At 39.8% G+C, this 64,396-nt stretch overlaps 1 protein-coding gene across 4 annotated transcripts; it reads left to right on the top strand.

Moving 5' to 3' along the window:
- Window positions 1-4,095: 4,095 nt before the first annotated feature.
- IPO8 (importin 8) lies at window positions 4,096-56,247 on the top strand. Of its 4 annotated transcripts, none has more exons than XM_080393550.1 (25): window positions 4,096-5,475; window positions 14,076-14,157; window positions 16,236-16,392; window positions 18,627-18,785; window positions 19,722-19,878; window positions 20,925-21,014; window positions 21,834-21,928; window positions 22,526-22,610; window positions 25,080-25,214; window positions 26,048-26,147; window positions 27,804-27,880; window positions 29,144-29,260; window positions 31,495-31,584; window positions 32,266-32,431; window positions 33,038-33,198; window positions 33,644-33,769; window positions 35,527-35,593; window positions 36,287-36,412; window positions 36,896-36,993; window positions 38,029-38,124; window positions 39,573-39,793; window positions 46,571-46,776; window positions 48,217-48,456; window positions 49,111-49,227; window positions 49,931-56,247. In XM_080393550.1, the coding sequence occupies exons 3-25, from the start codon at window positions 16,256-16,258 to the stop codon at window positions 50,026-50,028; spliced, it is 2,964 nt and encodes a 987-aa protein (XP_080249676.1). In that variant the 5' UTR covers window positions 4,096-5,475; window positions 14,076-14,157; window positions 16,236-16,255; the 3' UTR covers window positions 50,029-56,247. The 4 variants fall into 4 exon arrangements, with proteins under 4 accessions (XP_080249676.1, XP_080249674.1, XP_080249677.1 ...); XM_080393548.1 differs by lacking the exon at window positions 4,096-5,475 and adding an exon at window positions 5,494-5,705; XM_080393551.1 differs by lacking the exon at window positions 4,096-5,475 and adding an exon at window positions 5,791-6,433.
- Window positions 56,248-64,396: the final 8,149 nt, after the last annotated feature.

Here is a 64,396-nt window from a genome sequence, read left to right as displayed (position 1 = left end):
CATAATGATGTAGGTGATGTAGGTGATAATGCCTGAACTATGTAAGGGTGATAATCGGGTCTAATTAAAACATACAAAGGGGCATCATAGTTCTGCTAAATTCCTATTGCTGTCGGCTATGCAAATAGGATGCCACCTAAATTTTCCCCAGTTTAGTTACCTTGTGCAGCCTGACAAAGATAAACTGCAAGGGTAAGGACCTAACGCTGTTTTTGATTTGGACTGAGTGAATTTCTATGTTTCCTTCTCCAAGTTCAGTGAAATAACAGAACTACCCTGAAATGGGAGGGTGCACAGGTTTTGGCTGGGGTAGAGTCCGTTTTCATCAGAGTAGCTGGTCCGGTGCTATGTTTTCTATTTGCTACCAAAATGCTGTTGGTAACACAAGGATGCTTTAGTTACTACTAAGCAGTGCTTACATAGTGTCAAGGCCTTTTCTGTTTCTACGCTACTCCACCAGCGAGCAGGCTGGGGGTGCACAAGAAGCTGTGAGGGGGCTGTTGTGCTCAGCCATACAAGCTGGGGGAAGGAGGAGGAAGGGGGGACGCTGGAGTTACAGTCTGACATCCCAAGTAACTTATGCATGATTCCTGGAAACAGCTAAACACTTGCCTGCTGATGGGAAATGGCAAATTACTTTCTTGGTTTGCTTTGCTTGAGCACATGGCTTTTGCTTTACTTATTAAACTGTCTGTATCTCAACCCATGAGCTTTCTCACTTTTGCCCTTCCGATTCTTTTCCCTAGTCCCACAGGGAGGGAGGGAGGGAGGGAGTGGCTGTGTGGTGCTCAGCTGCCTACTGGGGTTCAACTGTAACAAACGGTTTCTTAAAGTTTTCCAAATACGAATGGACTTGTGATTTTTGTGTTTTTTCCAGGTTATGGAAGTGAGAGGAAACCATGAATGATCTACCTGAATTGTCATGTGATTTCCTGCAGCTAAGGAAACCTCCATCCTGCAGGCTGCAGTGGTGGTGCAGAGGATGTCACTGTTCTGTTGTACTGGTTCAGTTTACTTACCTTTTCCTCCCTGACTGGTCTAAGTTATCTACAGCTGCTCCAGCAAAACATTCAGTGGGGGAGATGGCTTCAGAACTTTAACTCTGATCAAAGTCTTGTATCCGAAGGCCTGACATACATTTATCTGCATGTCATGCAGATCATCCTTGCTAGCGCTTCATCAAATCTATACGTGCCTTCTGAGAAAATTAAGTTTGAGAGTCTTGTGGAGGATACAAGAAGTCTGTTGAGTATTCTAATTGGAGATCTACTGTACCCTAACCAGATACAAATGAGTTAACTCTAGTTATGTGTTTGTTCACAAGTCTCTGATCAACTTAATTTTGTGTCTTGTCTCCTAACAATTCTATTAAGAATGAAAAAGCTTATACATTTGTATCTGCTGACTAAATGTTTCCAGGTGGTGGTATAGTTAGAAAAAAAAGTACTGTGAAGTACTAATTTGGCCGGAGAGTACTAGTTCCTACAGCTTTTGGACTGTTTGGAACTCAGATGAGTAAGGTTTGAGATGGGGTTGATATGGAATGAAGGCTTTATGAGAAGTACAGATCCAATCACTTTGTCATTGGTTTACTACAATGAAGTAAACTCTGTATTGTAAATAGTGGATTACTTTTAGCCTGTAGCACATCACACAAAGGATCATTGTTGTCTTTCTCATGCTTTTCCATGAGTACCTCTTATTAACTACAATTTACAACCAGATACTATCCGAAAGGAGCTTGGTTGACCTGATAACAGAGCAGCTGTTCCACGCCAGCAGAAGGCGTTACACATAGCATTCAGATAAAGCACTACCTGCACTTCAAAACAACCAAAAGTCAAAGGACTAATTTTAAGTAACCAGCAATGTTTAAGGCTTTTCTAGTTTTTCTTCACCTCCCAAAGTTCTTGAATTTAATTGAGTTATCTTGATAGCAACTCCATCAGCAACTTTGTCTGACTGTCATTGAGGTCAAATTTAACGTTGCTTTAAAAATCCTTGGCTTCAGCAACCGAGTTTCAAAATATGATTGCTTATTCTAAATACTTCCTAAAGCTGTTGTTATAGTGTACCTATAGAGTTCTGGAGCTTTAAAAAAAAATAAAAATTAAAAAAAATCTTTGCTTCCCATTGTCTCCCCACATCCCTTTTATTCTCATCCCTTTTCTCTATACTTCCACACTAGTGCAACTTGGATTTCATTTACTTATTTTTAATTTCTTTATATATCACTTGTCCCTTTCATATTGGGTCTTCTCTCACTAGTAGTGTTAGACAGTTGAGAAGAAAATCTCAGAATTCTACCTCAGATTCTTTATTTTGCAGAGTAGCAAAACAGATCTAAAAAAACCGCCCAACATTCTAATTCAGTTCTATATCCATTATTTTGAAGTAGAAGTAGCCCAAAACATTAACAGAATCTTTGCTCTAACAAAAAACTATACAAATTCTTGCTTATATGTGGTTACTTTCATCCTGAAGTTTTTGAAATTACATAAAAATATTTCCATTAATGACTAAAGTTATTTTTTGAATAATATAGCCACTGGTATCTATGGAGGTTCACGTTTTACAGAAAGAAGTATCACACACACATCAAACCCTGCACACAGACTAAAATGCTTGTAACAATACTTTCACAACTAAATCACTGCTGACATATTACAAAGGAAATAAGCATTGTTGAACTGGATGTTACTTGCTTTAGAGACTTGCTGGCATTGCCTCATTGATGGCTGTGTGCAGAAAAAGCAGGTCTTAAAAGCAAAATCTTAGGTGTAAAAACTTTTTCACTTATTTTGTAGTGAATGTTGTGTGTTAAAAGTGCCATTTTAAAATACAAATGCTAAGTGCAATAATATGATTTTAAAAAATTTAGGAAGATGTAAAATAGCCTTTAAACATATTTTGTTCTTTATTGATAAGTTTTACATCACAAGACTAAAGTCCTTCAAGAAATGAATTTCCTAACTTTTGAAGTTATCACATTAGCACAGATGAATACACAGAAACAGAATAAAACAGAACTGTTTTTAAACTGTCCATAATGCTAATTTGGGAAAAGGAAGTACAGATACAACACTACAAGTATTTTAAAGTAATTTGTTTTAGTATGATACATGATCCAAGGTCTTTAAAATGGCAGTTTTCACTGGAGTAGTCTTATTTGCTATCTTAACCATAAACGAAAAATGACAAAGAATTACTATAATTAACAATATATGCTTTTTTACGCTCACATTGTGTTTATAATTACTGAACATCACCTGCTTCTAAGAAGAAGAAATGAAAAGGTGAATGAAAGTACCTACAATTTCTTGCTACATGCTATACAGCTGCGTTACTGGAGAACAGAAAGACAGTTCTTGAGTGATAATGATCAGGCGTTCTGCTCCATCACTTCAAAAAGTGATGAAAACCACAAGACAGTGCACAGTCTCCAAACGGTAGACAGGTATAATTAATTTTTACAGCTAGATTCTTTTTTAATTATCAGAAAACTTATTAAGGGACTTCTTTTTATGAATTCATTATAGTATTAGCTGATGTAACATTTTCCTTGTAAACAATTTAGGAACTGAAGTTATTGAGTGGCAGTAAAGATGTTTTGGCAAGCATTACCGTATAGTCCCCTTGGTTAGAGCAGGGTATCCTGTGCATTCAGCATTGTCAACAGTATTCTTCAGTATAGGTCAGGTAATATGTAACTTGAGGGAAGTACTGCTGTTTTCGTAATTGAGGAGCAGTAATGAGAAACGACGTTTTATACTGTAATTACAATGAACAAATGACATATTGTCCAGTTGTATTCTTAAGGCGTCTATAGAATGATCTTGTAATTGCCTTTGCATTTGACTCTCCCAAAACACAGTAAATCAGGGGTCCTCAAACTTTTTAACCAGGGGGCCGGCGCGCAGATGCAGTGGCAGGCAGTCATCTGCGGCTGCTTGGTTGCCCCCCCCCAACCCCCAGCAGGGGTGGGTGGGGGGGTGGGTGGGGGGTGGGGTGGGTGTGTGCGTGTGTGCGTGCGTGCGTGCGTGTGTGCGTGTGTGTCTCTGTAAATACCGGGGGCCGGATTGAGGACCCTGGGGGGCTGTATCCGGCCTGCGGGACATAGTTTGAGGACCCCTGCAGTAAATAGTCTTTCTGTTCTTTCTACCAGTTATTCACACATCTCTGGTTTGTAAATGTTACGTAAAATATCACCTGCAGAAGTAACCAAAGGATTTGGCTCTTTAAGATCATTATTAGTGATGAGGGTTTTCTTGCATGCTGTTGGTCTGTGAACTGCACCTTTGATAGTCATCTTACGGCTGCATGGATATTTAAACCTTCCTTTGGTTCATCTGCACATTCTAGGATCTAAGGGGAAAAATAGGACAGAGGTGGAGAATCACAGCGGGGCTTGCAGTTAGAAGTGGTGTCTGTATATTCCTGACAGCTGAGCGGTAAGCACCTTCCACCCACTCTCACACACAAACACCATTAAGATAAGCAAAACATTGCCAGGGTCTACTACTCTACCTAATGAGGACAAGTATCACCAAGAAACGTGCTCAGAAGCATACTAGGAATTACGATGTGTGCCCCAACTACATATTTTAGGAAGCTCATTGCAGCAAATTTCTGTCTTCTCGCATGTTGCAAATCTTGCCCAGCTGCACGTACCTTAGGTACCTGGGCAACTGTGTGAGTAACGCCAGTTCTCCACCATGGAACTGGTATCACCGCTACGCAGCCTTGGTGTTCTCACTTTAATTCCTGTGCAAACAACTGACATAGTAGCAAATGCAGAACAATGAAGCCTGGTATACAAGCTGAAAAACTACTAGGAATAATAATAATAGAAGGTAAACTGTTAAGAAGGAAAAGTAGGATTATTGGGGCTTCTTTAAGTATGTGCTGGCACAGAGGGATGGGGCGGGGCAACCAAGCGCCTTGCGGGACCGGTGCGCCTCGGCCAGCCCCGCCGGGCCCGCACGGTGCCCGGAGAGGCCTCAGCACGGCTGCGCCAGCCCCTGCGCCCCCGGCAGCGCCGCCCCCTCGCGGCCGCAGCTGCCCGGGCCCGCTCCCCGCCGGGGTCCGGTGCCGCAGGACCCGGCTCCCCGCTCCATGGCCGTGACAGCGGCGGTGTACCATCAGCCGAGCCCCCTGCTGCGGTCGGAGTACGGGGCAGCGCTCCCGCATGCAGAGGAGCGGCCAGCCGGCCCCCCGCCCCCGGCCGCTGTCTCCCTCAGCTCGGGGGAAGCGGCGGGCTCCGCGGCCCCGGTTCCGTACCGCGACATGGCCGCCCCCGCGGCACTCCGGCGTGGCAGCCGGCCCCTAACCCCGCCCACCGCCGGCCGTCCCGGCTGACTTGTGTCCGTACAATAAGATGGCGGCCACCTCTCGCCGACCCCTGCACGAGGCCAGAAGGCGGCGCTGCGGCCGTAAAGTAGTGCCCGCTTCCCGATACCCAGCTGTCGCAAACCGGTGAATGGCTCTGGAGAGGGACCGGGGGGGGTGGGGGACACGAGCCTGGGATTGTGGCACGGGGGGGCGGCGGCGCTAGCGGCGACGGCTCCGCTTCCTCCTCCTGCCCCCGGGGAAGCGCTGCCTGCCGGCGAGGGGAGGGCAAGATGGATCCCAACAGGATCATCCAGGCTCTGAAGGGCACCATAGACCCCAAGCTGCGCATCGCCGCCGAGAACGAGCTCAATCAGGTGAGGGGGCGGCCTGCCCCGGCCGGGACCCGCCGGCAGCCTGCCCCGCCCCCGCCCCGCCGCGCCTCACCCCGGCCGCCGCGCGGCACGGGGGCGCCCGGCCCCGCCGCCAGGGGCGGGGTGCGCCCCCTCCGCGCCGGGGCGCCGCCACCGCCCGGCCGCCTGCTCCGCTCGGCCGCCCGCTCCGCTCGGCAGCGCGGCGCCGTGAGGCGGGGGTCGCCGCGCCGCCGCCCTCCCCGTGCGCGGGTTGCGGGCCGGGCCGGGGGCGGCGGCGTCCCCCGGCGGAGCGGGCCCTTCCGCGCCGGCTGTCAGCGGCCGCCCCGCCGCGCCGCTGGCCCGGGCGCTCGGCAGGGCCGGGCGGGGACGGCCTGGCAGTGGGACCCCCGGCCGGGCTCTGCCGGCTACCGCAGCCTCCGGGTGGCGGCGGGGAGCGCGGCCGCGGTGCGCGGCGGGCGGGCTGGGTGCCCGCACGGGGCTGCGTGCAGCGTTGCAGGAGCGGGGCGCGCCGCAGCGGAGCGGGGCCGTGTCCCCTCGCCGTGGCCCGCGCGGTGGCGGTGCGGGACGGGACGGCGCTGCTCGCCCCCCGCGCTGCTCGCCCTGGCTCCCGCAGGCGGCAGGTAGCAGTGGCGCTCCGGGGTTCGTTTCGTCCCCTTCAGCACCGTGCCAAGTACAACTTGGAGGAAGGCACGTTAGGCTTTCACGGGTAGTATTTGTCACAGCACCCCACGGTTAGTGCAGCGGCAGCACCCGCTGAATCAGAACGGTGACCATAGTCTGAGCTTGGACGCTTGAGAAAAGAGACGGTTCCCTTGCACAGCATGAGTAAAGCTTTAACCTCTACACTTGGATGGAGTATGTGATCATCAGGACATGGATTTCATGAGAATCGGCTGTCAGGAATTACTGCTGCTTCAGGATTGCTCCTCCGGCTTAATTTTCTATTTAGGCAACTTAAAACTCCTGAATTAGATAGAGCTAATCCTTGCTTTAGCAATTGGCAAGTTCCTTTAGTAAATCAGTGGATTAAGTACTGGACATTGAGAATGTTCTTGGGGATAGTTAGATAAAAATGCAAACCTCTTTTTCTTTATTTGGCATAGTTACTTTAAAAATTCATCGGTACCTATTTTTATCCTTGCTGTTAAGGACTGAGAGTGAAATTGCAAATATTTGTTAGCAGCCTGTTGTGCAGGAGTCAAAACTACTGTGATAAACTGCTGTGTGTTTGGCAGGCTCAGAACAAAGAGGCAGCCGTCTGGATTCCTGGGTCCTACTCCTCATTATGTCGGTTTAACATCACCAAAAAGTACTGTGAAGCTCAGGAAGAGTTCTGAAAGCATTTTAAGATCGAGACCTGTAAAATGTTTTAAGTTTAAGGGATGGATAATGCACTTCTCATGAAAGACTCAGGTTTTTGATTCAAGAGTGTAAGTGTATTTATTGAGAACAGGTGGAGACACAGATTTTTATTTAAAATAGCTGACACGTTTTCTCTTCGCTGTTAAAAAGAATGAATCTTGAAGACATACCTATTATTGTGTAGGCTTCCTGTTACTCAGTGAAGCATGATGTATCTGACTGACATAACGTACTGAAGCAGTGCTGGGTTTGACATGACTCTTTGGATGAGTGGAACAAAAGTGCTCCTGGGGAATGTGGCTTAACCTGGGTCTGTGACATCTTGAAAGCTTTCAGTGCTTTGAAGCAAGACTTCAAAGCGACACACCAGACTCCCATGTATCTAATGATAATGTTGACATGTCACTGTGTTCCTGTAAGTACTGGAGTCCAGATGCTGTTCTAGCATTTATCTTGTTCTAGCGAAGGAACAAATCCACCAACCATATAGAAAAAACTCCAACAGTATGTACTTGGAGTGGTAATAGAACACTTGACTGAACAGAACAGGGCTCACCTGTTTCTTCTGTGCAGTACTTAAAGTGATGCTGCTCATCGTACATACTAATGGGTATTGAGGTAAAACTTAACTTGTGTTAGCCCACCTGTGGTGTACATTTGCTTTCAAGTTTGAATGTAGATAGTGACAGGAGCTTCCCAGAGAGTATAAATCCTACTAGTCCACCAATACAGCACCTCTGCATAGGCACCTCATTGCTTGTACCAATACAGCGAGTCCTTCAGAACAATATAATAGTCCCAACTCCCTAATTTGCTTGCAACATAGAGTGTAGGGAATGGAGTTAAAACAAATGAAAGCTTGCTCACCTGTAAAAAGCCCCAGCATGTTTGAAAATGCCTCTTTCTCTTCTGTATGTTCCTGAACCTGTGTAAAGATAGAGCTAAGTCAGTGAAGTTGCTTTCTGCCTTTTGGGTTAACATCTAACTGCATTCAGAAATGGAATCAAGATTCCTTATTTTATTTTTTCCCCTTACTGCATTTATTGGAAGGCTGTTTGTGAATTTTCTTCCTCACACAGCTAGGAACAAGTGTTGGTTTCCAGCTGAAATTAGTTTACAGTCCATTTATATCCGTTTGTGCCAGTCTTACTTCTTAACCAGAATAGGTTTCTTGGTACCCTCCCTGACATATTTGTCAAAGGCTAATGCTTACCGGCCTGTTTTCCTAGCCTCAACAGACTATATTTCCCTTGCCTTATCATAAAAGTGAATTTATGAAATTAGTAATAGGTGAGCATAGCTCTTCTCTGTGCTCATTTCCTTTTGAATTAATCTTTTGTGTGCAATCTCATAATTTGTGTTTGCAGCATTCCAGAAAGTCTCGCACTGAATGCCACCAATACCTCATTTGATACATCCTAAAACTACAATTACCTTCTTTGTGTCCAATGTCTACATATTTCTTCTCACTGAGTATACAGAGGTCCTTTTATCTTGTGGTTGTTCCTTTCTAAGAAACTTCAAACTTTTAGGAGAAATTCCTGTCATCCTTGAGTGCATACTGTGTACTTTGTCCTGTTACCCTACTCCATTTTTGTTGGTGCAGTTCTAAAGATCATTCAATTCTTTGTAGGATTTTTCTGATCTTTCTCCTTGGATGATGCATGCCACTTCTGAGTCATCAACAAACTTCACTTCTCTCAGTGACCTGAACACAAATGTAAATGTGGGATTTGTCAGGAATGTGATTCTTGATAAACTGAAGCAGTAAATTCCTGCCAGGTCAGCAATCTCTATCATGTAACTGCTGTCATTTCCCCTTTAGCCTGTTGATTTTATAAGTGTACACATCTTTCCATACCCCTCTGTTTTTTTCATGTGTCCCTCATTTTTTTCTTCAGCTGTCAAATCAGAACCAGCGTGCACTTCGTGATCATATTAATCAATCATACTGTACTTACTAGAACAGTCAATTGTCATACCAATTTCTGTGCACCTTTCTTTGGTATCTGTTCTAGGCTGTTACTGTTAGGTCTGCCTCATGGACTTCAGGAGCTTTTGCTGGTTTTAATTTTAATTTTTTTTTAATGGCTAAATTCTGCTTTCACGTGCCAGTTCTTAGAATGTTGTGGAATATACTGTCTGATTATGTGAACACACAAAGTCATTCTGATACCAGTTCGGTTAGGGTTACCATACAGTTTTAATGCATTTATCTTCATTGGCTCAACCTGCTGTAGTAGATCTCTTTGGCCTGTAACAAAGGGGAAAATAGGAACACAATTGCAGAAATACAGCTGTTTCTTTAAATGTTGAGAAGGAGCTGCAGAATTTGGCTTTGACAGGAACTGAGTAGCAGTGCTGGAAGAAGAGAAAGAAGTGTGAGAAGATTGCCCAAAAGCCCAAGAGTCCAGAATGAAGTTGGGCTTCCTTCAGCATCTTCCACATGTTCGTTGAGGTAGTAGGCAGGGGTCTTAAGGCCACTCTGAAAGTGAAATGAGTACCTCATGTTACCTAGGGGAAGGAATCTCAGATATTTATATTGAAGACCAGTTTAATAAGGAAGTTGACTTGCATGATTAGAAGGTCTGTGGAAAGCGGGGTTTGTTTGAGACTGGATGAATCTGGCGGCAGAACCCACAGAGGGAAGAAGCTCATGTAGGTTCTTGCACATGCTTCTTTTCACTCTCTACAAAATCATTGTGTTTTCCCTTCCCCAAACAATACCTTTATGTGTAGACAGGGAAAGGAGAAAGTGTCTTTTGAAGTTCTGATTTGTTTTAATAACTGTCTGTGACTGACAGTGTAAAAAACAAGAGAGAAAATACTATTAACAACTGCAAAAATATTCCCGAGTGTGACACTGATGGAATTTCTAAGTAACAGATTTTCAGTGCACAGCAAAGTGAAAATAAAACTTTGTAAACCAGATAGTTAAGCATTCAGATCAAATGTATGTAAACCTTAAAATAATCCTTGTAAACAGTTAATTGCATATGTATTCAAGGTACAGACTTCCGTGTGTTCGTCTTTGCAAATAGAGATGTAGTGCCTTGCTATTTCAGCAATTTTTATGTGCCATACTTGGATTCAGAGGTGCAGAGAATGAGATATTTACTGCTGGTGAAGAAGGATGGTCTTAGCTTTCCTTGCAGAACCTGAGGGAAGACCCCAGTTTTCCATATCCATTGTCCTAGATTGTTCTGTTGTTCTGCAGGGGAAGAAGCACCTTCCAGTGCCATTCTGCACTGAACCACTGTGGTTGCCATGAGCGCAGTGGTAAGGTTACTGACAAATGTGGTTATGGAGCAGTTGCTTGCTGTAGGCTTTAAACGCAACAGCAAGCAAGACACAAGAACGCTGCTTCCTGAAATGAGTTCAGTAGTATATAATATATGATAACCTGAAAACAAAACTGGAATGTTAGATGTGAAAAGTGTTTGATTCAGCAGGATTCACTAGGGGATTTTTAAACTATATTTTTCCTGCTTAATCTCTCACTGCATTCTAGTCCTTTACATGTGACAGCGTTCATCTTGTTTTTCAGTGGCCCATCTGAGGCTTTCTTGAGTCTCATCTGTTCTATATCTAATCAAATAGAAGAGGAAATAAGCAAAAAATGATGTTTTCTCAGTTTTTTTGAAGACTGGAACTGTGATGTTGAAGTGGGAAGGAATACATGTTAGGCCAAAGGTGAAAGGACAGAGTGCAGAAAGCTGTGCAGCTGCGGAGCCCACCCTTAGACAGCAGACACAGGTGGAATAAGATGCGTGGGAACATATGCATCTCTTCTCCATTGCTGTAAACTTACCCAGGTGTATCTTACCAATGCTGTACGCCTCTCCCAGTTTAGCTGCTACCTTGCACATTGCTCTATCCCATCCCCTTAATCTCAATGGAGGCAAAATGAGATTTAGTTGGTTTTTAGCATAAATGCTCTGATCTGTGATCCATGCAAGAGCAGACAGTGTATGTTTTACACAGCTTTAAAATAATAGTTCTGTGTAAGTACTCAGTGAAAGTTTATTTTCTAAAACTTTTACTTTCTCCTTCAAAATAAATATATGCCCCCATCAACTGGCACCTTCACAGAAAGTTTTACCAGATCGCAACTTGTGAATTCAAGGCAATGTAATTATTCACAGACTGCACAAAGCAGCATGCTGTTACGGGAGTTGCACTGAAGGCCTTGTTTCAGCCATCTGGTGCCTCCCTGCGGCTCCTGGGCATGGCTCTTCAAAATCAGCAGATAGCTTTCCGTTCCTTCTGTGGGATTGACGATATTCCTGCTCTCCCTCCATCAGGTGCAGCTATAATGATATAAATGTCTTGCTGAACTCATCCAGCTCTGAGGTCTCTTCCTTGTCTCTTTCCATTTACACAGTGCACACGTGACACTTGGTCTGCACCTGCTCACGTGATACATACAGCTTTACTTGTTGGTGTCCAGGAGCCTGTTGTATGGTTTCCTGAGCAAGGCAGGGGGAGGAAACATCCCAAGATCACAATTAGCGTGCCGACTAAACCAGCGAGAATGTGCTGGTATAGGAAAAATGTTGCTGCATACAGCTTTTCAGTAAGTCCTCTGTTCTAAAAATTGCAAGCGGCGTGTAGTTTGTTGCTGCATAAGTGAGCAGGATGGTATTTGAGCTTCAAAAATACAACAGAATCAGGTGTCTTGTTTCTAAACTGGGCACACAATCTCTGTTCATCTCTACAGTGTTCATGTTTCTGATAATGAGTAGAAAACAAAGCTATGTAGAAGTGTGAATTATGATAATGACAGCAGTACGGAGTACAGGGATTTAGTGGGAGCTTGATAATGTGTCCCTGTGATCTTTAGGGGTGTTGGTATGTAAAGCGTAAAGAAACCCTCATAGCAGTGTGCTGGTAGGGATGAGGCCCCCTCAGAGACACTGTGCATACCTTCTGCTTAATGTGTCTTTTGTCACTCCAGGCACTTGCCGAGAGGATTTGCTGTGCAGGCCAAATAACCGTATTTGTATATATACTGGCAAAACTTCAGGGACAGCAGCTGTATCCCAGCATAAGTGGTACCAATAAAGCTTCCTGGAGAAGCGGTGACTTTAATATAGAATCAGGAAAAGCTGTTTGCGCAGGGAAAAGGACATTATTTATACTGTTATCACTGTCCACCCAAATGTGATACTGGTAGGATTACTGCAGGAAAACAACAACAAAACAACAACTCCCCAGAAGGTTGCATTCTTAAATCAGTGTGTTTATAGTAGTAAAATCTGTATGTAGATTGGGTCTGAGAACAGCACATTGATGTTTTTTAGAAGAAAAAGGATGATCAAGAGTTCATGTACATTTTTGGTTTCCTGTGCTGTTGGGATTTCCCATGCTTTCCTTATGTACGTGGGAGTCGGGTGTTGAGTGCTGGAGGATGCTGCAGCCCCTGTCAGAACCCACCAACACTGTACAGGTTCTCTCCAGTAGCAACTGAAGGGCAAGCTTTGCACTCCAGGATACTCAATTAAAAGGTTATCTTTGGAATCCAGTGTGCTTTAACCAGTTGGCGTTGAAAGATGGTATTTCAGCATGTCCATAGATGAGTGGAGTTTCCTGTGCTGTCTGTTACAGCTTTTACTTTATTTGGAGCATTTCTTATGGATAATTAAAGTTTACAGAGAAGGGAATTGCAGGAAAGTATGCTTTTGATTTGCCATTACTGCTTTTATCTGAGATCTCAGATTACTCTATAAACATCAAATGAGTCTCTGAGCACAGAGTAGGTTAGCATTCCACTATCATTATAATCAGTAAAATGAGGGCCAGAAAGTTAAGTGATTTGGTAAAATTATTGAATGATAGTGTTGTGATGCAGCTGCTACATGTAGGCAGCACAAAAGCAATGTAATTTTGCATCATTATGGAAATGTTAGATCAATGAACTGGATACATGAAGAGCAGAATTTACTTCTTTCACAGCTTTCAAACGAGGCAAAGTTTACGGGAGGGTGTAGTTTACTTGTACTTAAAGCATAGCTCTGGAAACAACCACAGAGCTGCCAGGCATAATCTAGTTAGAAAGAAATACTATAAAAGGTGAAATAAAGAAAGCTTCTGCCATCTAGCCCCAGTAAACATCTCTTTTTGAACATAAAGCATATGGATCTAAGTGATGAAAGATCTGACCTACTAGTAATGAGTGATGTTGCCAAGGCTTAGCCGTAACTGCACCATGCTGAGTCAACAATTCTTCACATTGGAGGACCCCTGTTGAATGACAGCAGTATAATGCTATCAGATTTTCACATCTTTTAAATCTGGCGTGCTTTGCTCAGAGGTTCAGTGAGCATTGTTTTCTCTTTGAAATTCTTGAGCTGCGTGGCTGATGTAGTGTTTGAAAAGTTCCCAGGAAGGCTGTGGGTTTTGAAATGTTATCTGTCTATGCTTGATTTTAATTAAAAATGGTTATTCCACTGTGTTTCCTCAGTTTTTATTTTTTTCTTAAGAAGCAGTATACATCTAGTTCTTTAAAAGGTAGCTGTATAATATGTGGCTAATGCAGTTGCTGCTTACACTTGAAAATAATTTTAAATGGTTTTCTTAATCTCTTCAAAGTTCAGTATTGCTATTATACCACAATCTATTTTGCAAATAAATGGTATCTATTGATGAAGCATGCCAAAATTCATTTGACCTATGAAGCTAAGTTAAATAATTCAAAGACAAATCTGTAATGCTTCTCACTATGCATTCTCAGAATTATTTAAATATTTACTATCACTAATGTCTAATAGAAAGCCTTGTGATTCCATCACTACTTACTCCACCCAAGTGCTGTTATATGCTCAGCTTTTACAAGTAATTACTAGGATTGCTGTAGATCTGGGCAAATCCAAGTGCTAAAACCTTTCATACTTGATGAGGAGAATCAAAGAACACTGTAAAATCCTTAGTATGTATTTCTTAATCAGCTTTTGGTAGTACAGTCTTCTTTAAATGTAGTGATTTGCTAACTGTGTTTTATATGTATTTCAGTCCTATAAGATCATCAATTTTGCTCCAAGTCTACTGCAAATCATAGTATCAGATCAAGTTGAATTTCCAGTGCGTCAAGCAGGTGAGAGAAATTCCTTGTTTCGTTTTCTTTTGATAGAAAGTCAGTCTGTTAGTTTGACGGAGTATTGAGCTGTTGCAATGTAAGTTCATGTTTGTTCTGAATGTGGAAATGAAAAGGGTCTCTCTTTGCCATTTCTTTCGTACATGAGGGCCAGATAAAACCAAGGGCATAGGGTAGAGTCCTGCTTTGGCTTCCCTGTGTTTCTAGTGATCCCTGCTGGATTGCTGTGATACTGATATGAAAAGGGAATGATTTCTGCTCAAAACTGAGTACGCAGGGAGCCTTAGGTATTCTTTCTCCTGGTGGTGAAGAAGTAGTGATGCCAAGAGAAGTGGGAATTTAAAAAAAGTGGATCTCATTTGAGTACATGTTTCTATTTGAAACCCTTTTCCTAGAAAAATGAAGTTTCTAAAAACCGACCCCCCCCACAATTCCCTAGGTCAGTGGTAGCCACGTGTGCTTAATCGGTATCTGTGGTGTCTGCTTACAAAAGTAGATGTGAAGGAATGTCACATAACTGATAAGTTATAAATTTATAGTCTGAGCATGTCTAGAAAGGTTGCCCAACTGTGTGTGTGAGTTCAGGTATGGTGATGCAGTTAACTATAGGATATACATTTGTGTAAGATCAGATTCTAAATTCTCATAATCCATTTTAACTACTCAAATATTTTTGTCAGACACAGAAAATATTCAGCTTTTTCAAGAAATCGATCTTTCTGTTCACAGCTCTTTTTATCCTATGGAACAACATTTCCCATAGAAGCACTGTTGGGTTTTTTTGTACAGATCCCATTAATCCCCTGAGTGTGTTGGGGCATGCTGACATATGCTGTTTGTCATGCTGGCATTTATTTTTTCAAAGATAATCCAACTTTGTATGGCATTGTTAAACTCCGCTGCGGTAAAGCTTGATGCTTAATCTGGACTCCATAAGATCATTTTTATAAATTAATGTCTCATTTCAGTACCATTCGGGGGGTGTGGGGGTGTGGGCGGGGAAGTATGTAGAACATAATTTTTGGTTTTTTTTGTTTTTGTTTTTCCAGAGCAGAGGTATAAAATAGAAAAGTAAAGTCAACAGGTTTCCCTGGGAATATTTTAAAAGCCAAGAATTTGTATAACAACAAGATCTATGGGCAGTGTAAATTAAAGTCTTGGGCTGGTCTTTCTGGACCTGTTTCTTGTCTGAATATTCTGGCACGTCATAGACAAAGAAGTGTTTTTCCTCTTGTTGCTATAAAATACTTTACAAACTGCATATTTTCATACTTTGCAATTTGTCATCACCAAGAGAAATGATTGTACCCAAGGATATTTTATTTATACTTTAAAGCCCTAGCTAGTAATCAACCAAAGTAGTACAGGGATAAGAGTTTATTAAGAACATTTCTTTAATGTTTTACACCATATTTCATGTTTTGTAAAGAATGCCTACTGGCATTTTAGTACTAAGGCGTAAATGCTGCTTTATTTTCAGTTGAAGATTAACTTTATTTTTCATGGTTTTTCATGTGAGACAGAAGGGAACAATTCTAAGGGATTATGAGAAATCCTAATAGTGAGATAAAGCTTAGGGAATTCACAACAAACATTTTGTTTGAATAGAACGTAAGCCACATGCCAGTTTCACACGGGGCATTTCCCCAAGCAGAGTGGCCCACCTGCCTGTACAGTGATTTGTTTACACGAGCCTTCCAAAATTTCACTTACTGAGCTTGAGTAGTTGTTTTAGGGATGAGCAAAAATGCAGATAAGTAGAATTTTGTTTGCTTGTTTAGAACGATGGAATATTATGTCCATATAGAATAATAAAGAGGGTACCCAATAGAAGCTGACTGAAATACTACTCTGTTCTGTTTAGAATCACACACTTGAACCTGACCTTGTGTGGAATCATAAAAAAATAGTTTTCTGACGCAGCTGTGCTTAGTACCTATAATTGTTAAGAACTCATGCAATGGTTTTCAGTTGTCTTTTCAATTCTGTTCTACTTTCAACTGTACTACAGGTTGAGCGCAGAGTAATGTGGAGGTGTGTTAGACTTAAGTTATTATTTCCTCAATGTTTTTACTTAGCTGCCATTTACCTGAAGAACATGGTGACACAGTACTGGCCGGATCGTGAACCACCTCCTGGAGAAGCAGTATTTCCATTCAACATTCATGAAAATGATCGTCAGCAGATTCGTGATAACATTGTGGAAGGAATAATCCGTTCTCCTGACTTAGTGAGGTATCTTATACAGTGTAGAGATATTTCTATAGCTCAAGTTTTCAGACCTACCAGTCTTGATGCAGTTAACATGAAAACCTCAAGTTTCTTGGGAGGTGAAGCAAGTGCTTACTTTGAAAATGTAATAATAATAAATTTTAACATATTTATGTGCACTTGTTTTCCAGAAATGTAGTAACCAGGCTAAAAGCCCTGTGATGTGATTTATCCTCTTATGGTGTTTAAAGTGTCTTACAACACTTGCTGTAGTGACAGCCTGTCTACTTGGCTGGTTCACGGCAGATAGCATAGAGGGCTATCTGCGATAAGAATTAACCATTCAGAGAAATACTGCCCAAGATCTGTTTTCTTTTTTTTTTTGTAGGCCTTTTGTCAATTACTTCTGCAATTTTTATATGTAATCCCAGTATTTAAAATGTGTATTAGCATTCTTGGTTTTAAGATGTTAAAGAATGAAGAAATGCTGTTCTCTTTTTGCTGGAAGAATGGTTCAGACTCACAGCATACTACAGGCTATGATTGTTCACTACTTTAATTAAAGTGAGGCTGATAGGATGGGATTAGGCTGTAGTGTATAGATGTTCATCTTTGAAAAACAGAAGAAAATCCTCTTCTCTCTTCCTCCTCCTGTCCACCAGCTAGGTGCCCAAATATGTCATCTTTTGTCAGTAGTCATATCCGGAAGAGGAGTGATTGACTACAGATTGAAATGGGGATTAGAGAAAACACTTTAAAAAGTAATGAAACACCAGAATGCATTAGCTATAGCTTTGCTGTCACTGGAGATCTTTATGAATAGATAAGACAAACACCTGCCAGGAATGCTTGGGATATAAATGGTCCTGTACCAAGACAAGAAAATGAACTAAACCATTGTTTCCAGTTCAGCTTTTCTAACACACTGAATGCAATGATCAGTATCTCCACTGAAAGAGATAGGTGCTCCTTGCCAAGGCTATGCTGCCAGGTAAGGCAGCTTGTGTTCTTTCTGTGATAATGTAGTAAAGGCATGTTGTTTTCCCCTGCTATCATGTCATAAATACCAAGGCTAAATTTATACAAAAGAATGCAAAATAATGCAAGTTTGAAGAGTGTTTTGCAAACTAGTCCAGGCATCGTTTCATAACCTGATATTCAAAATGTCCTGACATTGCAATGACAATCTGCATCTAAAAGGATTGTTGAAAACCCTGGGACAATCACCTGGAATAAAGTACAGACAGGGTTTCTAAATACTGGCTAAACTTGTAGATTTGACAGAGGTTAAAAAACTCCCAAGAAACTTTATTGGAACAAGCCTGATGTTGTAATACTGATCTTTTTCACTGTTTGCTTGTGAGATTAAGGGGGGAGGAGGAACCAAACTGGCAACAAGCACAGACTCCGAAGGCTTGAGGGGGAAGGTAGGTTTGTAGGAAGCTAAAAGGCTTGGTAGGTGGAGGGCCCCTTTTTGAACTGCTATGCAATAGTGGCTAGTTATGTAATGGACTGCAAGAGGGTACCCAAGGAAAACTAAATGTAGAAGAACCAATATTTTCTGCAGATTTTTGATTCCTTAGCCAAACCAAGAGTATTACAGTTTCTAGTTCAGTGCCGCTCAACTTTTTTAGTCACACTTCGCTAGGCAATTAACAATCTTGTCTTGCCTCACCATTGTGAATGGCATCTAAAGGTGCATGGAGGGAAAGGAATAGTAAGATGTTTTTACACAGTTGACTCTGCCACATGCTTCAGAGGTTCAGAAAGTGCTATTCTAGAAGATCCCAGGAAAACTGTAATTTCATGAGGAACCTCTGGCTTGGATTATAACACCGACCAATACTGTTTAATAAAAATGTACGAATTTGTGATTTTGTGGTTGCTTTTGACCTCATAAGCATGTAGAGGTATCAACATTCATTTTCAAAGTACAAAGCTAGCTGGTTTCTTGAGCAATCGATTGTTTTCAAATATTGCCTGGTAGATTTGGAGAGGAGGGAGGAAAGGAGGAAGGTACCTAAAATGTCCTGAAATCAGTTTCTTCCTTAAAATTAAATCCACTGGGATTTTTTGCCTTGTTGTTCCTCTGCTGCTTCTCAAAACTCTTTCAGTGCTGTCAAAATATGTGTGATACTTACAATGTAATAAGTATATTGTGGCCAATCAACCAAGACTTGGGATCTATCCTTTAATATTAGACACTATGACTTGATCTTATTTACTTACAATGTATTTCTTTTTGCCTCCCGCCGTAGAGCCCAGCTGACGATGTGCCTCCGTGCTATCATTAAACATGACTTTCCTGGCCATTGGACAGCTGTGGTAGACAAGATAGGCTACTACCTGCAGTCTCAGAACAGTGGGAGTTGGCTTGGGAGCCTCCTGTGCCTGTATCAGCTGGTGAAGACTTATGAGTAAGTTGATGTCCATCAGTAGATGAGGAATCAGTACTTTTAGTCTTAGCTGATTACTGGGAATAACATTCTTAAGAGCACTGGCAGTTCTACAAGGAATTTGGATAGAAAATGGCAATTAATAATTGTCATATGTTTCCTTTCCTGCAAATAAATGAAAGCTATTCATCATCTTTATATCAACACTGAATTGAAAGCAGAGATGCCAGCAATAATCTGTATGAATTTACTGATGTATTTCTCTCGAGGCTTTGTACTTTTGATCTGACTTAATCCACCTGTGAAAAATTTCTTAAATGTTTGTAACTTCTTTTGTTTGAAAATTCCCCAAATGCTGGTTATACGAATATGAATTATTTGTTACTTCTATATCCTGTTACATATTGTTACCTGTACCATCCTCCTGATAGTCTAAATCCACAAAACGTAAATTAGAAGTGCAGTGAAATTTCACTCATTTAAAAAAAGATATTATTGGTTGTTATGTATGAATGTTATAAACCACACAAAAGAAATCTAAACAGAGAAAGAGAGAATCTTTAACTAATAAAGGAACTGTCTTTCCCTTTCAATGGCTGTTCACTCCTATTTGTTCAGCACCCAACCTGGGTTTAGCATTGGTATGAATGTCAGAGGAATTCAGCTCCCTGCTCCTGTGAGCTGACAATTCAGTAGTAAAGAACATTAGTTCTTCCTGCCAATAGCTGCATTTATATAAGGTAACATTTGCTGGATTTCATTTCTGTATTTACAGGTTAGGGAATTTGCACAAATTGTTGAGGTGGGGGCTAGAGGAGGGGAGAGTGAATGAGTGAGTGCTGGATTTTTTTATTTTATTTTATTTTTTAAGGTACAGAAATTAAATTGCTGGTGCGGAATAAGCATTAGAATCTTCAGTGTGTAGATCCTGGACCAACATTTTTGTTTCCTTTGCAGATACAAAAAAGCAGAGGAGCGAGATCCTCTCATAGCAGCAATGCAAATATTTTTGCCTCGGATCCAGCAGCAGATGATCCAGCTTCTGCCTGATAACTCTCATTATTCTGTACTGCTTCAGAAACAAATCTTAAAAATCTTCTATGCTCTTGTTCAGGTTGGCATCTATGTAGAGGAAAACCTAAACTTTTGCTTTGCTGGGCACAATGACCCCCTTCAGTACACTCGTGGGTGTGATTGTGTAAGAATACCAGTTTGGATGGGAAAAGTCATGTACAATAAACAGTTTTTATAAAAATGTGATCTTTATAGATTTTTCTGCTTCAAAACTGGTCATGTGATCCCCCAGATTAAATTTTTAATGAACCAAGGTATTTCTGCACGTCCTATTTGTAAGCTTACTGGAGAAATGTTCCTATTTTTATGAAGTTACACATAACCTGATATAAATAGCGTGAGCATCTAGACTGTGCTAGTTGGCCTCTGAAAGTGTCAGTAGTGGATATAGTGGTACAGTTGTCAAATAACGCACTTCAGTAGGTGGCATTTGTTGTTATCTTCTGAAGATCTAGCAGAAATTATTTATTGATGCACATGCATTGTACAGGGATGTGTTTGGCTTTTACAGGGATGAGTTTGGTGAGGAAGTACTTTTAGAGAATGGGAAACAAAACAAGATCCTACATAAGGCGTAGCCTGAAAATTATTACTGCGGGTTAAAAAGTTAAAGTAGTTTGCTATTAGATGGGGGGGCAGATTAAAAAGATCCCAAGATCCTATTTTGCTTTTCAATAGCTTGCCTGAATGTTGTCACTTTGCTTTGGATTTTTATAGAGAAGTCAGATTTACTAGATAGTAGCTAGGTAGTAATTAGGAGTACATTTCACTTACTAAAATACTATTGGTTTACCCAAACCCTATAATGTAGATGCTACTGTGGTCCCTAAAAGTTAGCTGGGCTATTGTGAAAGAAGAGGAAGAAATATACCAAGGAACTTTCCTTAAACAGTTGCCTGCCCAGAAATTCCTCTGTAAATTGTACCAAGGAGGGAGCAATTAGAGTAGTATTGATTATCTAACCTAATTAGCCTTAATTTTCCTTAAAACCTCATCTTTCTCAGAATGTAACTACTGTAGAAACATCTTTTACCTTTTTCAGAGAAAATTTGTATTGCGTGACTGTGGGTTTTCTTCTTGTTTCAGTATGCGTTGCCGCTCCAGTTGGTGAATAACCAGACTATGACTCAGTGGATGGAGATCTTCCGTACTATCATTGACAGAAATGTCCCTCCAGTAAGTTTTAGTTTTGTAAAGACCTTTGATACTTGGGTGTTGACATTTGAGGAACAGTCAATGTGAAGATATTCTAAGTGTTCCATTTTTTAAGGTGTTACCTATGTAAGATTCTTATCCTTGTAATAAGTGGCATTTCTGACGGAAATGCAGGAAGATCATGTAAGCTGTCAGAATTCATTGTCTGAGGTAGTGACACCATGTAAACTCTGATCTGGGATATTTTGCAAGTTTCCAAGTATTTTAGCCAGCTTGTTTTAAACAGGAAACAAAAGGTCATCACAATCCTGTCATTTGTCTCCATTACTCTTTTTCTTTCATCTATCCTTAATGTTTCTTGAAGAACAAATTAAAAATAGTAATATAAAAATAGACAAAAAAAGAGCAAAATAAAAAAAGTAAATTCTTGTTTGTGTGTGTACAACATTAACTGGCATTTCCTAAGTGTTTTAGAAATTTATTTCACAACCTCAACATTCTTATAATAGCTTTTGCATTAATATATGGTTAGGATGTGTATATTTGTTTTAAGCCAGAGTGCATGCCACCATGTAGTATTCAAGTATATCTGACAGTTTCGGGTTTTTAAATATGCATAGTTTTGAAAATTGAAGTACAGGCATTGTACAAGTATTGAACATATATGGGTACATCGACTAATTAAGATATTTGAAAGTTCGTGAATGTTACATAGCTGGTAACAATCAAAGCTTTAGTCAGTGCTGTGCATTTGTATTAGTTTACTTGGTAAGGAATATTTAAGTCATCATTTATCTCAACAATACATGGCTAATTTAAAATAAATGTATTTATTTATAGGAGACTTTGCAGATTGACGAAGATGATAGACCGGAGCTGGTGTGGTGGAAATGCAAGAAGTGGGCACTGCATATTGTAGCTCGTCTTTTTGAACGGTAAAAAACCAACAAAATGATAAAAAACTAAATTTGGATTACAAATCTGTAATGTTACTTGAGGTGCAATTAGACAAGACAGTTCAGTTGATTTAACAGCCCATGGTCACCAAAAAGGTGTTCCTGCTGCTGTCCTCTGCTTTTCACCAGCACAGGCTGTTCTGAGCTCTTAGTGAAATCGTTTGACTAAGATGGCAAGAAACTAGCCCCACTGGAAAAGTACAGGGTCTTTTATTTTGGTTTGTTGTGTTGCTTTTTTTTTTTTTACTACATTCAGCTACAAGTCCTTATATTCTCAAATGTAAAGGCAGGGGAAGATTTGAAGATAAATCCATAAACGTGGAAGTTATAGAGCTTGTAACTAAAAGGCAGCTATATTTACTTGACTTTAGTATTGTAGTTTATGATAATCTGAGAAAAGGGAAATGGGGCATTATAAGGGAAATAATGGCTTAGAAGGAACCTGTGGGAAAGGATACTTTTGGAGATGGAAGACTACTCAAGGTCCTTTGTGTTTTGGAAAGTACTGTGTTACTGTAACAGAAGTTACAGTAGACTTCTCACAATGTAAATATCTGTGTCCTCTTCTTTTCAAAGGTATGGAAGTCCTGGAAATGTAACTAAAGAATACTTTGAATTCTCAGACTTCTTTTTAAAAACATATGCTGTGGGCATACAACAGGTAAGTACAGTTCATTTGGTTCTGAATGAAATCATTTTCTCTGAAGAAACGTATTTTCAGCAGTATGCTTGTACTGCAGTTCATTCATTAAACAAAAATGAACAACGTCAGGCAGGATTCCTTTTAGTGATTGAGAAGCGCAAGACAAGTGCTGATAAAACAGTATTATCATCATATATAAGCATTCTAGATATATCTGAGAGAAAAAAACTATAGATGCAGAGGCCTCATGTCATAGAAGGGTGTTTTTTTCAGACCAGTCTTTAGTAAGTGCTTTTGCTGCAAACAACTTAGGCACAGTAATGTAATGACACTGTTGTATTTCAAGGAGATACAGACAGATTAGAAGGTGTCTGGAGAACAGTAATAGAAGTTACTTTATATCTAGAAAGCATATTTTATGAAAATATAGCATAAATTTGTAGTTTGCAAGGAAATTCTTTTGGGTGGGGAATGCTAATTATTTGTGAATAACATGGTGTTGTGGACACAGTTCAGTTCTGATAAAATTGCATAGAAGAAAGGCAATTTCTGTCAGAGTTCTCTTAGTTCTCTGCCAGCTCCGCTGTAGGCTCCTGGGAACGTGGGCTTCCAGCATCTCCCGGGTTTGGTGGAATGGCTATAGCTACTGGGTGCCTGAAAGCACTGAGAGTGCTGACTCCCAGGCTTGGATGTTTTTGGCACAGCTCCTCCTCATTCAGCCTGCCATATACTGGATGACTAGGAGCAGTAGTTGCCAGGCTTTTGGCTCAGCTAAAGCTCTTGGGTGTCCAGGCTTTGGGTTACAAATTCCAAACAGACTCCTAAGAAGCCAGGAGAATGCAGTACACTCTCCTGCTCATGATTCTGGGCTCTTGATTCCCTTTGGCCTGTAAACCTTGAAACCATCTGGGAATGCTGTTTTTTCATGTGACAAGTGTTTGGATAATGTGTATTTCCAGAATATGTGGCTCCTCAGCATGCTGCCAGATGAAATATCCCTGACGTGACATCTGCAGCCATCTTACAGCTTAAATTTCCAGTGTCTTTGATGCAGGATGCCAGGCTGTTGTTGTCATTTCAAGTCAAATTTAAACTAGATTTCAAAATACCAGGGTTGTCCGCAAAAAAAAGCCCACCAACTTTTCTCCATCCAGTTTGACAACAGAATTGTTTATCCCTTAGCATATTAATTTTGTGTAAATATGTAAATATTAAGAATGAAGGAGAGGAATGGTTGTGGTGAGGCTGTAAGCATTAATTGAAAAGGGGAACAGTCTAATATCTATTCCAAAATCCTTGCAATGTTTAAGTCCTTAGTGGAAAAATAGACTCCCATGGGCAGTTATCATTTGAAATACTTAAAAGTTTGTCTAAGAGATTAGGCTATGTAGCAGAGGGAGCAGTTTAGCTTTCAAGTTAAATGGACTGGACAATCTGCACATTTCTTCCATTTCTGCTCTTAAATGCTGATTTGTCACATTTTTTTGCAGACCAGTAAGAATTCTACCGTGAATATTACATTACTAAGCCTTCATTAGTTATTCATCAGTTGTTAAGTGCTGACAGTGTGGTAGAGTCTATATGAGATGTAGACAATTCTTGCCCAAGGAGCGTATCGTATAAAAGACTTGAGATCAGACTTAGTATTCCTAATAAAAGAGTTAGGTTCACAATAAGATTTGTTATAATCTTATGAAGAATTATGAAGCAGAATTGTCCTTCTGAAAAGACGTGATTCAATGTTTTGTTATGTAGTGCCCTTGATTTTTACTGTTATTCATGTACATGCCAGTTCTTACACTTATTGACACATAAGAGTACATCTGCCATTAGTGCAGATTAGTGGCTTTGCACTGTAGGTTTTTCTTAGTGCAGCAAGCCTTTATACCAAGGAAGCTTTGTGTGATGGAGTTTGTGGCAGCATGCTAGGCGATACTATCTGATGTTTACAATAGGTAATTGAAGTTAAGGGTTTTGCATCTCTTCTGATTCACAGATCTAAACGGTAACCTATTCTTCTTTTCTAGTTTAGTATTTCTATTCTTATCACTGTTCTTCCAAAGTAATTTGTTGTCTTTGGGGGCCTGTCATTAAAAAATTAATACAGACACCACTAACAGATCTAGAAGCCAACCAGTCTGAAAATATCACTGTGTCTTTTCCTTATCTGTTCCAAATTTTGCTGAGGCTTGTGTAAACTGTGAGCCTGTGAACATTGCAGTATATCTTTGGCTTACAATCACAAGGGATCACATGGTAGGGCTAATAGTAAAGGTAGACATGTACATGAATGCTTGCAGGATTTGATCCTTAACATTTATGTGATCTCTGTTTTCTGGATCAAAGGCGTTTCAGTGATTACTAACAGTAGAACCTCTGCTATAAAACTAATTATTCTGTCCATGTACATTCACTGAAGAGGTGGACTGCATGTCTATGTGTGAGAATTTTCGGTCTTTATTTAAAAATATCAATTTATTTCTTTAGGTTCTCTTAAGAATCTTAGACCAATACAGGCAAAAAGACTATGTTGCGCCACGTGTTCTTCAGCAAACGTTAAATTATCTGAACCAGGGGGTTATTCACTCTGTAACATGGAAGCAAATGAAGCCACACATACAGGTCAGTGCACAAAACCCAGTCACAAACACTGCATGTCATCAGCGTGGTTAAAATAACTCCAAAACCCCCACCAGTTCTGCAGTTTTAAAGAATGTTTCGTGAATCTTTGATGCAGCAGTCGATCTGGGCAAAAAATAGCATTTATACATTAATGCAGTTAATTTTATTGGTATTATGACTACCTTTTATTGCAGATATTGTAACCTCAATTAAGGAATCTGTTCTATAAGTTCTTTATTTTTATTTTTGAAGTCTGCCAGACAGTCATAATGTTCTGGCTTTTATTAGTTGCTAGTGTTCAGAATTGTCTATAGATTTGGAAATTCAGAATTGATTGTCATGCAAAGAGAACATCGACTATAAGGTATTGAACTCTGTGTTAAGGACATGCTTCATAAGTGAACTAAGAACAAGTGAAATGTTATTTTTATGCTTTTATTTTTTCATGTCATAAGCTCCCTTGCTGTAGTTAATTAATCCCATGACTGTTAGGAGGAAGGACTCTGAAATCCATTCTCATGTTAAGTGTTGCATAGGTGAGATCCTTCTGCAGAATACGATGTTCTGCTGTTCACAGACGATGTATGTCTTGAAGTGTATTTTGCATGGTACTGTATTATTATAAATATATAATTATTGATGTGTAGGAATGTTGCAGAAGGGAAGTATGTATATTGTAAGTTTATTTCTGATAGCCAAAATAAAAGAGCACTGATTAAAAGAATTTTACTTTTCAGAAAAGTAGGTTGAGTAAATTAGTGTATAGTGGAGGGAAACTGTACTGGAATTTGATTTTATGTGTGCTTATGTGTATTTGACTTCTCTAATATTAGACTATAACAGAAGAAGTGATATTCTCTCTAATGTGCTACAAAGATGAGGATGAAGAGCTCTGGCAAGAGGATCCATATGAATATATCCGAATGAAATTCGGTAAATGTTTGTGTTTAACGTTTATTTTTTTGCTTTCATTGTAACTGTACACTATAGTCCCAATTCACAGCATGGCCACTGTAATGTCTCTGTCTTCACCAGTGTCCTGAACAATAGGAAGAAGAAAATTTGGTTCTTAAATCTCACCAATCTGTAGTTAAAAGAAGGCGGCAGATCAAGTGAGTTTTGGCCACTTGGCTGGTAGCTTTAAACTAAATGATTATCTTAACTTTTTTTCCTACTTCACATGTGCACAGTGCAGCCCAAATAGATTGGCATGCTCACTTTTTAATGCCAGTTTCAGAATCCAGAATTGCAGTGTGCCAGCTGCCTGCAAGTTCTTGCAGCTCTCGCTTTGACCAGAAGAGGCCTGACTTGCTCTTTCCCTATTGAAAATTGTTAGTCTTCAGCATTTTGTTACCAATTATTATTATTGAATTGTAAGACAATTAGATATATGTATTCTTTCAAAGATGTAGTGCAAAAATCTTTGGAATATCACATAGAACCATATTATGAATAATTACTGTTACGAAAAGAGTCATGTCACTGAAAAAGAGAAGGATGCTTTTAAAATACAGCAGTTTTAGCAGAAAACTCCTGTAAGCCAGGCACCATGGAGATATGTAGCATTTGGTAAACTTCCAGTTAGTTGATTTGGGATTCACATATGAGAAAACAGAATTTAAATTTTCACAGAAAAATCTTGGAGAGTTGTTATGCAAAAAAATTAATCATGATACAGTGTTGGTCACTGGGGCACAAACACATTGCTGATTTTTGGTTCTTTCTGTGTAAATAGTGAATCCTATTTTATATATAGTTGAAACAGTTAAATACAGATCTAAATTGTATTGTGCAAGGTAAAAAACCCTTCAAGCATATAAGTACATTAATTTGAAGTTTAGTGAAGCACATTTTGGTTTGGAACAAGAATTCCAGTAGTCTGGTAGTATTTCTTAATCATTATTTATCTTCAAGTTCTCAGGAAAAGTTAGTGTGTAACTTTAACCACATTTTAACATTATGTTTTTAGATCTTTTTATTTGATTTGTGTAGGGACATTTGGATTAGAACATGTTTGGCAGAACAGATTTTTTTTTTCAAGATATAAATTGTATTTTCAATGTGATTAAAGGAGGTTTACTTGTAATGAATGAAGCTAAAAAAGCTTCAACTTTCAGCAGATTTAAAACTACCCCAGATCCAAGTACTTTTTACATACAAAAAGTTTCCCATGAGGTTTTAATAATATCAAGCCAAAAATGTGTACATATGGTACACAGATGGTGCTGGAATGTATTGTTGTTCTTCCTATAGTGGTTTTAATTAAAAAAAAGCCAGGATTTTTCATCCCTTAAATACCTGTTTTCAAAAGAATTAATGAATAAATAATGCGTTCCTAATAAAGGCAATGATGAGCCGTCAGCAGATTTGGAAGGAAAGAAGTAAATGTTTTCATAAGCTATGTGACATAAGCTTGGGTCTTACTCTTTAACCATGAAGTGAAGACCACTGTGTCAATAGTTTTGAAGTTAAATATTCACTCTGATTTTGTGATATACCACAAACAAAATGGTTTATAAAAACTTTATTGGTATGCCATTCAGAAAAGGAGTATCTTTTTTACCTTTTTTTTTTCCCCCAATTTGTTAGATGTATTTGAGGATTACGCATCCACTACAACAGCAGCACAGAATCTCCTTTATACTGCTGCAAAGAAGAGAAAAGAGGTATGGAACTAGTGTTTTTTAATTATGTGAAGTTTTCTTAACAATGTCATTTTCCCTCAAATTTGAAGATGCTATGGGAAGCTAGTCTTGAAAAATCTACTTGCTAATACATAGTCAAATGCTTTTCTGGCTGAGTGCTATTAATTATGGGAGAATTAAAATATGTGTGTATGTATAAATAAATAAATAAGTGGATTCCTCTTGCAGCTTTACAATTATCCTGCCAGATATGAACTGAGTTGGAATAGACGTACTGGTATTTTCCAGAGTTTACAAACAGCCTCTGTCATGGCTGTTCTGAGCTTCCCAAATTAGCAGGAGGAAAAGAGAACCTGATCTTTATTAATTTTCACTGATACTATTTAAAATCCTGTTGACAGCAATGAAATTAACAAGAACAAAATCAATTTCATAGTTACTTTTTAAATGAGGGCATAGCTTTGCTGTAGATCTTTCTGTACTTAGTGATCTGTGCAGGAGTATCCAGCCAAGCCCTGGAAAGCACACAACAGTTTGCTAAAACTGCCAACTTTTTTCTGGGTACCATTTTAACATCCAGTAAACATGTAACTCTGTTTCCAGATGGATCTTCAGAGAAGAGCATAGTCAGATGGAATAGCCTATGACCTTTCCACTGCTTTATTGTCAAAAACGTCCTTGCCCACTGACCTTCTCATTTTCGTAATTTGTACTGAGATTGTCAAAATGTCATAATATCTGAAAAGCACATAGTGGGTGTGGAAATGACAATAAACAATTGGTTTTGTGAAGAAACCTTTCTAAGTCTAGTCAACTGTAGAAGTTACTGCCAAAATCAATAGATTAAAATAAATTTATGAGGGTTTTGTCCAAGGTGTTCTTGAATATGTATTATGTTCATACGTACATATACACACATGTATGTATTTATATATGTGTGACACAAGACAGAAGAGAAGTTAAGGGAAAAAAATGGTGAGGTACTGTGTGAGCCTCTTGCCTTTTCATTACCTTTTTTGATTTGCCTCAAGACAACAATAAAAATATCTTACTTACTATTACTAATGTGAGATTTCAAGGAGATTGTTTGACAAGTTTGGCTGAAAAGTTTAAAAAGAAATCTTCTCAGTTTTAACTATGGAAAGATGTTACATGTAGTACCTCACAGTTGCTTTGGCCAAGAAAAAATTTCTACTTTAAGTTAAAAACATTATATGAATTTTTTTAACAATGCTATTAAAATAATTTGACAAAAGGAGATTGTGTGTTTTCTGTCTTCTGTAGGTATTACCAAAAATGATGGCTTATTGCTACCAGATTCTGACAGAGCCAAACATTGATCCAAGGAAAAAAGATGGAGCTTTGCACGTTATAGGATCCCTAGCAGATATTTTACTGAAGGTAAGTGGGTAAAGAAGTGAAAAAGGTTAGTAGTTCTTATTATCAACTGCCGTTTCTGATAAAGTTGTAGCTTATAAAGTATGGCTAGCCTTTGGCCATGTTTATGAAGTCTGCAGAGAGATTGTACTGTGCAATAAGAATCTGTTTCTTAAAAATATTAACATTCTTTCCTGGGTTTTATATTCCCATTTTATATGCAGATTTGTCTTCTCAGGTTGCTCCAAAGCTCCGTTTGTTTGCTACAGAACAGTCCCCTGGTCCTCTCCTGCTTTCCTTGTGAAATGGAAGGGTGTTAAAAAAGCAAACATGCATTCCATCAATAACATTGCTTATGATTCTTCAGCAAACTCCTCAAACAGCCTGTGCTATTGTGGGCTGCTTCTGGTTCCAGAAAAATGTTTACTTAACATGTTGCAGGAATGTGTTGTCTAGCTTTCCAGCTTTCTTACCCTACAATGTGTGGCTTTAAGTCTTATTTCATCAGCCAGTTGGGAGTTTTGAAAATAACTGGAAAGAGCATAGAGTTTCTATTCTTCCTCCATTTTTTTATGGACAGTACCTCAGAATTTTGATTATTTTTCTGGAATTTGAGTACACGTTTAATCCACACTGTTGCTGTCTAATGTAATATAAATTACGGTTTCCTTTACGCATCTGTAGACGATGGAGTCTAAAGTATGCCCCCTCCATGTCAAAAGTTATTGCCAAAAAGTTACCACTTTTAGCCTGAGAATAGCACCGTTGTGCTGGAGGCTTCCTTTTAGAAGTAGTTTATTTTATTTTATGTATGAGTTTTCTGTGCAGGATATGTCTTCATGTTACAAGCAACATCTTAAAAACATCTACCATCTATTTTTTACCAATGTACCAATCTGTGATCTGATCTGAAATCCTGAAACATCAGTAACTTTTGTGGAAATTTTGTAGATTACGTTGGATTGTAAATGCCCTCCTTCATGCCGGAGTATAACAGTGAAAGAGAACATTGTGTTGTGAGGAGCCTTTCATCTTGACTTGGGGGTTTCTAAACCTGAGGAAATAAAAAGGATTTATTCCAGCATACCACTCTTATTTGAAATTTTCAGTCTTGAAACATGAGGTTATAATATACATTGTAAAAAAAGTAATAATCGCTGAACACTGCAGACTCCTCTCAACTCTGAATATTTTGTGTTTGGGATTTGGCAGAATGAAAAATTCCATTAACTGTTTCTGTGTAAAATACTTGATTTGTGCTTTCTGGCTGGTGAGCTGACTGAGATAATAGATTGCAAGGAGCTCGTAGACACAGCGATCCTGCCTTAACCACCTGGCTTTCCATAGTGGCTCCAGTTTAATGCCTGCAAAACTTTGACCTGTGTGCACAAGGGAAAATTCTTTTCCCTTTGTGGTTTTTCTCTGCTCAGTTCTTCATTTGCCTCTCTGAGGGCAGGGGAATCGGTGTGGGAAAAAATTATGTATGCATTGGTGAAGTAGTAGTGTGATCACCTAAGTTATATTTTGTATTGAGTGTCCCCTTTCACCCTCTTCCTATCTCAGCCACTGAATCATTCCTTTAGATGGTAACAGCATATACCTTTTCTAGTATCCTGGGGCTGTAAGTGCCCGGGTGGTCCCAAGTCTCTATGCTGATGGTCCTGGCTTCCTGTGAATATCTTGGGGTTGGCCAAGGTTGTAATAATTAAGGATAATTTTCATCAAATATCCTTCTCCAGCCAAGGAGATTTCTATCACAAAGGAATTAGCTTAGTCTATTAAGAAACACACAAAAAATTGAAGTTACTGTTGTTACTTTTGATGCTTATAGTAACAGTAGGTCATTTGAAACTCATATATGTTCCATACTAAGCTTATATTTATCTTCAGGCATGTATGTACTCCTTTGTAGGAAGAATGGAGGTACTAGATCCTAATTAATTTTTAAGAAAAATAAGCTGGAATCAATTGCCTTAAAGAAAATGGAAAATTCCAGTTTACAGTATTGTAATGAGTAATGTGGAGTTGAATATTCTGTGTACAGTTCTTTCACTTAATCTGGCTATGAACTTGCTATGCTTATGAGGGTTGTTCAGTTCAAGCTACGAGATCTAGATGTCTTTGTGAGAGAACACCTTTATGTTACATAGACAAATCATTGTATTTCCCATGGTTGATAGCTGAAATGGTTACTGACTAGAGTGAAGTATGTGAAAAAAAGAATGGTCTCCAAAATTAATTTTTATTTACACCAACAGAAGAGTGTCTTCAAGGATCAAATGGAGCTGATGTTACAGAATCATGTATTTCCATTGTTCATGTCTAACCTGGGGTATCTCAGAGCTAGAGTAAGTTTACCAGTTCTTCAGTTTCAGTATTTGCCATGATCCTTACCCTTGCAGTTCAACTTCATTCTGAATGTGAATTAAAGAAATAAAGCAAATACATAGTAAAATTTCAAATAACAACCTTGTGCAGTAGTTTTTCAGCATTTTGATTTAAAAAATGATCTGTCAAAAGGAATTGATGGTATTCTGTGTCATGTTAATGTTTACATCTTCAATCAGTCTGCATAATTGCAGTGGTTGTGCCCTTCTTGTGACCATTTTTTGTTAGCAGATCTCAATAACTAGGGTGGTTGGATGGCTGTGAAGAACAGGTAGGATTTCAACAGACTAGGTAATGTCAGTTGGAGTGTAGCTTTATGAAAACCCCCTAGTGTCCATATCAGTCACAAACAAAGTTAATTTTCTTTAATTTCTGTTCTTAATTTTTTTTTCTCCCAGAAGGACCAAAACTGTGAATGCCAATTATGTACCTATGGGATTTATTGGAATTTGGGAAAGGAAATTAAGAATTGCTTGAGTGCAAAAACTGTGTTACTTTTACTGTATGAATACACCGTAATTAAGAAAAAATACCCACAACAGTACAAGCGAACAGAGAGATAGTTAGCATTGGTTTTGAATCAGTTAAAAAATGCTAAAAATTGCAGTGGTCCCTAACTTGCTTTTCTTTTTGTCATGCAGTCTTGTTGGGTACTTCATTCATTCAGTGCTTTGAAATTTCACAACGAGCTAAACTTGAGGAATGCAGTAGAGTTGGCAAAGAAGAGCCTGATTGATGATAAGGAAATGCCTGTCAAAGTAGAAGCAGCCATAGCTCTTCAGACATTAATAAGCAACCAAGAGCAAGGTATGCTACAGTGATTCATCAGTTGTATACACTGATTATTTTAAATTTTTTTTTAGAGATTAGGAGGTTGGTGAAGATTTATGTAAACATTTCTACTGTTTAAAGACATAGATTTCAGAACATTTCATCATGTTTAGACAGTTTCACTTGCTCATTAGTTACTGTATGCATCCCAGAATTCTGATTTGAAGTTTTTACAGCAGTTCTCTGCACAAAAGAAGTTAGAATCAACATATTGCTTTCATGAAGCGAATAGCACCTGCCTTTGTTTTTCTTTAGTGAAGTGAAATAGCATGTATTTTTAAGAACAAATGCTGCCTGTGTATGAGGGCATGTATTCCCCCAAAACAGTGGATCTTTGTTGTAGATGATGTTTCAGCACTGAATGTGGTAAATGTACAATTTATTTACTTTGTTAGTCTGCTAGTTATAGGCTGTAAAAGTGCCTTGGGTAGGTTTTTTGGCCTTTTTTTTTTTTTTTTAAGTGAATTAAACTTTAAAAAATTACTTTGATCAAGAGTACTCAGTTACTCAGTAGTTTTGAGATACTGTATATTTGTGTTTATGGATAGTTGATTTCACCTAGTTTCAATTGTTTTATTTTAGCCAAGGAATATGTGAAGCCTTATGTAAGGCCAGTTATGCAAGAGCTCTTGCACATTGTTAGAGAGACGGAAAATGATGATCTTACTAATGTAATCCAGAAGATGATCTGTGAGTACAGTCAGGAAGTAGCTACTATCGCCATTGACATGACTCAACACCTGGTAAGAGACAATAGTAAAATAACAGTCCAGTCAGAAGCACATGTCTAGTTTGGTAAACATTTAATGAACTTTGTTTGAAGTGCACACTGTTTAAAGTAATCTTTATGAAGGTCCACCTATAATATTTGCAATACTTTTTGGTTTTGTATGAAACATCTTTAAAACGTGAATTTTTCAAAGATACTGAATTTTGTCACTGGCTTTAATGAGCCAAGTTCTAACTATCTCACATTTCAAATTACTTAGCATCGCCAGAGTTCTCAAAAAAAGAGGTGTTTTTAATTTTCTATAGTCCCCTTTCAAAGGTAAGGAGCATATTTGTCAATGCTGACAGCTCTTACAGATAAGGCATTGCTGCTGTTGCATTAGCTATCTTGGTTTTCCATGACAAATTAGAAATGTGAGTTTGCTCTTGAATGTCAAGTTGGTTGTGTTTTTTTCATAGGCTGAAATATTTGGTAAAGTACTCCAGAGTGAGGAATATGAGGAAGTAGAGGACAAAACAGTTATGGCCATGGGCATCTTGCACACAATTGACACTATCCTGACAGTTGTGGAAGATCACAAGGAGGTGAGATTTTCTTTTATACCTCTTTTCCTCTGCTGTTCACTCGTGCCTTTCGTTCATGACAACAAGCACTTCTATGTATGTTGCATCACTTGAGTTGACATGAATGTGCATTTACTATAGCAGAATGGTGAATAGCAGAAGCAAGTGATCTCTGACAAATCTGAATTTAAAGCCCAGTTCACTTTTGTGATTTCTTAATTGTTTACCTCTCAACTTCAAGGGGAATTTATAGTCTGAGGGTAAAATCCTTAGCCCTTATTCTGGTGAACATTTCATTGGATAACGGTATTACAGACTGTTACAATAGTTTTTAGGGAGAAATAATTTGCGTAAGGCTCATTTTTTACAGTGGTGACTCATATTTTGATGTTTACCCAGCAATTTCTTGGATAGAAGTCCTAGGAATTGGTCTCCCGGTTGTGGTGCAATTTAAGTCTACATTTCACGTGCAAGGAAGAGATTCTTTCTGCCCATACCACTTGGGCTGACTGAAGTAGGAAGGAGTTCAGTGACTGACCAGAGAGGCAAAGTCAGTCAGTAACTTTAAGCTCAGTTGCCATAAAAGTGTTTTGTCCTAGATTGTTTTGCCTCTTTGTTTTACAATGAGAATGTTTCATTGCAAGTGTGAAATCGTTTTGTGAAGCTTATAATTTAAAAAAATACATTAATTAAAATACTAATTATTTTCTTGTAAGACCATTGTGTTCCTTTGGATTTCAAAACATCATTCATTCCTTTACAAGAACCCCTTGCAGCTTTTGAAAGCTAAAGTGAAATCTGGTAGTTCAGCTGAGCACCAGTAATGGTAGTTCGAAGTGGATCTTCAGGTTTTAGCCTATCCTTTGGGATTGGGTTTTTTTTGGTGTAAATTTAGCAGCTTTTTTCTGTTGTGTGAAGCACAAACTAAAATACTGTGTGGAGTGCTCTTCATCTCAGAATCTTAGATCATTTTAGAAGTGGTATAAATGATACAGAAGGGAAATATGAGGCTGAAAACTCCTTAGAAATTCCTTCCCTTTCACCATTAAGTATGGAGGGAGTTTAGGGGATCATAACTTTTGAGTCAAGTGTCTGAAGGTAAGTGGATGAATCTTGGTCCCGTATTTAATCCCTTTGCTAGAAAAACCTCAGAAGCCTGACGTCCTGTGAGATTATTTCTGTAATGAAAGACCTGTGGTAATAACATGAAATTTCTGTATTTGCTGGTTTTAGACTTAAAATGTGGCTATATAGATCTCCTTGTAATTTAATTCATAAATGTAGTCCTTCTGTCCAACGTGGCAAGGCTGAATCCTGACTTCAGTACAGTTGTATGCTCCCAGTTTCTGCATGTATTCTTCTTGCTGAGTCTACTCTGGGAAGCTCTCTGTAGACGTCTTAAGGAAAAGCATCTCTTCCTTTCTTCCTTTTAACTCTTCTACTTCAAAGATTTTGGTTTGAATACAATGTTACTTTATATCCAGACAGGGCAAGAGATAGAGTTATTGATAGGATCTGTGGAATAACCATAAAGTGAGGTATTTTTTTTTAAATTAAGAAAAATGCTTTAAGTGACATGTCTTAAAGCAATACCATGTATTGAAAAGTGCAGTACTTATATCAGTAAGACCTTATTTCATAATATTGTGACTGTTAATGCAGCATTTAAAAAGTGGTTTTTGCTTTGAAGAACTTCTCAAACTGAATTAGTCAAATACGTTGATTAAATTACTGTATTTCTGAGTTTTTAAATAAACTGCTTTATGTTTTCATTTCAGATAACTCAACAGCTCGAGAGTATTTGTCTACAGATCATTGGCCTTGTTTTGCAGAAACATGTTATAGGTATGTTTTAGAGATAATTTGTAGAAACACATGTTTTTACATTAAAAGTTCTTAAATTAATTATTGCAAACAATACTATGTTTCTGAAGAGAACTTCGTCTTTTTTTGTGTGTGCTATTTTAAAGAAAAAAAGGTGCTAATTTTAATTTATGATTTGTTTCTCCTGATGCCCTCTTGTGCATCAGTCAGGCTGGTTCCTGTGGTTTGGAGGTCAGACGCAAATGCAGAAGATGCAGTTCTGATTATAGTTCTAGCTAGCTGTGTTAAAGGACAATGTCTACAATTATATTGGTATTTTATGGACACGGTCTGCAATTAAATTACTGCTTTATCAGTACCCTGCGCTAAATAGCTACAGTTTTGTAATAAGGTCTTTAAGAAAAAACAGAGGTTGAGAAAATAAAAATATTTTTCAGTAAATTGTTTCAAAGCAATGCCTTTGATGTGCTGGTAATACATTTTTTGGGTGTGTTCCATTATAATGGAAAACTATGCATAGTTTTGTAAATATAGGCCAAAATATGGCCCATTCAAAAGAGTCTTTTCCAATTTGTATTATTTTTCTACATACTGATTTTGTTACTAATTACTGTCCTTTAGTTGTTATATAACTTGGGGGTTGGTTTCAGATTTCAAGGTATTTGCAAGCTATTTTTTTAAAGCACCTCCCTTCAAATTGTTTTTCCTTTCCAGAGTTTTATGAAGAAATTCTCTCCTTGGCCTACAGCTTGACGTGCCAGATGATTTCACCTCAAATGTGGCAGCTTTTAGGTGTTCTATATGAGGTTTTCCAGCAGGATTGCTTTGAGTACTTTGCAGGTATGATCACTTCTATTCATGTTTCCACTGTTTGGGAATTAATCTCTGAAGATGACCTTAATAAGGGTCGCTTCCATTTAGTGTCTTGCTTTGAATTGATCATGTATTTGAGTCATACCCTGACCGTCTGTTTAGCGTAGGAGTATGACAGGAGCATATTTAACTAGAAGCATGTTCAAATCTGTCAGTGTGATCAGTTGTTGTAGGAGGTCCTGAACTCAAAGAAAGTTGAAATACGCGAAGTTAATGTGAAACCACAAATTAATTAAAATGTGATCCTATTCTGTTTCCTCTTCTGAGAATGCACTCTGCATGGTGCACTTTATGAAGAATTCTGCTAGAACAGACTTTTGCAGAGTTTGAATTTGCAACCATATCCAAGAATCTGAGCTAATGAATTAATTACAGAACTACAGCCTCACTGGTTAGTACTTGCATGTATTAGTTGTAAATTTTTTCTCTTTTGCTCTCCCTGTTCCACAGATATGATGCCTCTCTTGCATAATTATGTGACCATTGACACTGATACTCTACTGTCTAACCCAAAACACTTAGAAATCATTTATGCTATGTGTAAAAAGGTAAGGCTTCTGATTCTTACTGTTGCGTTTATCACTGGTACTTAACAGTCAGATTAAGTGGAATGACCTGAATGTCCCAGGTGCTGGCCAGTCATTTCAGAACGAAATGAAATTTAGTCTCTGCTCAGTTCCGAGTACAGATAGCACCATTACACTTTTTAAGTGACATGCTTTTTAAAAAATTACATGCACAAATCTGTGTGGGAGAAAGTTGCTGTTCATCTTGACTTTCTTCTATGAACAGCTTTTTTGGTAAGTAGAGGAATTAATGAAGCCTGATTTCCTTGGGTCGCGTATCTTGTGATTGGATTCTCTAGTTGTCAGCTAAGGTGTGAATTCATTTGAAGTTCTTTCTACATGTGTAATGTTTCTCTTTTACGCTGATTCTCTCATGTGTAACAAAGTATGAGGATCCTGCTCCAGCCTTTCTCTAATTTTGGCCATTTTAGAGTGTTAGGCATCTAGCTACCTGCTTATTTTTAAGAAACTTACAGAAATTGAGAATTCTGCTGCTTTGTCAGGTTTGATTGGCACTGACCATAGAGTTGAAATGTACTGAGAAGAAGCAGTCAGTTTCAAACATATGTGCATGTACATAGAGTGATTGCATACATCTTGTTTTTAATCAGACACTGGCCTAAAGGTAGGATTTCACTTTGCCAGGCTGTTAATCTGCCAATATTTATTAGAATTGAAGTAAAAAAAATGGAAACAGAATGTGGAAAACGGCAATGATTCTTGTAAGTAACATTTCCTTTAAAAAAAGAGAAAGTGATGACATGTAAAGAATACTAACATTCATAAAGAACTATAGAAATTTCTTCTAAAATTTTAAATTAATCTTTAGCCACTTTTCTTTGTTTATGCCCTGTAGAGATGATTTTGTTATGTGTCTTAATTCCTCACAAAATAAAGCATGAATAGATGTGTATATGCTATGTAGAGGTTTTCTGATGTATGCAGGTACAGGAACACTTGCTTTCAAAGTTGTCAGTGGTTAACACTGACAAACTAAATTGTCTTTCTGGTTGGTAGGTATTAACAGGAGATGCAGGAGAAGATGCAGAGTGCCATGCAGCCAAACTCCTAGAAGTAATTGTTCTTCAATGCAAAGGACGGGGTATTGACCAGGTGATATATATTGAACAGGTTTTCTCTTTTACTGGTTTCCAGTAATATGTGTCTGATTCCTGAGGAAAGCAGTTGGAATTCGAGAGTTTGAGGGTAATGTAAAGTGTAGGAATGGAGACAGAAAGAAGTAAATGAGCTCAGGAGAGTTTGTAAGTTTGGGGTTTTTTTTTTTTTTTGGTGATTAGATATTAGTGAGCATGACTGGAAAATGAATATAGATGATAAGTATATAGTATGATGTGCAGGATTGTCTGTTTTTGCCTTCTCCTAATAGGATTTCCCTTTTGATGCAAACCACATTGTTAAACTATTGTGGCTGAGAGATTAACTATACATACCCAATTATTGAAGCTGTTTCTCCAAGCAATATGGACTAGACTCTTTTTAATATTTTGAGTTACTCAGTGCATTTGGGAATGAAGAATTTTTAGCATGGGTGGATTGTGATTGCTGGGAAAAACATATTCATAATTTTTAAGAGTTTCTTAGAAGACACTTTTAGCTAGTAGTCATTTTCCTATTAAGGGCTAAATTCTGGTCTCATTCTTTACATAATGTTCCAACCTAAATTATTTTAATATGTGTTGCCACAGTGCAATCTGTGGACTTCAGTGATAAGTTTTCAGTTAATTTCACTGAAACCAATATAACTTTACTAATGTAAATCTGAAGTCATTGAAGATAAAAACGTTCCCTGAAAGATTTTATTTTTAAAGGAAACCTGGAAGGGATTACAGTGAATTGTATGAATTTGCATTGAAATAAGTATGTGTTGGAAGGCTTAGCTGAGCTCCACAACTCTGTGAATTGAAATGATTTTTTTATTTTATGCAACTCATAAACTAAAACATTCATAATGCTTCCCAAATTGTTATAAAGAATAAACCTGTACATTGAAATAGATGTAAATGTTTATTTCATTGTGTAGAAATTGTGCATACTTGCTTTTATCTGAATAAACACACCTATTTCAAACTTCTATAAGAAATTTAACACTACTTTATGTTTATTAGGAAAAAACTTCTTTGTCATGCTGATTTAGGTAGTTTCATTTTTAATGCCTGTTAGTTTTGAAATTGTTGATTTATTTAAAGATCAGAATATCTTTGACTTCTTTTCTAAACCTTTTATACGTGCTAGAATGAATTCCGCCAAACGGCCCCAAATATTCTCCTCTGTGCTGAGAATAACATTGGCAATTTTTAGCTCAGAGAATAGCTGTTTTGGAGAAGATTTATAATCATGTGATCAGAGGCTTAAAATGCTTTTATACTAGGAAGTTAATAGAATATGTTCCTAGGTTATACCTGGACTTAACTGAAGTTAACTCTGATTAACTCAATTCTGATAAAATTATTGTAAACTTTTGTATAATCTGGCAACATACATAACGCATGTTTGTTGGGGATTTTTTTCTCTTTTCCTCTCCTTTATATTTATATGCTCAGTGTATTCCACTTTTTGTGGAGGCTGTTCTGGAGCGGTTAACTAGAGGAGTTAAAACAAGCGAGCTTCGTACCATGTGTCTTCAGGTTGCCATAGCTGCACTCTACTACAATCCTGACCTACTTCTGCACACCTTAGAGAACATCAGATTTCCACACAATCCGGAACCTATCACTGCACAGTTCATAAACCAATGGATGAATGACACAGACTGTTTTCTTGGGCAAGTATTGTGGTTTTTCTTTCAGAGGTCTATGGTTTTGATCTTTTTTTGTTCACTTCTGTTTGTGTCCGTAGTCATGTTGGTGGAAGAGTTCTCATTCCTTGATGAGTCTATATAACAGAAATCCACACCAGATCTAATGGCTGTGATGCCAGTAAAGGTGATCGTGTAACTTTTTCAGGTCTGTTCAGCTGTGTGCTGAATTTTCTGTGCTGTGAGGATACAAGGGTACATATTACAGGTCATATTTTAGGTTAATTTTAAGTTCCTTAATCACAAACTATCTGCTTCTCCAGCATGCGTTGAGGGTAGTATTCAGAGCTGACCAGCAGGATTTCAGCGAGATGTTAACCTTTTTTCTGAAATACCGTATGCGTATTTTCTCTTACATATTTTATGAAGTATTTTTAACTGCTCCATTTAAAGTTTTTAAAAAAATTATTCCGTCCAATGAATCCAACACGCTGATTTTAATGCCTGCGAGTTGTTGATGATCAACTTGCATATTTATCATTATGCCACTGACGTACTGACTGTTCAGCATACTCCTGAACTTAAACTTCATTCTGGACCTCCCTTGAACATGTGTACACTCACTAGTGTGCACTTGGGCAGGAGCTGAACATTGGTGAAGTAAATGAAGGTGGACAAAGCCTGTCATCACGTGGCTAAGCATGCACTTGATGCTGGGTGGATGTCAAGTCCAGTGCTTGACAGTTAGTGCTTGCCTCTCAGCTGAGATGTGGTGTCTGACTGTGAGATTCAAATCTACTTAAGGACCAAGCAGACAGTCAGATACAGTAAACAGCTACCTCTTACCTTACTGCTGTGAGTTACGTTCTGTCATTGCAGGCTGACATCTGACTGCAGGTGTACGGGCAGGCTTAGAATGTGTCTTTTCTGTGCATAATGTATGCCAGCAGACTAAGTGAAGCATCAGTATGGTCAGAGTCATGCCACGAATGAGCACAGACCAAGACAGGCAGCTCCTGACCCATAGATGCATACCTTATTTTAGGTTGTCGTTCTTTTCCTACTTGTTTTTTATTGGTACAGTCTTGTCTTTCCAATTTCCAACAAGTCTCTAGGGGCCTTCTTACAAGGTGGTTTCTCCCTTCCCTGGTCATCCAAGTAGCTTTCCTCCATACCGGTTCTTCAGTTAATCTTCCCTGAACAGAATTATATGCCATCTTGATATAGCTACATTATTGCCTCAGTGTTTAGAACTGAACTTAGAACGAATTTAGAACTGTGTGGTGCATTATAGCACTGCAGTACCTTTTTTGTAACTGTCATAAAATAGTGACTCCCAGTCAATCAGTGACCAACTGATATACGTGGGTTTTGCTCTCAGCATGTCCTTTGTATTATTTTTAAAGCACATACCAAATGTACACAGTAAAAATTATTTTCCTCCCTCCTGTGTCATAAGTACACATTTTAGTTGGATGAGAATGAAAGTGTAGTAGTCGGTAGAGTTGCAGCATAGACTATCTTATTTTAGGTCTGTGAACAGTTCATATTATCACGAGCATTCTGACCACTTCTACATGATACACATATTAAATGTCTACGTACATCCTGTATCTTAACATAAATACATGTGTTATCAATTAGAGGGGTTACTTGAGTTGATGACAAATAAGGCATAAAGGACCCAATGTACTTCGTTTCTTTGGAGTGCCAGTGGCTGAAAAATGGCACTTTTAAGCCTGCCTCTCCCACACCTTATGGTAATACTATTGTTAATTATTAGATTATTTTTATATCTACCTAATTTAGAAAAGAGCAAGATTTCCATGTACCATTTTTTTTTGTGACTGAAGCAAAATTCTTGAGATTCAGCTCTTTGTGCTGTCACTTTTTTCTACTGCATATCAAATGCTGAATGCATACAGAGACAGTAGGAAGGAAGATATTCCTCACAGAAGGTAAACTTGTCATTCCTTTTTTAAAAGAAATCAAAAATGAAAGAGATGGATAGCCTTAAACCGTTCATCCTGGAGCATTCAGAGAGAAACTAGTAGGATACAGATTCAGAGGACTGCAGATCTGACTAGGCTCCAAGCTGAAGTACTCCTGTGAGCTACAGCTTAGCTTTCAGTTCTTTTGTGTTGCTTTTCAAAAAGCATTAACTACTCCAACTACTGTGCAACTAAATTATCTTTCAGAGCTGAAACAAAAGTTGACAACACCTATGAAAATGAAACACTGAGATCATGATGCTAGATTCTGATCAGACTCTGCACTTGAATGGCAGCAGCAGATTAAGATGTATCTCTTTGATCTGCTGCTACCAGCAGTGCAATAAATATCTGTAATATTGCTTAAATCTAAAAGTCACTCTTTCTTCAGTGCTGTCTCCTCAGTACGTGACTTCCAGGTGTAAGGCTTTTGCTATAGTATTGCTTGTTGGGCACTGCGATGCGATGGAAGGAACTTCTTCCTCCCTTTCCCTCAGGACAGCACTGCTTCTGGAAGACCATTTATTTTAGTAAGGGTAGTAAAGGCCATCATCTGAAGAGCAGCCCGATATCCAGAGGCCTAATTGAACAGAGGAAGACAGAAATGCAAACAAATTCTGGCTTGATTGAAACCCTTTCTTGGGTCCACCCCTGCAGACTTCATGTCTTCATCAGTGAAGACAACAGTGGGAAGCCTGATTTGTACAGTCCTTTTTCTCACCAGCCGTTATTCACTGCTGCTTTGGTTTACAGTTAGATTGCTTTCCAGCAAGAGGCAGTTCTAGGCTTAAATTCAAATCAGTTGGAAGACTCACAGATCCTAGAGAAATTGGAGATCAAAGTAGATCCACCTCCAGGTGTGAAGGGCCAGGTACTGCCAGTTCTTTGTCAGCCCTGCAGGAAACCTGTGACCTACCAGTAACAGTGGCTCTTCAGGATGCTTTGTCCATGTAAATCTCACAAGTCTTAATACCGATAGATCTTGCTCTGCCAGCGGTGGGGATGTGCATGCCTGCATGCGCTCAGGCTGCTGCCAATGGTGTTTGCCAAAAGAATGCGGTATTTCTTGAGCAGCACTTGTGAACACATGAGGTGGAATCCATGGGAATAAGACATCTTGTAGGGGGAAAAGCAGTTATGGTAAGATAAGTAACTGTTTTTCCATGTTATTAAAAACACGAAAACTATTTAAAACTAATTAGAAATTTGTAATATTAAAAATGATCCAGGTAAGGAGAGCTCAGAACTCGTCATAAAAATCCGGTATGTCATTGTGGATATTACGTATCTGTGGATGTGTGCCCATAATGCCTGTGTACCACAGTATATTGTATTTATTATTTCTAAATGTTCTCTACAATAACTTCAAACTGAAAAGCCATTTGTAGAAACATTTGTTCCTTACTGCTTTCCACCTTTTCCTTGACAGCTGAAATTTGGGTGAGATTTCTGCATGACTTATGCTTACTCTCATACTAAAAAATTATTCTGTGGAAACTAGGCTGAGAGGAAAAACGAACTTGCTTAAAAACCCCCTCAGTAAGTGATTTTATTGTGTTAGAAGCTGCATAGGGGGATTTGCTTAAGAGGAGTTTAAATAGTTAGAAATCCTAGTTTTCTCGGAGTTGTATGTAAAATCCCAGTCTTATATAGGAAAACAGGGTTAGTTCCAACTTTGCAACTAGGAGGAGATAGCAAATTATTTGCAATTTGTCCAGGAACTGGGTTGAAGTAATAGAAAGCAACTTGATCCTCACATAAAGGAGCATGGTAAACCAGTAAAGGCAAGGCTTAGTGATTTCCCTTTGAAATACTTTCAGCTTTGTTTAAAATACAAAAGATGCTTAGATCTTTTTTTCCTGTATTGGAAGGAAGTGTATTAGCAAGAAAAGGTCCTGTAAATTATGAAGACCACACACAGCTTGTTAAAAATAGGCTTTCCTAGGAGCCATGCATTGCACTGCCATGTGTTGTGTGTTTAGCACTACAGGCTTGATATGCCATTGAGGGAGCAAGCAGAGTCTGTGACTGTTAGGGAGGATTGATGTGTACTGCTAAGCAGACAAGTATGGGTCTGAAAGTATAAAGCACTGAGGAAATTCGTATCCAGGGTCCCTCACGCAGACAGAAGGGTGCTGAAGTAATGAACCCTTTGACAGCAAAGGAATGGTCCTGAAAGCATTCTTTGCCATTACAAAAATACATAAATGACATAGAATTCTGTTTGCTTGTTCTGGCCTGTGGGTACTTGATACAGCTGGGGCATAGTAGAATGCTGAACTTTCAGGCAAGGCAGATGCTTATCCTGCTATTTGTCTCTGCTGGCAGGTGGAAGAAACAAGTCTCCTTCTGGCTCAGGTTTACTAAAGATGGCTTGATGCCTGGATTTCTGCTGTCCTGCTGGGGTTTCTAATAACATGCATATTCTGAAGACATGTTCATTCTTATAATTTCTCTGTTTAGAAGCTTGAAAAATGAGCATGACAAATATACTGTGCTTTTTGGCCATTTGCGCTGCATCCTAATGATGACTCCCTTTTAAACAGTAATGCTTGATTCTTGCACTTTTGTTTGCTGTCAAGAAAAGATAATGGAGTATGAAGCTAAGCCACTACTTACTAGAATTTTCTTACATTTTACTGTGTTGCATTTTGCAGTTGACATTGTGTAATGGTAGCTTTTTCAAATGTATTATAAATGTGAATTGTCATTAACTACTCTGGCACGTACACTGAAATTGCTTCATTATACATTTGAGGCTTAAAAAAATTTTCATGGCTTTTCAGTGTCAAGATGCAGGATAGAAGTGTTGTGCATAGATTACAGAGCTTTGGTCAAACTTGAATGAAGGTGCTGGCAGAGTGAGGAGGTAGAGAAAGTTCTTTCCTCTTGTACTTGCAGTGAAGACAATTCTCCCAGCAAAGCAATGCTTCATTCGTAGGTAGCATCGTCTGTAACTTGGAGCAAATGGTGATGAGCTTGTTTTCGACACAGAAAAACTGACAAGAGTAAGGAGTTTAGGTCTTTTTTTTTTTTTTTTTTTTTTTTTTTGTGAAAGCAGACCCTGTTCCCCTGACTCAGTTTCCTTGGTTGATTTGTATGCCCTCTTTTGTGCCCCATTCCTTCTGAAAAGAAGGCATTGCTGTTAGCAGTGATGGAAAGACGCTCTCTGCCTACTTGCATTTTGGTACATTTTTCAACACGTGTAATGGAGCAGCCAAACTCAACATGACAAAACATGTCATTGGATAGGCTAGTTGACTTTGCTTTTCTTGGAAGGTCTTCTGTGATCATCATGTTTCATGTGGTAATATACATTTTATTGTTGTTGTCAACTGCTCTGAGAATGGAATCGCTTCACAAAGTTCTAACAGAACTAACAAAATGAGAGGTGTAATAAAATCCCTCCAGGTCCCCAGCCTTGTTTAAGCATATGTAAAGTTCAGAAAGCTGTAATACATGATCACTTGTATTACTTAAAGAATATTATAATTCAATAGCATGTTATTTGGGATCTTTGTTAATGAAATTGTAAGCACCTTGAAACTGGATTTCTGTAGCAGTTTTTGAAGCGGTGGATTGAGCTGGCTGTTCCCCTGTAAGCTTTATTGTATTCTTTGGTGCACGTCTTACTAGTTTCTTCTCTCTCAACTTGTATCTTCTTCATTCCAAAATAAAACTGATCCGCTAATGGAAGTGTCTACCAAGAGTCTGGAGGATGGACGTTTTCTGGCAGTTCTAGAGGTTTGCTTGGTTTCTGTAGGTCTTGCTGAAACTTCTTGCTGTGACTACTTGTCCTGCAGAAGACTTGCATAGAAGCTGTCATCATTAAATTGAACAGTTCAAACAAAACAAGCTCCTCTCAAGTGCCCTTAATAGCAAAATAGCATAATGTTAGAGGAGAGTTGAATACTACTGGTGTTTTCAGTAAAGGAGGACCAAAGAGTATCTGCAGAGGCAGTTAGAGAATTCTCCCTGTCTTGTTTGCAAATAGCTTCTGTTTCTGGAGGTGAAAATCAATTCTTATTTTTAAGAGCACAGGCTCTTACCTAGTTTTCTGGTTGTGGTCACATAAAAATCTTTTTGCTACTAGCTTCGTGATTTTTTTCCCCTTCAATTATCTACAGTTTTTGTTTTACTGGAGGTCTGCTCATTTGCAAGTTCCCTGTTTGAGAGTACTGCCAGTTATTCTTGATACAGTGGAGTTATTTCCCTGCTTTCACTGGAGTTAGCAATGTGTCTCAAGTTAGTGTTAGCAATTGGATGTGTAATACAGCCATTCTGATGGACTCTTCATAAACATGTTTAAATGCAGCTAACCCTGTGGCGCTCCATAAATACACACTGCAATTCAGTGCATTCCTTCTTATCATTACTCTTCACTAATAGTATTTTGCTAATTTCAGTCCCTGCAACAGTACTGCTATCGAAGCCAAGGCAAATTAATTTTCCATTCTATTTAATGATGATAAGCTGTATCAAATGCTTTATTACAGACAAGATATTCTACATAACTATTAAACAGTATTTATTCAGCATTCCAAAGTTTGCATTTGGTAATCAGAAACAGTTGTTCCAGGATTTTGACCAGTTATTGAAAGGTATGTAAATGTTACTGGACAAGTACTTTTGAGGTGGGGAATTTAGATTCAGAACAAATGAAATAATGTGTTTAGGATCTTCCAGCGTAGGCTCTGAGCATAGTCTCTGTGACACTGTCTTCTGCCCTGTCAAGCACTAGGACTTTAAAGCTCTCTACATATCCTTGCAGTAAGAATCTGCTTTTTGTCCTAACAAGTGTGTGTTGTTTCAGACTCCATGACAGGAAGATGTGTATAATAGGACTGAGCATCCTAATGGAATTGCAGAACCGACCGCCTGCAGTGGATGCTGTGGCTGCCCAGATTGTCCCTTCAATCCTCCTCCTCTTCTTGGGCTTAAAACAAGTTTGCGCCTCACGGGAACTCACAGAACATGAGGATCATGCTAAAGATGAAAAACACGTTGCAGAAGATAATGGTAAAATCTCCCCTTTTCACATTGTGGATTTTGTCTGGATTTAATTTAAAGGGGGTAAGAAATTGCAGTTCATTTTTAAGACTTATTAGTCTGCTGGAAATAGCTCGTCTTACTGGGTGCTTGAAAGATCATCTTAGGAATTGATTTTTCCTTCCAAAATGTGATCAAAATGTTTCAGTGTATAACAGCTAACACTTTGTGAAAGGGTAGTATTGGTTTAAGAGTAACAATAAAACTTGTAAATCTACTCTTCTGGGTTGTGCATGTGCTCCATCTTCTCACATAACCAGGACTGCACTGGTTATATTCTTGATCCCTGAAAGGAAGCTGTTCCTAGTACCCAACTATTTGAAAGACCTGTTTGGTTGAACTTTGAAGGAAATCCTAGCAAGTCTTTGTCCAAATGGAAAGTGATTTGCTAAGTGGGGTTTGAGACAGCGGAGGTTCCTGGAGTAGACAGACCTCTTACTGCTGTGTCTGCCAGAAGAGAAAAACCACCAAAGAATACCCTGTGGGGGGAATTGTGGGGAGTGAATTTTACACAGCGTTGCAGGGAGATTTCTGTGACTGTATTTGACTTGGAACAGGAGATGGATTGTTTGAGGTCTGAAAATTAGATTGGATGTAAGACGATTATGTAATACACTCCCATTCCACACTTGATTGTTCTGTAATGGAATTAAGGATTCTTCTCAATGCATAGGAATACAGTGTGGAAACAGCACAGTAATTTTCAAATCTCTGACCTGTCATTCAGTCCCAGCTTGTGGCAGATATAGTCATCTTCATTCTTTCTAAACTGTTAACACAGGAAGAGCTGAAGGTTTGGAATTGGAAAGGGTCTTTTTTATCTTGTTTATAAATCAGAAATACTTTTCTGTAACAAACAGCAGGGTTAGAATTGCATATTGGAGTTGCATTTAATTCAGGATATAATAGTTGTTTCATAAGCAGAATGAAAGGTAAAGCTGAGTGAAAGAAGCTTTTTTAACTTTATTCAAATAAAGGAGCATTCTGAAGACTACCAGGCAGACTTTTGGCCTACATCTGGTTTTCTCTTTGTTTTGTATCAATTTGTGAAGTCTATGCAAGTCTCTATGTGTTCATAATTTCAAAAGCACAGTGATGGAACACTTTGTCAAAGACACAATTCCTCAAAATTTTTGGATCTTTTAATTGCACGGTGACTGCATAAATGAAAGAAGAAAAAAGATGGCAGTTTCACATTCTCCAGGTGTGTTCAGAAACAAAAGTTTAACTGATCTTGAACGTAGAAAGCATTTTAATGGCTTCATTTTTCCAGTCCTTCCGAGATTTTGAGGGAAGGGTGTTAACAGAGGGTCCCCTTTCCAGCCAAGCCCTAGACTTATTAATTGTTCTTCGTTCATAAGTCACTGTTTCCTTAAACTTTTTAAACAAAATTCATCAATGCTTTTGCAGAAGAGATACCAAGTGATGAGGAGGAGGCAAATGAAGTGAGCCAGGTGATGCAAGACAACCATGGTGGAGGAGGAGGAGGAGGTGATGGTGGAGGTGGAGAGGAAGAGGACGAAGATGATGATGATGATGACGACTGGGATGAAGATGCATTGGAAGAAACTGCTCTTGAAGGGTTCAGCACACCTCTTGACCTTGAAAATGGTGTTGATGAATACCAGTTTTTTACACAAGCACTTTTAAGTATGTGTTTGTTAATTGGCAGAATGATGTGATGAAATAGTCTGGAGATGTTGATGAGCATCAGGAAAAACCCTTTTTGTTACAAGTAATAATTTAGCTTATTGAAACTGGGAAAGGCGATCTTGCTTTCTAATGTTAGTCCTAAGAATTTTTGGCTTACAAGTACTGCAAAAAACAAGTGGTAGCAAATACAGCCAGAGATTAATCCTCTTCATGGTCTCTTTCAGAACTTTTCAGTCACAGCCTAAATAAGTGGGACTCGGTCACTAGAGGGACTCCTATATGTAGAAATCTTTGTCACTTTCTAGATGTTAAAATCATAATGGAGAAATTATTTTCTCCCTTTCCTGTTTGACTAATCCTGTTGCTTTTAGTTTTGCTATGAGTTTTAAATTAGAAGATCCACCTCATGAATAATGGCCACAAAGTTTCTGTTTCAGAAAGCAGAGGATGTAATTAAGTTCCCCAAAATAGATTGCCTCTATTATAGCTGGGATTCTGTGCTAAGAAAACTGACAGGAATACTGAACCTGTTTTGCAGTGCAAAATCTGTTTTAAAACCAACCAGGGATTCTGTGTGTTTCATTTTGTTCTTCTGAAATTAACTTGCAGTGTAACCTGATAATCGTTTTTCATCCATGCCTGTTCCGACAGCGGTGCAGAGCCGAGACGCAGCCTGGTACCATTCGCTGACAGCACCGCTGAGTGAGGATCAGAAGAAACAGCTGCAGGAAATTTATACATTAGCAGAACACCGGCGAAATGCTGCAGGTAAGTCACTTCTCTGGGGCCATTTTATCTGTTTCAGGGATGTTGGAACTGCATCTAATCTGTAACAACAGAAAGTGTAAATCTCTGCGCTAATTAACATTTCCTGAGTAGTGTGAGCAGGATATTATGCTTATATTATTCCTTGCCTGGAAGTGTGTGTTACTCAGAGAGATTACTGTTGCTTCTAATTAATTGCCTTCTTATTGACGTGTGCTGCTGTTTGAAGAGGTTATGAACTAGTTTTGCACAGTCTGACATTTGAAATGAAGAGCAAATTAAGGCAATACCTAGCTGTCAGCCAGGCATTTGATGAAGAAAATACTATAGATTATTATGTGTCTAACAGTTTTGTAACTTTTAAACTGCTAACGTTGCCTTCACAGTCAGTGCAGGGTTTTAGAAGTTTAGGAAGCTTTCATCATGGAAAATAAATTCAGATTTAATCAAAAAGCATGCAGAATAGTGTAACAGACTGATTCTGTAAAGGATTAATTTCTCAGCTCTGTTGTAGAGCTGTGTGTTTTTACACATTGAGAGAAAATTTCAGTGTAATTTATTACTGTCACTGCATTTAGGGAATGAAATTTCGATTCAACTGAGAGTTTTTTCCACAACTTTGCATTCTTAGCTGTGCTGTATTGTCTCTGGCAAAAGCATTCTTCATGGACTATTTTTCTTATCCTTTCCTTTCTTTGAATTCTAGAGTCTAAAACAATAGAACAACAAAGTGGCTACACATTTGACAACAAAGGACTGATCACAGCATTTAACTTTGCTGGAAGTACTCCTGGTGGCAACTGAAGGATCAGCTACAAAGGCCAATGGGAAAGGTCTCATCGTTACATTGTCTTGAAATCATCGTGACTTCTGAGTGATAGGGGAGAGTAATTTAATGCTGCTGAAGGTTTTCTGGAAAATAGCAGTGTGCTTCCCCCACCAGAATGCTTTTTCTAACCAGCTACTGTAATGTACAAATTCTTGTGGTGTTTTTATAATTTGATGGACTGAAAGGAAACATTTGTCCTCAAGGAACCTGAATGACTGGGAAGGGGCCAGGCTGCATCTAATTGCGTTGTACTTCTCAGGTTTTTGCTGTGCAGAATTGATAGATTCATATGGATAACAGTGCCTTCTGTTGTACATGGATTGCCCGAACAAATGGATTTTGGAGTGCATTATAATTTTTTAAGTGTAAGGACATTTCTTGATACACTGTAAGCCTTGGTTCCATGTTCTCCAGTCACCTGCTTTTTACTGCTCGGTTTAATTGTTCTTTGGTTGCATACACATTGCTGGATTCAGAATATTATCTGATCTTCCCTATTTGGTGCAGACCAAATTTGTAGAGGGAGGCATCTGTTGGAGTTACAGAGCATACACTGGTTACGTCAAAGGATCATAATGAAATTGCAGTTTTCCCTTGATGCAGTAGTATTAAATTATTTCTCTTAGCCATGAAACCAACTCGCTTAAGTTACGATGGCATGCATGGCAGGTGGTTACCCTAAATCTACATTGATATTACCTCCTGCCTGGACAAGTGTTGTGGCCCTTGCATGTAGATGTTCTACATGACAACTTTTTATTTCCACTATTTTTGATGAATATTGAATTTTTCTTGGGATTCTGTAAACCTCTTTTATGGTTTTATTCATTCATTACCATTCCAGTGGTAGTACTGAATAATGTGGTACAAAATATTTACAATACGTTATTTATCTTAATAGAAGAAAAACAGCTCCAAACTTATTTCTTCTTACTCTTACACTTCTGTGATTGTATTTCTGGTCTGCATTCCATTTGGCTCTTCTTGTCCCCTGCTGAGATTTCATTATCTGCCAGATTTCTTCCTAAATTTCAAAGAATGGTTTCTCATAAATTGAAACACATATAACAAGGTGTTTGTGAATATGGTCATTTAGTGAGAAACTGACAACAGTACTAATTTGAATAGGTGCCCCTCCTTTAGAACTATTGGGATCGCAGTGGTATAGCCAAAATAAGTAGGGGTGGTTTAGAATGTGAAGTTTGGATTTGAGATAAAATGTTGAGACCAGATTTTGTCTCTAAGTGTTAATTTCTCTATGACTTAAAACTATTTAAGCACATAGTGATAATGTATTTCTTTAAAGCAGTGCCTCAACAGAGAAGTCAAAGCCCTTCCCATACCCCCATCAAGTTTAAAACAACTGTAGTGTTTAAACAACAGGTTGCTGGCCCTGCACTGTGCTGAACCTTTATTTTTTCTATATGTCAGAGTAATTGTAGTTTAGTCTGATAAATCTGCAGCACTCTATACCTTGGCTTCTGGAAAAGGCTAAAGTGTCTCTGCCTGTTCATTGCCCCATCCCCTAGAATTTCCTTCGCCTGGCAGCTGTGGGGCAGAAGGTTCCCCGCTGCTTTCCTTTTTCCTGCCCCGATGTGTCAGACTCTTTCTGGTGCTGTTCTCTGCTGCTGCTTGCTTTGTTTTTTTCTTTCTGCTCCCTGCCCCCCCTCCCCCAGTAGCTGCAGAGTGAAGTTAGCCTGGTTCATGTAGGTTTTTCACTGCTGCTAGCCACTCAATAGCAACAGTGAAAATTTCTCTTTTAGATCCGTTGAACATATGGGAACCTGAGAATTCCGGGGTCTGTATTTCCAAAAGGGAACAATACATTGAGCTGTGATGGACAGGCTCTTTAAGCTCAAGCAACAGAGGGATGGGACATCCTTTGTTTGAAGGTCAGGCCACAGAAATTATAAGTCGCTTTTGTTAATTTAGGCCTGAGGGTGTATTGACTGAGATGGCTGGAAGGCATTGCATCCAGTTTATTCATGAGTTTCTCAGAAATCATAGAAGTTTTGAAATCCTTCATGAATTTAAAAAATGTTTTTGGGAAGTTAAGGACACATGGACGATCTCTCTTTTAGTGACAAACTGAAGTGGCAGGTAAACTGTTTAAGCCCTGTATTATTTTATTTCTTAAAAATGAGATTGTCAAGTTGGGTTTCTTTCAAAGCCTTTTTTACACTGACATGCAGAGTAGAAGAGGGATTTATTTTTCTTCTGCTAATGAGGTTGCTTGCACAGTCACAAGCTGATATTTAGGAGTTAATGTGTTCAAGGAGAAATCTGCTTTTGCATAGCAGCATCTTTGTGTCACTCAGCTGAACTATGGCTGCTCCCTAGTTCTGCTTCTTGTATACTTTTCAGATCAACTGCCAAGAAAATTTCATCCAGATGTTTCTTACAAGGGGTTTAATCAGCAGCGTGGAGTCAGGAATCTTTGTTGTCTGTTTTGCAGTGGGGGTTAGAGATGTCTGAGGGAATGGCATGTAAAAAGGTTAAATGCCCTTCCCTTCCCAGGAGACTCGTGAGCAAATGTTTCTACTGGCAAAAGCAAATGTTAATTATTTTATTCCTTTTTTTGAACAGGGTTTTCATCCAAAAAGATTTATTGGGCTCTAGCCTCCACTTTAACATACGGTTCTCTTTTAACATGATAAATACCCGTTTGTACATGATCATAAACAGGTAATGGATTTTAGGGATTTCTTTCTGAGCTGTGTCCAGCTTTGTACTACATTAAAGGGAGAGTAACACAAATGTGCTTTACTGTCTCACTTTGAAGCCAAGGTAATCGTGGAATATCAGATACCAGCATCAGCCAACCAAGCAGCGTGTATTTGCCATTGGAAGTACAGAAAATCCTGACTGTATTGTAAAATAAAACAAAAGCTGATAACTGCTGAACTATGTTGCCCCATGCCCATGTTCCCAAGGTGTGAGAGTGACTCATATGGGCACCATGGGGGCTTTGCATAGGAAGTTAGCATTATGTAGGTTATAATCATAGCAAATGTTAACTTACATAAGCTGCTTTTTCAGAAAAAAATCACCTGATCCTGGGTATTGAGTTGTATATGCTGTTTTGTCACTCTAGAAAGGAAAACAGGAATCACCACGTGGTTAGGGTGCTTCTTTTTGCTCTCCCTCTTTCAAAGTTGAAATACTTGGTTTGCTTTCATGACAAAGCAAAATCTTCAATCAAAAATGGCCAGCTCCAGGAAAAGTGCTGAACATCAAGCTAAGGAATAAGCTAAAAAAAACCTAAACCCCAACAATCCCCCAAAACCCACAGGTGCACGGTCTGATTGAAATAAATGTGCTTTGGGAGTGTAAGTCAGAATATGTAAAGAATGTTACACAAAATAATACTGTGAGATTCTTTGCTTTAGGGAAAGGGTGCCTGTGGGGTGTCAGAGAGACATGAAATGAACTGCTTTAGGACATGCCCTTTGCCTGTGAAGTCCAGGCAGCTTGTGACTCTGGATTCCATCATACATTGTAGAGGAGAGAAGTAGGACAGTAGAGATTTTGGGGCTTTTTTTTTGGTAACTATTAAGCAAGAGTCTGTCTTGAGACTTTCATGAGCCAAAGGAATTGTCGACAACATGAATGGTTAACTGTCTTTTGTTGCCAAAATACGTTTCAGCTTTTTTTCTTCTGTTCTTTCTTTCTGTTATCAGATATTTTAGGGGATATTCAAAATACCTGTAATGGTAAAGCTTAAACAATTTTTTAAAAATCCTTTTGTTCTTGAAGAAATACAACTTATCCATTGCATTTCTATCTAGAGAACAAAGTCTCGTATTTAACACATGCAGACGATACAGAACTACAAAAACCCCTCACTTGCGCCTGTGGTTTGATGAGCCTTTCTGTGATTTACTTCTTAATATGGGTACTTTGAAATCCTCACACCTTGTGCTGAAATTTTTCCAAGGGATAGGCAAAAGTGCACTATGTAGTGGAGTACCCAGTCCTAGTTCCAAGATATACCCTAGTCAATCTTTCGATAATGTTTGACAGTCTGGTGGTCAGTTCTTCAAGGAACTCCATGTCTGATCAAGGATATTCTTCAAGTCCACCAGACTCTGTATCCTTGCAGTGGACAGAGAATTGTATTTCCCTCATCACAGGAAGGCATACAGCAGGCACGGCTATCAACTTCTTGATCTTATGAGTGAAAATAGCATTCTTTTCTCTTGGATGTCAAATCTTACCCTAAATGGAAGGGATACAGTAGAGATGGATGTTCCCGGTTTGTTAAAGGAAGCCAGACGCTATTCCAGATACCAGAAAGTCTTAGCATAAAGCCATATTGTAAAGAGGATACGTGAACAGGCCAAGCTGCTTGCTTTTGACACCTCTTCTGCTGTTTCTGTAAAACCAACCAAACAAAACCAATGTAAGATGAAAGAGAACTAAAGCAGTGCTTGTGCACTAGACAGGTAGAAACTTCCCTGGCCTGTGGACCCTAATCCCAATACTGCCTGCAAATGCACTCAGATATTTTCAAATAGAATATGCAGCATCTGTGTGGATATCAGTACCCTGAATCTGACAGCCATTAATGAGAGGCAAAGAGTGTTTTTTTTCTCTAACAGGAAACATGCATCCCTTTAAAAAGTCTGGGGACCTCTTGTCCTGGCTGATGAGCAGTCACCGACAGGAGACACTCAGTGGGATTACAGCCTTTTCTTAAAGGTTGTCAGCATACCTCCTCCTAAAGGGCTGCCTAGAGTGCTCCATGTCTAGGGAACTAACTGATGAACACTCCCTGACTGAAGAGTTTCGAGGATCAGCAGTTTGGAGAGAATCTGCAGGTGTATGTAATTGCGATGAACTGGGAAAGCATCCATGGTGATGTGTTTGATATGATCACAGATCTGTAGTGTTCCTGATGTTGGCTGGATCTTCTCGAGGAGCATCCAAGAACTTTGTTCCATGACTTCCTCCAGGAAGAGAATGTGCTTGGGCAGCCCCAAATTTGGTGCAATGCTTTGAACTTGGGATCAGAAAGCAATTTTGATTACAAGCTGGTAGTTGTCCATATTAGAAAAATGAAAGTGGTATATTAATAGTAGGATTCTCTTTATAGGCTGCATAGGGGTTCACAATTTTAAGTGCTTGGCTACATGTATGGTGGGGTAGGAGATGAACTTTCAGATGCATTGATTGCTCCAATGTCAATACAACAGTGTCACCTCCAGGACTGCCCTGAGGTGAATGGAGTGTTGGTCAGGGGCTGCCTGCTGCACCATCCAGGATTATGTTAGATGAAGTGAAATGCAAAAACTGAAACATTGCTTGATAGTTGAAGCTGTTGAGCAACATAAGTGTTTTCTGGAAATGAGATTTTAATATTATCTTCAGTAATGTTTTAATTTTCAGGTTTCTTGGCCTTATGCAAAATACAAAATTACCATATGACATGGGCCTATTGATTTTTCACAGGACTGTTTACCATCAAAGGTGTTTATCCAAGAATTGTTCCTCATTTTTAGGTATTTTCAACATGTTTGTTGGTAAAGTTGCACATAGCCCTCTTCCACTGCTTTCTATGCACAGAGATCTTGGAAATGAACTTAATGAAAGGAAGAAAATCAGTGCTTTGAAAAGAACAGACTAGCAGACTATGCATAAGCAGGTTATTTTTAGAAAACAGAACAACTATGGTCTGTGCAGAAAATTTGAAACAATAAATATTTATACAAGAGTGCATGAGGTAAAGAAATGAATATAAGACAATATAAGCGAGACTCTATTCTTTGATCACAGCTGTAATGTTTTTTTTTCCATTGCCAAACAATGTGTGAAAATTGCTTTTGATTGCATGTGCTGTTAGTAATGTGCTTAACATAAATCATCTGAAATGTTTTTGGGCTCAAAAAGAGACCAAAGAGGCCATGCAGATTTCTTTTGATATGAAAGGCAAAGATATGAGCCCATGCCTGCAGTGACTAGGGGGAGACCGCTCTGTGCTACATTAGCAGATTGAATTGCAAGATCATCACCTTTGTAATGAGCCTAAAATAGTGAACTGTGGGTTGGCTTTGAGGGCAAGAATTGACAAATGCAAAACATGCATTGCTGACAAGAAGAACTTCTTCCTAGCTTAAAGAATTCTGTACAGTGTTCTCTTAAGCTGTGCTGAATTTGCTTCAAAAATAGTAATAAATCTTATTGCTTAGGTCGAATGTTACATCTGTTGTGTATTTATATGGGAGGAATAATGTTTCTGAAAAAAATGGAACATGCCACCTACCGAGGACCCCAGTCTCATTTTATAGCCTCTCCTCATACAGCCATAAAACTTATTTGCAAGAACACCCCAGAATTAAACAAATGTGTGTATTATCTAGAGTTATGTGCACTGTGTAGCAGTGGGTGTTTGTTAATTTCAGACTTGTGAAGGCAACTATTCACATGCACACTTTGCCTGCGAAAGAACATAACTGACATTTGATGTAGATAAGATCATTACAGCTCATCCAAATACTATTCTCAGAATATCAAACTAGTGAAGATAAACTAGTGCAGTCCTGAGAGAGGAGGTTGTGCCGGAGCTGGGACCAGTCTTCTGTGTGTGGAATTAATACAGAAGATAGTTTTACCAAGCCTCCACAGGACAAGAGATCAATCCTGCTGGAACTGTAAGCCTGATGTTTCTATCAGTGGAGTATTTCCCTGACAGTGAGCTGCTGAAGTAGACCGTTTGCTAAATTGCACTGATTGATAATGCTTGCCCTTTTCTGTATGGGGCATTTCTGTGAATCCCTCACAGTCCCTCCAAGAGCACTGGTTAGTGGCCCATTTTTATAACTGGGGAGGATGATTTAGTGTAGTTTGCCCAAAGCCATAGCAGCATGTTGCAGCTGGCATGAGAAATTAAAATTCTGGCTGTATAGAAGTGCCTGGGAGTTTTGCCATTGACTCTAATGGAGCCAGGATTTCACCCAAGAAATTTGCTCAGTCCTAGTTGTTTGGATCACTGCTAACACCTTCCAGAGCAGCTCTGCCAGAACATACTTAATTGATGAAATCGCTCGGTAACAGTGAGTTCTTCTATTGAGCTGCAATTTCATCTGTCTAGCAGTGACATTGTTTAATCCGATCTTGTGTGGGTTGCTTGGTATGATGAGTTCTTCTCTAGAAAAATGGTTCTCAGCTAGGTGACAAATGACATGCCAATTGCTTATTCCTCTTGAGGCTTTGAAGTGCACCTGATGACGTGGGAGCAGAACTCCAGGTAACCTGCAGTATCCTCTGTGCCATGTATCAGGGTGTTGGGAAGCTTATAGCCTCTCTGCAGGATCAGAGTATGTTGGTATGCTGGATCAGTTGTGAAGGTGTAGGTTGTGATTGCCACTTTTAACAGGCTCTAAAGAGTGTATTTTTTTTACCAAAGTAAACGTATGGCTCCTGTGCTGCTTCCTGTCCTCTGACAGAGAGTTGATCTTTTAGCCAGAACCACATTCTTAGGCTGAATATTAACTCCAAACCTCTTAAAAATGTCATGTCTTTTGGTCAGTCACCAGCAAGGGTGAAAGATGGTTGCTGTTTGCTTTCTCTCGTTATCAGGCATGTTAAATGAATAATTTAAACCATTTAATTCCCTGTTTGATTAAATCACTGGGACTTCAATCAATCCCATGCAGTTTCCTACTGAGTTTAAGGGTTTATTCTGGGAGAGCTCAAGCTCCGTGGATTTGTGTGTACATCAGGAAAGCTCTCCATACTCATACAAATGAGATTGAGTAACGTAGAGTCTGGAAAGGTTGTATCCGTATATGAATAATGGATGGTTTCCTTTTTTATTAAAGATGTCTGCCGATCTCTCAGCACCTTGTAGACAGAGTATGCAGCTGCAACAAATAAGGGTGCCTGAAGCAGCTTCAAGGTCTCCCTATTAAGTACCAGGAACCTGTACTGTCCTTTTCAGCACAACATGCCTTGCCTTGCACCCGACTGCCTCGGCAGGTGGTTGTGCAAGGAGCAGTAATGGAGCCAGACGGCTGCACCTTTGTGCAGGGATTTGACCACAGCTGTGGGGCTGACACTCGGGCCTCAGCAGCAGTTGTGGCTGTGTTCTGGAAGAGCTATGTCTGTGTGGAGAAAACATACCCGGTGTCGCATTTTCCTCCTGCCGTAAGTGTATCTTTCTGGAAGATGCGGGGGGAGGGGGTTAAATAAAACAGCAACAAGAGTGATTGGAGAACACAGCAATGCATCTGACCCTGCACTGAACGGAGCCAGCTCTCACCACCCATTCCTGTGCGTAGACCACTCAGAAATGTGTTAGCGTGAAGTGAGATTGAACAGACACATGAAGTATAGTTCCTCAGTACCAGGATCATAGCTGTTGAATCCAGACAAACAAGAATCAGCTCAGGGTGAACAGCATAATTAGCTCAATTTGTATTACTGTTTTGAAGAAAGACTGACAGGATCTGTCTGTGTCATTTGGGGTGGGGGGGTGGGGGGGTGGAATCAACCCGGCCAGGAGAGAGTCCATGCACAAGAAGTTCCCTGAGCATTGATTTCACTGGAAGAGCAAGCATGGAAATTGCTCCAAGGAAGAGTTACTACTCCTGATGTGCAGTTCAGAATGTTTAATCAAAATTGTTAATCAAAAGGTTTACTGATTTCATGAAGGTAGGACTAAGGTAAAGAAGGTTGCTAATACTTTCCCGTTGCCCTCATCTGGTCTGTAACTATGGCTGCTCACGGAACCCAGGGCTGTCTGAGCCACCAGGCTGGAGGATCTAAAGGATGTTCCCAGTTGCCGAAGGTTGTTCTGCCAAGGAGGGAGAATTCTGTAGTGTCTCAGGCTGCCTCAGTTCTTGTGGTTGCTTCTTTCTAACAGTTGTGAAGACACTTTTGATTGTTTAATGGGATTTTTTTACTTAGTGATTGATACTTTTCTAATAAAATGCACATACTGAAAACCACTGCCACTGCGTGGCTGAAGTGTCATCTGTTTGTGGTGGCAAATCATGCCTGGCTGCTGTCACAGAAGGGTGGGTGAGAGTGCTTCTGTTTGCCTTCCATCTGCTCTAATTAGGCTTCGTTACCCTCTCACTTTGCTGTCTGTTCCGTAGCTGTAGGATGCAGTGGTCTTCCAGGGCATCAGGATCTTGCCTTAGACCTTCAGCTTCTGCTTGTTGTAAGCAAAGAAATAGCCTCGATTGTGATTTTGGATGGCTCGGTCTTCCTCTCACATGTGCACCTCCTGGGGCTTTGTGGCTGTGATCTGCTGAATTGGGAAGAAATGTGGAGTGATGCCAGATTCCTCTGTCAATAGATAGTCCCACAAAGCATGGATTATTAATCATGAGTTTATTTTACTATTCTGTTTCTTTTTGTGTATTGTGTAATAATGTTTTTAAATAGGTTTTGAGCAATTTTTTTCAGTGATTCAGTGCCCAGTTACTGAACTGGGGCCCAAATCCTGATTGAATGGAATTCTGTAGCTATACAGCAGGTTGGGGGAGATGCAGACAAATCCAAGGTTAACTATGACAAGAAAAAAAAGAGTATTGCTTTGTTTATAAACTGTGAATAGTCAGTTTATTGCTTCATATACATGTTCTGCTCCTGATTTGGGGGGAGAGATTTAATTTTCTTTCACTTCTCATTTGGATATGGAGTTGTAGTTGACTTTTAACTCCAGGTTTTACTTTATGACAGTACTGCTGCAGGAAAAAAAGCACCCGCTATTTAATCTCAAAAGACATGTGCTAGTTTATTTTGTTGCCATCTTTGTGGCTTTCATCCAAGGTTGCTTGTGTTACAGGATGCCTGAGTCCAAGATTTATTCTGTTGCAGGAGATTGCCTAACAGGACACTAATAGTTCATAATCTAATGAATTTCCAAAGCCATATTAAAGCACTGGGAAGCATTTTATACTTTCCTGAATGATTTCTGTTTCACAATGTAATTTTGTACAGTATTTTCTTACTGTTTTTTTTTTTAGTATTCTCTTTTTGGTTGAAGAAAAATAGGGTGGAAAAAAAATCGCCAACAATGGATATGACTTTTAACGACACACAGGTGAGCACTAGTACATGTAGTGCTAATGGGGAGATAAGGAAAAAAATAAGCACACTACCTGATTTTAGGCACCCAATTTAGTTTAGAAGGCTTATCTTAGTTTTTTGTAGGAGAGTGGGGGATAGCCAGAGTTGTGCTCCTAAGCCATCGAACACTCTAAATCTGCCTCTGACAAAGCCAGATTCCTTCCTTCTCTTATAAAGCAAGCTCAGGGAAATGAGCCATCCAGGTTGGGTGGGTAATTCTGCTAATGTAAGTGTACCCTTGGTGGGTTTATTTGGAGGGGAGAGAGAAACACTCAGGAGGATTATAACCAACAGTAATTAGAGAAGAAGAGCCTCCACTCCTTGTTTGCTGATTGTGTGCAAGTGTATAGTCAGTTTTGCCGATGCTTGTACATAGGAGAGACCGAAACACGAGTAATTTGATGCATACGCTTTATCTTGCTACAGTAAATTGCAGCCTTTCCTTGCCCAGGAGCTGAGCTCTTCTGTTTTACAGTGTGTTATGTTGCCTTAGTTGCACCATCTATTGTGATGTTTTTGGTGCTTTTTGTTCTTGTGTTTTACTGCGGATGCTCTAACCCAAGTAACTGATATGACAGCATTCAGGTCAGCAGCTCATCAGTGAGTGCTGTGGAAGATAATCTGTGAATGTCAAAGTTGCAGGACCTCGAAAAAAGGCAATCAGCGGGAACAGCTTGGAAATCTGCTGAACAAAAGCACCTGAAGGTAGGCAAGGTTCTGATTATGAGGTACGGAATGTGTCGAGCCCCTGGGCATGTGGTGACCATTAGCCTGTTCTTTAGAATTAGGGGAAAACCCTAAAGAAGGGAAACATATAACCCATGGGGGATGTATGTTACAGAGCTGGATTTTCTATAATTTTTTATTACTATCCCTGCTTGAGAACTCAGAATCACTGGGTAGTTCAGGTCAGAAGGGGACTTGGGAGGTTTCTAGTCAAGCTGCTGCCCAAAGCAGGGTCAGCTTGGAGATCACAGAAGATTGCTCAGGATTTTATCCAGTCAATCATACTGCTCTTTCTGTAGGATGAGCAGGGGGAATTCAGGGTTAGCAGTGGCAGAATGGCTTGGCTGGGCCATGTGGGCAGAGATGATGAGGAGGGCAGGTGTTTGACTTGTTCAAAATGTGATAATGGCAATAATCTTTAATGAAGTGCCTCTGCTTCAGACAGTCTGAAGATAATTACACTTTGCATTTGAATGGAAATGAGCAGAAAAAGCAATAAGTATTAGGCATGAGTCCCACCGCCATGCAATTTCTAACTCTGGAAACTACAGCTTGCTTAAAGTAGCGTTAGCTTCAGTTGCAAGGGTATGTAATTTCCTCAGAGCAGTCCAAACGCTGAAGCATGAGTTATAGAGTTCTGTGTTGTCATGAACTACAGAGTTGTGTGGGAGGGGGCGGTATGAAAGGAGAACCTACAGGAGAAATGAGTGTCTGGATTGCAAAGTGTCAGCAGCTGTCTAGTGAGTTCTGCTCGCTGAGGGAAGCAGGTGGCTTATTATTCACAAGAGAAGAACGAGCATCTCACTGACAAAGGATCTAAGCATGGAAGAACAAGATGAAAGGAGGGATCCCCAGAGGTTTCGAGGGGATGGGTTGTGACCCTCATGTTCTTAACCTTTTCCAGGATGACAAAGCACACTGGTGAAGGAGAGAAGGCTGGAGAGGGAAACACTGGCCTTTGAAGGTTGAGGAAGGCACCTGCAGCCATTTACTTGATGTTACTGCAGGGGAAAGTAGAGGCATGTTTCTGACCCTGAAACTGTTTGCTCAGCCCTGGTACAGAGGTGCGCGGCCAGCATCGCTGTGCCTTCCAGTGTCAAGCCTTGCCATCAAATTTTGGTTTCTTTGCAATGATCTATCGATGAGAGGTGCAGGTGTATTGTCTCTTTATGGATGTACTCAAAGCCGGATAGGGGAGACCAGGCTGTAGGAAGATCTAGATGAAAACGTGGTGGTGAGGAAGAGGGAGCACACGGACATACAGAAGTTTAGAGAGAGGATCGAGCGCTATCGACGCAGTTGCAGAGCCCGCATTTGCTTCTTCACAGCGTTTTCGAACACGCTTGTAACTCTCTCCTAGATTCCTCTGTCACTTGTGGGAGAAACGTTCTTCCTCCCGGTGCCGAGCGCAGAGCCGGAGCCTGCCAGGTGCAGCCGCAGCGCTGCCACCGCGGCTCCTCCGGCGGCGCCTTTTCACCGGGGGGTCCCGCCCGCAGCGGCTCCGCCAGAGGGCGCGGGCGGGGGCACCGCTCTGAGAGCGGCCCCGGCGCTGTGCCCGCCTTTAACGCGCTGTGCCCGCCTTTAACGCGCTGTGCCCGCGATTAACGCGCTGTGCCCGCGATTAACGCGCTGTGCCCGCGATTAACGCGCTGTGCCCGCGATTAACGCGCTGTGCCCGCCTTTAACGCGCCGTGCCCGCCTTTAACGCGCCGTGCCCGCCTTTAACGCGCCGTGCCCGTGTTTAACGCGCTGTGCCCGTGTTTAACGCGGCCCCGGCGCCGTGCCCGTGATTAACGCGCCGTGCCCGTGATTAACGCGCCGTGCCCGTGATTAACGCGCCGTGCCCGTGATTAACGCGCTGTGCCCGTGTTTAACGCGGCCCCGGCGCCGTGCCCGTGTTTAACGCGCCGTGACCGTGTTTAACGCGCCGTGCCCGTGATTAACGCGCTGTGCCCGTGATTAACTCGGCCCCGGGGCCGTGCCCGTGTTTAACGCGCCGTGCCCGTAATTAACACGCCGTGCCCGTGTTTAACGCGCTGTGCCCGCGATTAACGCGCCCGCGGGCGGGGCGGGGCGGGCGGCCGCGCCGCTGTCCGTGGTGCTGAGGCCGCGGCGGGCTCCGGGGGCCCCGGGTGCTGGTGCTGCTGGGCTGAGCCTTCGGCCGGGCGGCCGTCGCAGGTTCTCTGCGGGCTTCCTGCTCGCTCGTGAAGATTGACTGCTCCATAACTTTCCTGTCTGTAATCCCTCCGTGTCATCTCTCAAATAGCTTGGCTCTGTGGCCCACTGGAACCCAGAGATTTTCACCATGGCGCACAGCCCTGGTTGGAGGTGTTTAGAGTTACCTTTCATATTTCCTTGCAGAAAGCTGCTATTAGTGAAATAACTATCTGCTAAGCTGAGCACAGTGGGGACTTCTCAGGGAGATCATTCTTCTGAAGATGGCTGTGCTACACCAAAGCAAGGAGCAACTCTGCTCATACCATCCCAACACATTGTCAGAGTTGCAAAGCCTGAATCCTTAAAATCCTGACTGAACTGGTATAGCTGAGCTTCTACATGCTCTTGATTACAATACTTGATTGCTTAGAACCGCTTACAGTAGCTAAAAATATCTGATATATTCAAGCTATCAATGACACATCCAGCACATAATATGGGATGCCACCCACTGGCTTGAAAGATTTATTATTTTCTTTGCCGTGTGCCTGACTTGCTACAGAAGGCAGGAGACAGTCAGGGGCAACACTGAAAGAAAGAGGGTCCCTTATTACTTACCTAACTTGTTGGGTCAGTTTATGGTTCAGAGTTCTGTAGTACTAAAAGTTCTTTGTGAAGTGTGATTATTTTTTTTAAATTGGTGCAATCTCTCTGATAGCATTGGAGAGCTGCTTCAAGTACAGCATTTCCTAGGAAAGCTGTTAGCAAAGGACATTTCTGTAGGTTTTGTCACATTCTTCTGACATTGGTTTGCTCTACAGCAACCTTTAGGTCCATGAGAAGATCACATTGGGTTCAGCTGTACCATTCTACAGGTGAATGACATTTAAAGATGTAATGCTCTTAGAATAAAGACAGATTTATTTTTCAGTCTGACGTGTTTGTGGGTTCCTTCCAACAGAGTATGTATGCCAGTCAGGCTCAGGGAAGAAGAGATCTCAACACCCACTATCACCTGGATTCCCTAGGCCAACTGAGCATCCAAGGAAGGAGCATTTGAGAGGAGAAGATCCTAGATCTCTACATGTGATTTCTGATGCTGTAATCACTATCAAGCATCTCTTTTGTTAGTTTTCTGAAAAGTGCTTGTTAGCAGTCTAAGATGCTTTTTCCTCCTGCTTCCACCTTTGTCTTGCATTTGGCCCTGTTTCTATTTAATTCAGGGAATGACAGGATGCCGTTCTCCGGAGTGGCAAACCTTGGTTCTAGGAGTCACAAAGTTGCCTTGCAGCTCTCGGTGTACAAGAGCTTTACTTCTGTATGTGTATGTATGCTCCCTTCACTTGCAGGAAGGGTGTGAAGTTGCATCTACAACAGTCTTGC

The sequence above is a fragment of the Falco punctatus genome (genome assembly GCF_963210335.1).
Source record: "Falco punctatus genome assembly, chromosome: 6".
Taxonomy (NCBI): Eukaryota; Metazoa; Chordata; class Aves; order Falconiformes; family Falconidae; genus Falco; species Falco punctatus.
This window is presented reverse-complemented; position numbering and strand designations above follow the sequence as displayed.

What these genes read in the sequence shown, in the direction of transcription:
- IPO8 (XM_080393548.1), top strand. Translation starts at nt 5,622, where the DNA reads ATGGATCCCAACAGGATCATCCAGGCTCTGAAGGGCACCATAGACCCC. An exon ending in TTGCTTTGAGTACTTTGCAG is followed by an intron (nt 36,413 to 36,895) that starts GTATGATCACTT and finishes CCTGTTCCACAG; the next exon opens with ATATGATGCCTCTCTTGCAT. An exon ending in TTTATGCTATGTGTAAAAAG is followed by an intron (nt 36,994 to 38,028) that starts GTAAGGCTTCTG and finishes TCTGGTTGGTAG; the next exon opens with GTATTAACAGGAGATGCAGG.